Source organism: Chelon labrosus (assembly GCF_963514085.1).
Source record: "Chelon labrosus genome assembly, chromosome: 3".
NCBI lineage: Eukaryota > Metazoa > Chordata > Actinopteri > Mugiliformes > Mugilidae > Chelon > Chelon labrosus.
The window spans coordinates 7,692,002-7,762,365 of NC_140339.1; the positions used below are offsets into that span (position 1 = coordinate 7,692,002).

Below are 70,364 nucleotides of genomic sequence, written 5' to 3' on the forward strand. Positions count from 1 at the left end.
GGGTCAACATGCACAGCAAACGCAAACTGAAGCAACTGAACAGAATTCAGCTATCATCCCTTTTATTTACTGTGACATTAACAGTCTTCTTCTATGAAAATAACTTTTAGTGCAGACAGCTGCCAGCACAAAGCACACGTCATTGTGCAACACGTTCATTAAAAAATAGCTCAGAAAGAAAGCAATGTTGTTTTAAAGGAAGGGCATATCTTCAGTGGTGAACGTGACAGTTAACAGGTGTTTGGACCATTTAATATGCACAGTATAAACCCTTCCTCCATTAAAGTATAACCAGTCCTCAGTTATGTTCACTGATCAGCCATAACATTATGACTACCTTCCTAATATTGTGTAGGTCTTCCTTTGTGCCTCCAAAACAGTTGTGACTCATCAGAGAATGGACATGGGCCTTCTGAGGGTGTCCTGTGGTGTCTGGCAACAGAATGTTGTTAGTGGGGGGCCTTTGGGTCCTATGGGTTGAGGGGAGGGGCCTCCGTGGATCATCCCTCAGATACTTGATCATTTTGGGATCTAGTGAATTTGGAGGCCAGGTCAACACCTTGTGCTGTTCTTCATGTTTTTTTGAGTTGTTCCTAAACTGTTTTTGTGTGTGTGCCTGTGTCAGGCTGCTGGGGAGAGTGTCATTGCTATGGGGTGGGTTTGCCTGGTCTGGTCTAGGTGGGTGCTACACGTCTGAGTAACATCCACATGAATGCCAGGTCCAAAAGTTTCCCAGCAGAACACTGAACTCTCACAATCTCACATGCAGACCTACAGCCAACTTAGACTCACCAGATTGTTGGAGGAAGCAGAAGCAGCCAAAGAAAGCCTGTGCATGCAACACAGGGAGAACATGCAAACTCCACACACAAAGGCCAGAGCAGGTGGACAGGTTTGAACCCAGAACCTTCTTGTTATGAGCTGTCAGTGCTAACTGCTGTCCCATCATATTAGGGTGAAATGCGATATGGATACACCCGCTAATGTTCTCAAAACTCTCCAATGTCCTTCATCATCGTCCTCTCCTGTTCCCCCTCCCCAAGGCTGTGCGCTTGCCCTGACAATGCGGGATTACGGAAATAAATTGTTCCATCAGGCGCATTGTGTTCTGCCATCAGGGCACCGACACTGAGTTATTAACGGACACGGCCTACGCTTTATGATTCACCAATCAAATGAGATAATATAGTAAAAAATGTCAACTTTGTTTTGGAACGAGTGGAAAAGTGACAGAGAGCGCCCCAACCAACGCTGACATCTCTGCAGCATGGATTAAAACTGGATAGATGAACAGAATCCAGAAAGGTTATGTCTACCTGGAGAAGAGTTTTAAATGATATTCTGGTTTTCTAAACAATGCTGATTAATCTAACTATAAATTCTGTGACCTCAATTTGTGCTAATACATGAGATGCAACAATATAGAGTTTAGATGACGAGGTGAGATTTAAATTTATAAGTCACTTCAATGCCTGACCACACACTAAGACAAAATGTTTGGCTGCAGTATGTTTGGCTGCAGAATGTTTGGCTGCAGTGTATCAGAACACCGTGTAGGCTACACGCTATTTCAATATCTGTGTCTTCGTTTTATTAGTATCATACGTGCCTTAGTCATTCCCTCTCTACTGCTCAGGTGTGTGTGTGTTGTGTGCATGTACAAGTGTGACTGATCCCATTTATCAGGCCAGTTAACCCTTGGCAGCAAGTAGTAATTCGGAGCAGGACACCAGAGGGGGATGCAGGCACTCGCTCTAATTAAATACCACCCCCCCACCCCACCCCTCGCCAAACCCCACACACCCACCCACACACCTACACAGACTGCCTCCCCTCCTCCGGCAGGAGAGACACTGACCTTCCAACCCTTCCTACCCCCTCCGCTGCCGCTCCCAACCCACCTCAGCTCCGCAAACCGCAGCTCTGCATGGATATTGTTTTCTGCGCTCATCAGTTTACACCTCAATCTCAACAGTGTCAGGGAATCACTGCTGAGATTGTAAATTACACATTTAAATTAAATTACTAATTTGCACACTACGCTTAATGAAAGACAGGTCTTGTCGGCCTTTGCTCTGAACAGAAAATTTGTCACCAGGCCTCATATAAACACGGAGGAGCAAGAAGAATCATTACGGGTTAGAAATAATCACGATTCAATAATCTATCTTGATGGTAACTATGATAGAAGACAAAATGGCGTGAGATTGGATGTGTGTTGGTGTTACTGGTTGCACAGCTCCAGTCCGTCCTTCAACATGAAATGCCTCCACAGATATTAGATTAACTGCTATAAATTCATGGTCCCCAGAAGACAAACCCTCTATCTGTACATACCAAGCTCTGTAAGACTACACGTTGACTGCAGCCTTCTCTCTCTCACTCTGACAAATGGACCTGCTAGAAACTAAGTGACATTCGTTACAAGTTCTCTAAAAAACTAAAAATGATCTCAAATAACCGTACAATACTCTTCTGACGTTGATCTATCGTCGACTGAGGTTTTTTTTGTTATTATAATATCACTATATTTGCTTTCCCAGGACTGTTTCGCTAATCGACATATGATGATGGTGTTTTCCTCCTTTCAACTGTGTGTGCCTTCCCTGAGCTGTTGGCCTTTTTTCAAATCCTGCCCGGTCTCAGCGTGACATAGGATCTTAATGCTGACTCAAAATAAATGTGTCCGTCCTCCACTTGTGAGGTAACAACAGCGAATAAAGTGGCATTAATGTGAATAAGTGTTTGCACTGCTAGGAAAGTGTACAGCTGGCTTTTGTGTGGCACACTGGGTTCAAAAGAGGGCTAAGAGCCGGGTAATCTGTCTGACTGACAGCATCAAAGCGGCTTGCATCACTTATGGTGACAGTCCCGGGCTGAGGCGTAGCCACACCGGCTCCATCCACTGTTTGTGAAGGTTACACATGAACTTGCATGTCCGCATGTGGGTCTGAGTAACTGTATTTGCGTGCACACAGAATATTCCACAAATTAGAGAAATATAGTTTAGTTTAACTGCCTCAGCTTTAGTAGAGATGTTCAACAGCAGGAGGAGTGCATCGTGAAGAGTGGTCAGTGTTTTAAAGGTTAGCAGGTTCTAAGGGCAGACATCTCTGCAGAGGACTGAGAACAGGAAGGTCCCCTGGCCCAAATTTACATTGCTAATAACAATGAAAACTAATGAATTATAGTCTGATCAATACTTTACATGTGTTAAATTAAACTCTTTCATGATTATAATTATTGTGGGAGGCTGAAAGTGAAAGTGCTGTATTTTGATGTGTGAAAAGCTCCAGATGTTTAAATGAAAAAATGGCTTCTTTGACGGTTTTCCAGATTAACTTAAAATGTTCACCATTATGTTTATTACACATTAAATGCAAAGATTTAATGTAGGAAAATGTATAGTGAACAATTCTATTCTCAGATTGTATGAGACAAATTTACAGTATCTATGGTTCCAACGTGTAATTTATAATACATTTTTATTTTTCTACCTCCTATAACTTCAATGACTCCAGTGTTATTTGTCCTTTTAATAAAAACTGCAGCCACTGCTCAGCCTAGAAACTCTCTTGTCGTTCTATCCTGTTCCCTGTATGGGACATCTTATCAAAAAACTGAACAGGAACAAAGCTGTCAGAGTGCCAGTGGGAGGTATTACCTTGTGACTGAATAAGCTGAGGATCAAGCAGCATGGAGAGAGGCAGACTGGGCAGCACGTGTACTAAAAAAATACTTTGGTCCTATCCTATGCATTCATTCATTGTCTGTAACTGCTTGTCCTGTGAAGGATCAAGCTGCTGTCACTGGGCAGGTCACCAGTCTATCACAGGGCTAACACAGAGAGACAGACAACCATTCACACTCACATGCACACCTACGGCCAATTTAGAATCACCAATTAGCCTAACAAGCATGTCTTTGGATGGTGGGAGGAAGCTGGAGTACCTGGAGAGAACCCATGGGTGAACATGTAATCAGAAAAGCCCAAGTCAGCCTGGATTTGAACCCGGAACCTTCTTGCTGTGTGGCATCAGTGCTAGCCACCACGCCACCATGCCGCCCCCTATGCATTCATTCAGGTCCATATTTGATGTCTGGAATAACTGGTTTCTGTGGCCACGTGGTGGCAGCGCAAACAAAAACATCGAGCATGTCTGATTTAGAAGGACCCAACTGCAGATCTTGAATTATTAAGTAATCACAAGTATTTTCCTTTACGTATTACAGCCCGTAACTATATTGTGTTTTTATTAGCTTGGACTGAGCCCGTCATATTTATTATATAAAGCAGGTATTGAGGTTCCTATAGTAGCAAAGGAGAGACAAACCAAACCCTAGAAAAGGTGTTCATTCATTCATCTTCTGTAACCGCTTGGGAGCCTATCCCAGCTGTCATTGGGCGAGAAGCGGAGTAAACCCTGGACAGGTCTCCAGTCTATCACAGGGCTAACACAGAGAGACAGACAACCATTCATACTCGCATGCACACCTACGGCCAATTTAGAATCACCAATTAACCTAACGAGCATGTCTTTGGATGGTGGGAGGAAGCTGGAGTACCCGGAGAGAACCCACGCAGACACACCACGCCACTGTGCCGCCCTAGAAAAGGTGTTTCTTCTTTAAATGAAGTAGTACATGCCTGGAGAGATATGCATGAGGAAGGGGTAGGTTGGTTGGAATCTGTAACCTCACCACTAAATACTACTAAAAGGACCTTTAGACTCATGCGGCGTCCCCGTTTTTGTCACCCTGATTAATTAAAATGTGATATGAACTCTCCTCTCTATGCTTTTGGTCAAGCTTTGGATTTGCTCCCGAGACATTTCTGGTTCTTTAAAGCTAGTTTCTAAAGGTTTAGCACAACCGAGGTGAAAGGAGAAAGCAATCCCCGCCATCACTGGACAAATTCAGAATAGATGCCGCGCTTACGAGAGTCTTTCCTGACGTTCCTGGGTTCTCAGCTGATGAGTTCCTTGTAACTGCTGACAGGAGGGGGTCAGGTTATTTGCTAGATTTGTGTTGTATTTACATAAAACTAAAGAGACACCGCTGTGTGTGTGTGTTTGCATGCATGCATGCATACAGAGGGTCACGTCAACATCTCATTTATGTAATGGCTCCACATTTATCGCACCCTGACATGACTGACGGGTGGAAATGACATCACTAACATTTAAATTGTTGTCCTTCCCTGTGCAAAGTAATACATGCTAAGTGATGCATATTCGCCCAACATGCTATTTTCCACGCTCATCTACTCGGTCTTTACTCCACCTTTCTCAAACACACCCACACATACTGCAATCCCCCTCTCACTTTCCGTCTTTCATCTTCCCGTCCCTGCAACCTCATAGTGTCACTGGTATCCAATTGGCATAATTGAGCCGGGTCAAATCATAAAAGAGACCTATAACAATCAATGCAGGTGAAATAAAAAACAGCTCCCTGTTATTACTTTTGTCCTCTTCCCGCGTCAATCACTGCCCCTCCCTTACAACATGGCGCTTTAACAGCTGCTGTGGGTTTTTGGAATTGGAAAAAGTTTGACATCTGAGAAGAAGGAGTGAGGAGACATGAGGAGGTGAGGGGACCAGAAGAAGAAGAGGGGGAGGTGGAGGAGGTGGAGGTGGTGGAGGTTGAGCAGTATCGGAGCTGAGATAGATGAGATGTGACAGGCTGCCACTCTCCTCTGCACCTTCTCATCAGCATGACACAGCTGTCACAGCCCTATTTCAGGAAAATTAAACGGCCTTACGGTAAACTGGCCTGCCCGGGAGGAGGGGCAGGAGGGGCAGGAGGAGCGACGAGTGTTCGTAAATGAATGAGCTTGTAGTATGCAGATGGACTTCTCTCCTCCCCCAGCCTGTTCCCACTCCTCCGAGCGCCGTCGTCTCCTTTTGACATGATAATGGCTCCAAATTGATGAAGACACTTCACTCATTCAGTGACAACTCCACCGGCAAGCGACATAAACGCTTCCTCCACGCCTCCTCATCCATCACCCGCCAGGGCCCTCCCTCCCGGCTGGGCGGGAAGTTGTTTAATCAGCTAATTTGCTCTTCTTTGGCCACCGTTAATGACTGCGCCACCTCTGGATTATCTTGTCATCCCGTCCTCTTAATCAGCGCTGATGAACTGCTCATCAAACTATTAGCCCCTTTTTACCTTTGCCACAGTTAGCAAAGGTCATAGGCCTGTAATTAAAACTAATCTGTGAGGCCACATTTCTCTCTCTAATGGCCATTTGAGAAGATTTTTTATAAAGACCAAGAGACTTTTAAGAGACTGCAAATTCAAAAATCTGAAGCTAATGAGAATTAACTCTGAAACAAATATGAAAGCGAGCGGAGAAGTTTTCTGGGGGACTGTGCCCCCAAATGTCGCCTATGTGTTGTTAAAGTGATGATGATGTTTTCAACTAATCATACGTCAATGTGCATCTTCCTGGAAACAGAGAAAAAAACAGTATCTTCATAAATGCACTTGAGTGCATATACATACTTAAACCTGATTAATTTACTTGTGTTTTCCTAAACAGCAGTCACAGAGCTCTATTAACAGTTTTTTTATTCGGTCAGGAGGGATGTGAATAAACCAAGAGAATAGACAGAAATAGCTATTCTGTTTACTACTTTGAATTCTAATTTAAAGGGATAAACACAATCTAAAAGTAGTAGGCTTGAAACAAACAGTATGCCACTACTTATTAAAAATGATCCAAACTGAGGCGCACACAGCCAGGAATAATAAACACAATCAAGGGGTAAGTGTGTGCAAAAGTTAAGGTAAATTCTCTTAGTAGGGACCCACCATACAGATACACTGGACTGACAACCCTGTCGTTATCATGCAGATCAGAACAGTTACTTGTCAGGATGTAAAACTACAAATACTTGCCGATGTCATTATTAAATTCAGTTTTTCCACGACTAGTTACTTACAGGTTGATTTCTGGTTCTTAACTTACATATAAGTTGATGCACTAGATGTCATGTATTCACCATCTTCCTAAGCTAATCAAGTCTGCATTACGGCCGTGTGCAATTTATCCAGTGTAGTATCATTTTACATACCACAAAAACTAAAAATTGCAACCTCGAGGATCGGCTTTGCTGCCACACCACAGCTAATTTCACTACAGTGGGTTCTGGCTGAGGTTACGGACACACAGACATATTGTCCTATTGCATAGGGATCATCATAATATAGCTTCATATTGTCTTGAAGACGCTGCCCCACTCAACCAAATAGCTTCTTCAGTTCTAAATGATTTGTGGGGAGTTTAGGCTTTTATTATAATGACACCCCATGTATGTAGATATGCTGAATAATCAAGAATTTTGTCTGTTCTTTCTGCATCGGTGCTGTTAATGAGTGCAAGAAGTTTCCAGCACGGGGGAATTCAGTAAAGGGGTAAAAGCTCAAGTGAAGGAATCTATCTCTATGTGCTGATTTGTGTTTCTCAGGTGCAGCAGACCCATATAATCCGTCCTCACTGCTGCCGTTTAAGTCACTTTCTTGCCATTTCAGCACGACAATGCAGCTGCTGTTGCAGGTGAAACCGAGCCGTGATGCCTTTAAAAGAATTCATAACGTCCAACCTGTGCTGACCTTATACGGCAAATAAAAACTATCGATCCTCCTCGCCCAACTCCCACTTTAAAAGACTTATTGTGGAGCTCCATTTCATCTAATCACTTGGCAAAAGAGTCCAGCGTCTAAATAAAGAAAGAATAAATAAAAAAGTCCCTCGGCCAACGTGTTGCTCTCACCTTTGCAGATGAAATTACCCGAAAAGCTGTTACAAATCAATATAATCAATGCAATCAGCTAACTGACACAGGCAATCTCCTGCCAGTAAGTAAAATACCCCCGGCGGAGATCTTTCAATCTCTCGTGCCATAATTGCCCCCAAGGGCGACGTTAGGGTGTAGCATTTTGTACACTTAATTAAATTAGTGAGCTATGCGGACAGGGTGGGTTGCAGATCTCAGAGAGAACGGACAGGTCTGGCCTTATGCCAGTAATTAAGGCAATACCTTTCTTGATTACGCCAATCCCCCTTAATGAACTCATTATGCATTTTAACCCAAACACTCCCATGAATTAATGAGCACACAGAAAGCTCCTGGATGGAAAGAACGTCCTGATCACAAGCATAAGTCATAACTCACCCACTCAACGGGACAGACGTAACGTCCATATTTCTCCCTCTTTCAGCGGCAGCCAAGGCCAATTTGGCCTTGAGTGACAGCAAAAGTTCTGAGTCTGGACACATAAAGCTTCAAAGAAATAGGATTCCTCGTTTGGCAAGTTACAACCAAAACTTCAACTTTTACAAGGTCTCTCTGGGATCACATCTGAATTCACTGCACTTAGAAAACTTTCGTACGGTCATTTTGCACTGATGGTGAGGTTCCTAACATATGCACAAAATGATTTAAAGGGACCCAGGATCACTGCACCGCGGGAGCAGCTCGGCACTGACCCATAATGCTTTGCTAATTAAATAATTCACTAATTGATTCATCGCCAAATCAATAAAGCCTGCAGATGGTTTATGATGTGAGAGCTAAAGTGTGTTTGTGTTTGAAGACTGGGGAGGGGGGGTTGCTTACAAATGAAACACACACACAGACTCGCATAAGATTCCAAACCACCGGTGCATCCTCTGAACGTCAGGAAAGCAGAGGAAATTGGTGCTAAAATGAGGCCGAACGCTGAGCTGACCTTGCTCCGGTGTTGTATGACATCACTCAGCCCCTCGCAGGAAGACGACGGGGAGCATAAAAAGGCGGGGGCAAAGTGTGGCTGTGCGTTTATATGCGAGTCCCTGCTGAACCCATAAACACAGCTCCGATCTGAACCCAACCCCAGGGGAGTCTGGGCCCTGACGGTGGGCTTGAAGAAGAAATCAGATGATTAATTCAAGCGTGATGACTCCTTAGGGTGTTTAAAAGGGCGTATGCAGTGTACACGTTTTTGTTTTTGTTTTTTTACAGCTGGTCATATTTGTGCCTGGTAAGGTAGGAATTATCTTTGAAAGTGCTCAGGGTGGCAGTGAAGTGTGATATCTCACTGATCTGAATGGATGTGAGGGTGGTAAATCCAAAAACATGAGCAGTTTGATATTTGTTTCAAAGCATGCGTCCACAAATACACAGAAAGAGAGAACCACCAATGGCTCTAAATGAACAGTCACACTGAGGGATCACTAATTTTTTATATAGCTTAGCCCATTACTTGATTCCAAACCACCTACTAATTTAATTAATTAAAACTTACCATACATTTTAGAAACTGACTAGATCCCAGGTGATTTTTTTTACACCAAATTTATGAAACCATTTCTTTATGAAGTTTGCTTTATGCTGCCACAAAGCTGGATAGTGTCTAGTGTCTAAAATAAGGTCATACAATGTAGAAATAAGATTTGCAATATTAATCGAAACTTTTAATAATTCGAAATGAGAAAAAGACAAACATAAAAAGACCAGGCCAGCTAGAACCAACATTAGCGTTGAAGGCTAACATTAGCCTCAAAGGCGAAAATGCTTAACGCTGCTTGTTTCTCTCAGTACTGAAGTAATCACCCAGATTGTAAGTCTATTAAACAAAGCCCCAATGAGTCTGCAAGACGTTTTGATGGACCAGTCTGTAAACTCCTCACATTACGAGTTCGCGCTCTCTGCATCGCCACAAGGTCCTGACAGGAGAAATCCCGGACCTTGCGGCGATGCAGAGCGCGCGAACTGGGATTGGTCGAAAATGCATTTCCTCGTTTCTTTAGCGCTATACAAATACAATTTAACTGAATTTCACAATTGTATTCAAAACGGTATACAACGTGCTAGATATTTAGTTTTTATTTATTCTTTACTGTGTAGTGAATAAGAAATCAAACAGAATTTGCTTTAAACAAAAAACACACTCTCATTAATATCGGCGAGCCAGTTAAAAATGTTTACCAGCAGCCTCCAACCAGTATTACTTTCCTACCAACGACTACAGTCATTTAATATATCAAAACCTTGCTTTAAAAGATAAGATAATTAAACAGGGTCTCAGTTACCGTTCCAATACATTCCAACAATAAACCGTACGAGTTCGAGCACAATTTAAATATGATCCTGTATCACTGCAAAGCATTACAGTCATAAAAGCATTAAACTTAACTTAAATGCCCAAAATATTACTTTGACTAATAATAGTTTCGATGGTACCATTCGGGTCTGCTAAAACAAAAGAATAAAAGACCACCAGACCCTTTGAGATAAGGTTTCACCCTGAGAAAACCAAAGTGTGAGATGACATTTACACAACAAGAAATCCAGGATTAAACCAAAGCATAGTTTAAATGGAAAATGTTTAACTGTTTAAAAACACAATACAGTGAAAAGTGAAGGAAAGGGGTTATGGTTCGAAGTCATAACATGATAACGACTTTGACTTACAGTTAATATAAGCGAGTCCTTAAACTGATTAAAAATTAACGCGTTTAGGTCTGTAACAATAACACCTGACCCCATCTCTATGAAGATGGCGTTTTCTTTTCGTGCAAACACATACTTAATTCTGTGTTTAACAAAAAGTAAATTCATTTACACATATGGTGTAATACCACGTGACTATGTGGAGAAAGGGACTGTGACTGTGGAGCACCTTTGTGTGTTCAGATGAAGTATTGCAAGTGAGAAACGCTCTACCTCTTTTCTCCAGTTCAGGCAAAAAGTTTGTGAACAAAGGTGTGGAGAGAAGCTGAAGGTCTACACTGATGATTACAGCACATGTGTTACAGACACACTGAGGAATCAAGATTTAAAAAATAAACACATGGAATGAGATCATATTCCTTCTGGATGGGGAATGTCATCTGATATGTTTTGAACTCAGGTAGATTTTATCCACTGGACAGTTTGGCAAAGCTTTTAGTTTATCCCTTTTCTCATTAAAAAAAAAATTCCACTACAACTTAAACACCAAAAACTGTTTCTTTTCTTTAAAGCATACACTAAAAAATACACTTATTTGTTTACGCTACAGCCACTACCTGAAAGGCAGGGGGCAGACAGCACATCTAAAGCTGTGGTTGTAGGGCAGAGCCATAAGTAAAATTTTAAAAAATCTAGAACTACCCCCCGTCAAGATTACAAGTAAAAGCCACTTCATTACATCAACATTTGAGCCTTCCCAAAACGATCACACCTCAGGATCAAATTACACTTAAGGCATTGCACATTCTTCAGATCCATTCACTAAGACTATGAGGACAACTATCCAACCTAAAAGCTAATACTGTTGCCAAGCTCCCCAATATGAGTGAAAATCTGTACCTCGCCTTCCCACAAACGTCAATAAATAAAGAAATAATTTCAAGCGGGAAATAATAAGAGTCATTCACGTAAGTGTGCAAAAGGTTTCCGTGATCCCACGTCTAGTGCAGCGTGCAAGATCAGACCATGTTGGTTTGGGTGTTTGGGCTGCGACTCTGCAGGTCCTGTACCTGGTCGAGGACCCAGCTGATGTTTGGTCTCTCCTGGGGATTCGACACCATTATGGAGCTGAGCAGCGTCTGCAGGCCTTCTGAGTAACTGACCACAAGACAAAACAGACACCGAATTAGAACTGAAGTCGTACACTGATCTGGATTGAGCCATCTGTGCTGATGCCATCCTTAATAAGTGAGTCTCCTAATGGAAATTATGTTATTAATGTGACTCCTGCTTATTTTGCACAAAATACAAACAGGAAACAAAGTCAGACGAGCTGCTCACTACCATTGGAAAGTAAATGGACATTCTAAAAATGCTTTGCTCCTAAAATTTGTCACTGGTGGTGACTTATGAACTGTAATATGTTTTCCTTTTTCCACCACCATCCAGGGCAGTGATGGAAACTGATGCTATGATGTGTAACCTGAAGACTGACCTGCAAGACGGTGGGATGGACACTGGATTCTGGACAGCCAAGGCAACACTGTCTCCCTTCTGAAACACCATATCGTACGGTCCTTCCAACATCATCATGCAGTAAAGCACGCAACCAAGGGACTGGAGGAGTATGAAAAGACCACACACACCAGAGAAGGAAGTAGTCAGTGAATGATGCACAGTGAATTATCTCCCGAGGTTTCATGGGAACAACATACACAAGCCAAAAGAGTGGAACATTACAAGGCTTTACCCAGATATCAGTGCGCTCATCTATAATGCAGTGGCTCTCAACATTGAAGAGTTCAGGAGCCCTGTAGGAAATAGTGCACCGCTGCGCTGCCCAGTCCTGAATGGTCATGGCTTCTCTGGATCCTCGAACCTGTCAGTTTTATTTAAATCATTACCAGGTTAAAGATCATTTAGAGGCCCTATTGTTTAGGAAATACACCTTTAGCACACAGTCAAATACTACACACCTTCTGGATACACTAATAAAATATGTTCATATGCATACTGAAAGGCCATGTCAAATTTTCACAAGCTGCAGTCACCAAAAAATGTAATCAATGAGAAACTTTCAGGCAACAAAAAAGAAAATCTAATTTGATATTTAAGATACATGTGAAACTTGTGCTTTAACATTAATCCATTGTAACACCGCTTGTGCAATTGCCTGTTATGTGTTCTATTGCATGTTTACATTTGTCGATAAAGTGAAAAGTTATATTCATAAAAATTAAAGATAATATCCACTTTGAGGACGTATAGCATGAGCCTTTGAATAGGAGGTTTGATGCCATTAAAGATGTTACTCTGCCATCTAGAGGTGGAAATCTAAACTTTCTTAGTGACAATGTCAAGAATAATATTTACCCTCAACAGTATCCACTCAAGCAAACAAATGTTATGTTGTAGTATCTGGTGGTTAGTCTCAATGGAAAGCTGCCCATTTCCACACACAAAGAAAGCCACTCAGCAACATTTGAATAAAAGGTTCAAAATTACTTTGCATGAGAGAAGATGGCACTCTCAAAACGCCTTATTCTGATGCTGCGTAAAGAATAGACTGTGCAGATGCGACTGAACTTTGGGTTCATTTAAACTAATTGGAGGTTTGAAGAGTTTGAGAGATTTTCCTCATCACTTTCTAAGCATTTATATCATTGGTCAAACAACTGGTCATGCCCTGCACACTTACCTCAATCCTTGCACGGTTCATTGAGCCCAGGTCCATCAGAACTGGCCTGTCATCCTCATCCAGAAGCACATTTGTCGGCTTCAGGTCTCTGTTTATTTTTTTTTTAATATTTTTAAAGAACAACACAAGTTACTATTTGGAAAAATGGGCAATTTATATAATTATGATAAATATCAGCATTTAACATTTTGATTGGGCTAACAATACAACACCTACATATCTCTAATTTTGCTACCAAATTCAGTGTTAAAAAAATGAAAAAAAAAATGAAATTTACACTTTGGAATTGATAATTTTATACAGAATGCCTTGCAATAAATAGTATTGATCCTGTGCAGGTGTACATAAAATACTGGAGATTCACACACATTCACATTACTTTTTACACCAACATTAAGGTAATTGTACACTGAAGATAATGTTATTATAAGAAATCTTCATTTGGCCACACTACAATATAACAAAACGATGTAGGACTTGTATGTGTAAAGTTTTAGACAATGTTCATGTGTGTCAGATTAACTGTCATTTGCCTCATGTGGAAGAAATTAGGCTTAGAACCAGAAAGCCCTAGTTTGACTTCCACTATGAGCACTAACAGATAATAATATCTCGTTGTGTTTTGTAAAATATATAGTTTATGGTGATGGCTTGGTTTTCCTTGCGCCTGGAAAACAGCACTTCGGTCTCTTTTCAAGAATACACAAAGTCTGAGAGTACACAGAGCTGTTCAGTGATAATTTTGCTTATTTTAACATTTACAGTCTGATTCAGTTGTTTAAGTGGTTGATGAATGAGACAGATCCTGATGTGGCACTCCAAGCAAGCACTGAAGTCTTCAGTTATTGTTGTATGTGTGCATCGAGAGAGGGATTACCTGTGTGCGTAGCCTTTTTCATGAATAGCCTTTAGTCCAGAGCAGATTCCACGGAAGATTTGCAAAATCTGTTTTTCTGGCATCGAGCTCCCTTTGTCTCTTAGCTTCTCCAGTACAGACCACAGACTTCCTTTCTGTGCAACACAAACATGCACAAAAAAAACAGAATGAGACAATTTCCTGCTAGATTTTTCCGATCATGAAAACTGCTGCGAAAACTCACTCGAATATAAGGCAGAAGTAGCCAGGCTTCACTCTTGCCTCCATGATCAACAAAGGTGTATGCAACCAGGCTCAATATGTTGGGGTGATTAAACAACTGATGCATTTCCACCTCCGTTTGAGCCTCCTGGCGGCCCTCACGATCATGGCAGAGGATCCTCTTTAAGGCATAGAAGTGCCCATCCTTTACCCCCTCTACCAGATCAACATAGCTGAAACCCCTGAAGAGAAGTCATGGAGAAATTAGAATCTGGAGGCAGCATATGAATACTAAAACAGGGGATGTATCCCATATTATTATTGTAAACAAATCTTAAAAAAAGAATGACTAGACTTCTATGAAGTTAAAAGCATATAATGTTATCTTACCCTTCGTCTAATTTCTGGACAAAGTAATATTTTTTGTTGTCAATGGTGAGTGAGCCACGGGAGCATATGCACAGTGCCTGCCCCATCTTGACTTGTACATTGTTTAACACCAAGCTTTTTAAAGGGCCTGGGAGAAAGAAAGAAAAAAAAAGTTATTAGAGAGAGACAGAAATTAAGTGGTGGAATTGTACTTATAAAAAAGTAATTAGTGGAAACAAACTGTGAGATATAATCCCAGTGTAGGAATACATCAAAAACAAACAAGAAAGTGTCAACATACGTGTACTGTTAAGCTAGCTAGCCCTACACATCTGTATCTAACGTAGCTAAACATAGCAATTTCAATGCTACAACAGACAAAGTATGACACTAACGTCGACTTTTAACGCAAGCAAAAAAACGTTTCGTAATTTTAACAGACTCTCTAATGTAATGTGTAGCTTTACACATCGTACATACGCTAAAATTTGTGGCGTCAAGTCTGTATTCTTACCAGCTCTCTGCTAGCTTGCTAACATTTTTGCTCTTCTTCTTCTTCTTCTTCTTCTTCTTCGGTTGTTGGCAGTTTATTGCTGCGCTGCTCCTTCTTCTTCTTCTTCGCGGCTTGTTTGGAACACAGCGCTGGAAGAAGACTAGCGGCACAAACCGGCAACATTGTGAAAACAAACGATGGCGGATAACGAGCATAACAAGAAGAGTCGCACCGACGACGGAGGTGATATTTGTGCTGTTTTAACGTTAAGATACAGTCACTATTTAGTACTTGATTGTTATGCTACCTGCTCATTAAAACAGGCCGCGACCAGGGAGATGTTCGCAGAATTCAACTACTCCATGTTAGCCGTGTATCGTTAGCTAGCTAATGCAAAGTAACAGTCATCGTTGTGTTAACGTTAACTGTTTAGCAATGGCCTAAACATTCTGTTATCCAGATAATAATGCAGATTTTCTTGCTGCACCCATGTCTCTGCAACAGTCTGCGGTTGATTGTTAGCCTGCTAAATTTGCCTTAGCCTAAATAGTGTGCAAGCAGCTAACTCAAAGCTAGTTAGCGCTAGTCTAGCTTAGGTTAGCACCAGTAACAGCATTGCTACAAGTTGGATTCAAACACTTCCCAAAGTACTTCAGTTAAGTGTAATATCGTGAATAGTTTCTGCACACGCTGCCCCCACATGGACTTAAATAAAGAAAGTTAAATGGTAATGTACGACCTAAATTACCATTGGTTCTGTTATGGCTAGCATCGCAGGTAAAGATAATAACTTTTATTACTCCCAGGTCTCAGAAAGCAGTTGTTCACCTTGGTGAGTTGTCTTGCCTCAAGCAGGGCCGCAGGAGGAGGGAGGCAGAGTGAAAACTAAGCCTGTCTCTTGTAGCAATTTGGGAGGAGAAGGGACCGCGGTCAAGCGCACATCCCAGCATTTCACCCCCGAAGATGAAGACGAGTCCTCAGGAGACCCACCGGCGCCTCGGAAAGTCTCCAAAATAGGCTTTAGCATGGGCAGTCAGACGGCGAAGAAAGCGAACCCTATATCTATTAAACTTGGAGCAACGGTGAGTGTGTACCTGTGCACGTTTATATAGTGCACAGACTTAGTGCATCCAGTATTTTTGGTCAAGTTGCTCAGTGAAGAAAAGTAGTCACAAGAACACCAGCACTTTTATAAACATCAATAAATAAAAATACATACAATACATAAAAACAACAACATACACAAGACTTGACTTGACAAGGAGTCGCTTTAACTCACATTCTAGTTAAAGCGAGTTGCCTGGTATTGAATTTTGGTACACTGCTATGCCCATGTGCAATACTATACTAACATCTAAAAGAAAATATGAAGACCTTAAACAGTTTTCATTTTAATATGTAATACAGTAAATCTGTATCTGAGATACCGATACATACCCAGACCATGTGATGAACAGTGTAGACGTCACTGTCTCCCATGTAGACTGTGATAGCTCGGAGTGCAAAACCATATCTCTTTCCAGAGCTATGGATGACCACGGGAGGATTTTATTGATTTAAATGGTGCTGTGCATTAAACTGTTGCACAGCTACAAATAAACAGCTTGAAAAAAATATTCCTTATAGTCCTTAAAAGTTTTAAACTGTACGTTTTAAATGTACTATTTGAATTTTACCTTCGTTGTGACTGGCAAGGTTGTACTTTTCATTTTAGGAAAATAGCAAAGATGCTGCAAACTGTTTCTGTTTTATTGTGTTTTGCTAACTATTTTGTCCCCAATGTATTCTAGAAGCCCAAAGAGCCCGTACCATCAGCTCCTCCAAAGAAGGCAGGGCTGGCGTCAGTTTTTAACGAGGATGATGATGTAAGTGCACATGCGAGCTTGTAAATGGTTGTAATTGTGCATAAACACCACATGTGCTGGGGCTGACTTTAACTTTCACCTGCCATGTAGAGTGAACCAGAGGAGATGCCTCCAGAAGCAAAGATGAGGATGAAAAACATTGGCAGGTATATACATGATGGGCTTCATAGTTGCGTAGTTATTAAACTGACAGGATTATCATGTGTTGTTGGAGTTTGAAATAATCTGATAATTTGTTTTTAAGGGAGACACCAACATCTGCAGGACCTAATTCCTTCAACAAGGGCAAGCAGGGCTTCTCTGATCATCAAAAACTTTGGGAGAGAAAGCTAAAGGCCCAATCGGACAAATACTAAATGACTATCACAGATTTTTTTTTCTCAAGCAGATAATTTTGTATAGGTTTATCTTGTCAGAAATCTCAGAAGGCTCAAACGATTCCTCATTATAGACTTCTGAGCATCGTGGACATGTTATGAAGAATACTTTCAGCTTTCTAAGATTGTGACTGAACCTTCTGAAGTGTTTACAGTACGTTCTTAACCACTACTGGTTGGTCCCTAAATGAGAGGTCTTTCAGGCCTCTGTATGAGAGGTGCGGGCTGGTGATGGAGAGATGGACAAACAATTTAGCCAGAATATTGTTTTATCTGTAAAATGTGCTACAGTTGCTCTCCCCTAGCGAATGAAAAGCCTTCTTCAGCCCTCATCAAGCTGGTTATGTCCTGAGCGAGTGTGTTGCTTGTCTAATATTTGTGTAAAAATGTACATAGAAGTGTTGCAGTGTTTTATTTTTAAATCCACAAATTAGAGTTTGACTCTTATGTTAATGTGTGCTGCAGATAAAGTAGACTTCCAAATGGATTTTGTTAAGTATCTCAACATCAATGTAGAACCTTTTGTTTTTACCAGCCGTGCCACATCAAAGGCTGTCTTTGTCTACCTTACTTGACTTTAACGTTTTGTGTTTGGCTTGTTTAAACCCCCGTTTGCCCACTATCTCCTTTTTACAGTCACAGCATATTTTTAGTTGACATGTACGTGAATACCACATCAGAAACCCTTGACTTTTAAACCAGGGTGCTGGAAACAGTCGTATGAATAATGTTTGGGTGGTTAAAATAATGGTTACTAATAATAAGACAAGCCCATTTAATTTCCACTTTAACGTGACAAATACAGCGTCAATCCTTTTGAGCTGCACCTCAGTGACTTATCCCGCGCCTGAAATTCATTCAATTCATCTAGGAAATTCCCCTTGGTCTTTTTGTTTTCCTTTGTGGGTTACCCTAAATGTTGTGCAGACCTCCCCAAATGCATTAACACTCACTACTATCTGTTTTTATTAGACGGGCTTCTCTTAAATACACACTTAAAAGTCAGTTATTTAAATTTGGATGATGTGTGTCATTTTGTGGAAAAGTTGGCTGTACCAGAATCTGTGTTACACCTTGCATATAAAATCTGATGAAGTTTATTTGAGTCGTCCATCTTTATTCATTGTACACGTAAGCATGTTTGTTTATTTATATATATATATATATATATATTCTTTGTTGGGATCTTTTAAACTGATCTGATTTGATTGATCATGCACATTTTAAACTGCTACATTTTAATTTTGCTGCGATGGGGTAATTCACATGCAGCGGCTGATAGCTGAGCAGGATGACTTGCATCCCCACCATCATGGAAATTTCCATTGCACATTTGTTCATTCAGGTCTAGCATTTTCTGGCAAAGGTAAACACAACTGACATTTGCATTGCATGATGAAGTTATATTAACATGCTATGTTGTCGCTGGTAACGAAACCAGCAAGCATGTTGACTGAAGCCAGCCTCACTCCCTGCATTTTGCCACAGCCTTCCTTAAGGCTCTCCAGAAGTTGGCGGCGGCTCCGGCAGGTTGGTCTGAGCTCCAATCCAGACCGGGCAGCACCTTCAAGGCCCTGTGCACAAGTGCGGGCAGTGGGGGCTCTGGCTGGATGTGGGTTGCTGAAGCTCTGTTGTTCCATATTAACAAAAGTTTTAGGGCAGATGTCTGCATCAGTGCCTGAAGATGTGGAACAAAGTAGCAATAATACGCATTAAATGTGAACAACGCAGAATTTAGAAGCCGTGCAAAATCACAGCCTCTGCTGACACTGCTTGTGCATTGTACTCATCATTTCTAGATGTATCTTTCCACTTACCACACACCTACTGGTTTCAGTTCATGTGACTCAAGTGAAAAAGTGAAACCGAAGTGATTATTTCTGCGTAAAGGATGAGTCTTACTGGGTACTCCACCTAGAAAACTATAATTTCCCCTTCTTCAGGAGACTTTGTTGTTTTTTTGTTTTTTTTAAAGTTTCAATTACTGAGACACAAGGCAAAAACTTTGCTACCGTCACATCTGTGTGTATGTATATAAAATATATAAAGTGATACAGCAAAAAAACTACAAATATTTTTAATTTGCTTATTCATTCATCTATTTTAAGCTATTTTTTAACATTTAAGTAATTAAATCCTTCTACAGTGTTTTGTCCCTACTTGCTAAAAAACTAGTCAAAAAATATAACATATATACACCAATCAGCCACAACATTATGACCACTGACAGGACAATGTGGATGTTACTTGGACATGTACCACCCACTCCATAGCAATGACACTCCTTGATGGCAGCTGCCATCCCCATCAGGATGCAGCCTGATACAGGCACACACACAAAAATGATTTAGGAACAATTTAAAAAACATGAAAAAAGAACAGCACAAGGTGTTGACCTGGCCTCCAAATTCACTAGATCCCAAACTGATCAAGTATCTGGGGGATGAGCCACAGATGCTCCTCCCCTCAACCCATAGGACCCCATTAAAAATATCCTGTTGCCAGACAGCACAGGACACCCTCAGATTTATTATTATAATGATTTTTTAAACATGTCTACTTTCTGAGAAATTAAAGCCTACCTGGATTCCTGACTCCAGTACAAATACAGCATCGCTGTTGCTGAGGTAATCAGCTGACAGGATGCAGATAAGCATTCGACTTCTCTTTAAGGCCAGGACCACATCATTTGTAAATGCTGTAAAACAAGAAAAAATATAAGGAACGTTTGTGGAAAAACACGCGGACACACAGGTGCCGATCATCTGACCTCCTCCGGGGAGCATGTCCCTCTCCAGCAGACACAGGCGATACCCCCACTGGCTCTCTAACACTTGGGGCAGGAGCACTTCTAGTGATGTGCAGGTGGCTTGACCTTTATCACGGTTCATGTTGATGCTAGACAGACATGATACCACTAAAAAAACAAGGAATTTATCAGCACAAAATAGTGAAATAGTGAAATCCAGATGAAGGGATGACAGCATTCAGGCCCACCTTCCTCATTGTCGCGAGGTCCCGATCTGAAGGAAAGGGACAAACCTTCCACTGATGAGGGGCTCCACACATAGGACAGAAACACATCAAACTCTTTCCCATCTGGTAGGCGAGCGAGGACATGAAAGACAGTAGGGAGATCAACACATTTAGAGACTCGGATGTAATTTTCTTCATATACATGCACTAGATTAAGGTAGTTTTATGAAATGAATGCAATGTTTAAGTATCTTCATCAATGTAATGATGTTTAAGGGTTTATGAATATAAACTAAATTGCATCGTACATAATTTATAGGAAGAAGCAGCGGGTGTGGTCAGGATGGCAGAATGTGCACGTGGGCTACGTATACCTTTAAGTTTCTACTTCGTGTTTGTGTGTGTGTGTGTGCGTATTCTGACCTCCGTCATGTTTTCCATAATGGAAGTGAGATCTGTAGATAAGCTTTAATTCCAGCCATTTCACATGCAAGATGATTCCCAGCCCAGCAATCAGTAGGAAAGATGCAACAGGGTACCCAACCAGACACGGCCACTTTACTGAAAGCAGGTAACAAATACACTTTTAGCTTGTGTTTTCATGTGCTTATTTACAGATCAAGCAGACGCACAGAAACATTAGCGACCATTAACTGCCCACCACTTTCTCCTCTATTAACTTTGCCTGTCTGCCATTTGGTTAATCTCAGCTTTGTGCCATGAGCAGATTTCTACCAAGGCTGAAAACAATAAAGAGTTGTTAGAATGAATCGGTGACTAGATAATTAGGAGCCATGGAACTGAATAATGTTGCTTTAAGACACAACCTTAGGGCTAAGGAGTGCTGCAGTCAAGTCATAATTATCTAGCTGGGTGCACTGATAAATGCAGCTTTAAATGTTTGGTAGCAGTCAGTCAACATACTTATGCTGACAATGGAAATACGCAGGTTTTCTTACAAGATGCCGTCACCACTGAGCTCACTGGATTACCTACGAAATTCTGCCTTATTCGTTGCAACTTTAATGTTGCTCTATTTCCACCCACGAGAATATACATAAACAGGGGGATGTGGCGGTTTGTAGCTTCACGCAGAGTTTTTCCTGTATGGTGACACATCAAACAGCCTCAGTCACTGAGTTGATGTAGCCTCCTGATAGGAAACGGGTATATGCAGGTTGTATTCATGCATGATTAAGTGCCTTGTTTTTGTAGAAAATCTCTTAGTTGAAGGAGAGTGCAGGAGGTCTGAGGCCTTGGAGCCATCTCTAGGAAGATACCCCCTTCTTCCAGAGAATAGATAACATGCTTGCTGATTGGCAGCATGACGTGTACTGAAGATAATCTATCAGTGTGTATAAATACTGTTTCATCTTTCTGTTCTGGGAGCTTCTCTCCCATAACCTTGTGTTGTGTGAGATTCTGTGCACTGCTTGACTAAAGAGACGCCAATTTATGTGAGGTGAAAAGAGGAATCACCACTCATGCAATGAGGATCTTGAAGTCAGCATCTCTTTATTCAAGGAGTGGAAGCATGCTGCCTATCAACAAGCATGTTATCTGTTCTCTGGAAGAAGGGGGTATCTTCCTAGAGATGGCACCAAGGCCTCAGGCCTCCTGCACTCTCCTTGAACTAAGAGGTTTTCTACAAAAACAAGGCACTTGATCGTGCATGAATACAACCTGTTTACTAAACTCAATATTCTTCTATCACCTCCCTTCACTTTCCTTCCTTCTCACCTTCATTTTGTGCTCTACTGTTCTAAAATATACACAGCTCAAATTCTGGAGGGATTCTTTTTGATTTTTACTAAATGTTATTAGATATTTTTACTATTAAAAAAAACATACATACCTTTGATTCTCCTCTTGAGCTTGACTGTGACGCTACTGTTTCCAAAAGTATTACTGGCTCTGCAGGTGTATGTGTGGTTCAAGTGTTGTGGCGTCACCTCTTTAATGACGGCCCTCCGAATGACCTCGTTTTCTTCATGCATCACTCTATTCTGTCTGGATAACAGAAATCATTTTCGTCCTAAAGTGAACTTATCATGCAAGTCAAGCTAACTTAAATTCTCAGATTTTATAGAAAAAAAAGGGCAAACACTTGCTAGAAAAATCAAATATTGACCGAGGGACTGAGGGAAACTCACTTGGGCTCCTCCATGTGTAGCAGAGTCATATTCTCCACATTGCTGCTATTATTTATGTACCACCACACCTTTGGTGAAAAGTGTAATTCATAAGGAAAATAGGCCTTACATGTCAGAGTGTGGGGCTGACCTAGAATGAGTAAAGATGGCGATTAAAAGCAGGTCTTCAAGAGTGATGATGTTCTCTTTGGAAAATGCACAAATGAGACATTCAGTTGTTGAGACCAGTGGTACTAGTTGAAGGACTTCATAGCACATTTCAGTACACTTACCAAGCTCCACTTCCTCTGTTATGTTGCCATCAGGACACATGATCCTGGGAGGGTACTGCTTTGGTTTAGCTGTGTGGACACAAATAAGGTCATATATGTGAATTCGGTATAACTGTATACGTTTTGGTTTGACCAGAAATAAAAATGTTAAACTGACTTAAAAGAGTGAGACACTACCCTTCACAGGACAGGCGCTTACAGAAGATGAATGAATGAATGAATGAGTGAGACACCATACTAACAGTTCTTTGGGCTTTTGTCTCAGTGTTCTCTCAGGGAGGCCAGATATTTTAACTTAAAAGTAGTTTTGCTGAATTTCAACTTCCATTCAAAAGTAGTGCAGAAAAATAAGATGCATATCACTGAATCCCTATAAGAGAACAAATACATAAGCATAATGGAAACTATCCCCTCCAGGAAAACACCCGAAGACTAATGAACAACTCCTCTTTGATATTAGTTTTGAAATCAACATATTGCAAGTCTTATATATTCATTAATTTAAGATGTATATCCTCCTAGTTACTAGATATTAAACATGCACTCTTGTACAATTGAGCAATTAATAATTGCGCAAACAGCAAACCACCTGCTGCGGAGTAAGCCTAGGTTTTGAGGTTGCACCAACTTATGAACTAGTTTAGAGTGGGCGAAGCTGAAAACAAAAAACATCACAGCTAATGACATCATGGTGTGTACTCCAATCCCATAATAACCTCAGTAGTAAATGTGAATGAAAACCCCTTATGAGGTGAGTTTCTCTGAAAAGGCTCATTTCCTTGATTGCTGAGCATGAAGTGTTAGTTTTCCATTCATTGCTTAGGAATAAGTTGATTTCAGTTCCAATGAAGACAAAGTGCAATATAATATATACTAAATGTATTAGATATACACTGTGTCACAATTATTTTGTGTAAGAACTGTTGCTTTGACAGAGATTTGAATGCGTATTCAAATTAAGTCAGGTTTTACATCTCTTTATTTTGATTTATTTATTTAAGCTGAATTACTTGGATCATCTTAAATTTGAATTCATCTTTATTTTTTAATATTTAATATTAATTGGTTACTAAATATTTAAGTGATTCACATAAAAATTATTAATTATTTAATTAAAGTTATTTAAATATTTAATTTTTTTTATTTGATTTCATCGCCTCAAACTGAGCTCCTCCTTTCAATCCCAGTAATATTTCTACAGTTCTTCATTGGCTCTCATTAGCTGCTCATCTAACCGCGGGTAGACTGACTACAGACAAATCTTAATCAAGAGCTGACAGCTAGAGAATGTTGCTCTGTCACTATAATGCTATGTTTACTTGCAGCAAGCAGTTTGAATAATTTGTGCTTTTCTGCAGATATGTGGAGGTTGACATAAAGCACTAAAGCCCAGGGTTGTTGCTTGTATGTTTTTATGCACTGTTGTACTTTTTAGCACCATGTCAGATAGAAATCGTATTCAGGAAAATATTCCCAGTTGTTATTTCAATCTGGATGTTGACATGAACCCTATTAACTGTAATATGTTTCACTGCAGAGGACATTGTCATTTTTCTTTTAATATTTCAAACCATCAGCCTTCATGCTGTCAACAGCTATGTCATTAAAATGACTAAAAATGGCTAGTGGTAACTCACTCTCAACCTAATATAGGAAATAACTGACCCTTTTCGGAGAAAACATTTCAAACCACCACCCACACATATATAGCACTTACGTATGGCTGTGACATTAACAGCTCTCCTGAATGTCCAACTGAATCCTTGTTCCCTTATCTGTCTGTCACAGAAGAATACTTTACTATCATGTTCGCTCACTGTGGAGAGACGTAACAGGCCGCCTTTGTTACGGAAGGCCCTAGACCACTCAGACATTGATCGGTTACCCTGTAGGAAAGCACAATCATTTTACATATTTGGTTTAATTTAGATATTTCCATTGAGAAATGGTGAATGCTGTTCTTGTATGAACCTCACCTTATACCAAACAACATTCGAATTGTCGCTACAGTTGAGCCCGGGGCAGGTGATGCTGCCACCGACACCCGTGATCAGCACAGCACTGTTTTCCTCAGGCTGAAAGCATCCAGTGCTGATTTTCTCCACTATCTGTAGATGGAGGGTCAAATTGCTGCTACTGGACAGCGGAGACACGGCAGTTAAACACATGAAAAAACACGTCATTTACCGTTTAGCATTAAATATGTAAAGTAGGCTAGTTTTTCTCTCTTTCCAGTAGACTACTGTGGGACCTTTTTTCAGAAATACACTCTCAGCGCATTGTGGTTAAGGTGAGAGGCAGATGATTTGTAGATGATGTTTTAATTGATATGAACTGAACTTGAACCACATATGACGCAAATTTTAATATAGCGTTGCACGTCAAGGAAGTCGTGTGTCACAGAGAGAAGACATGGAATTAGAAAAAAAACACGGCCAAAGATCATATAAGCTATGCGTGATTGTCTCTTTCCACAACCACCAAAAGCAGGTGAAGATTGTGGGAGATAACTAAAGCGGCTTCTCTCAAAACCCTCACTGACTTTATGTGATTTTCTGACCTTGCAAACTCAGTTATCTAAAAAGTGTTACAGATTTCCGTACTTTCTCACATGAAGTGAAAAAATTGATTTAAAGTAATCAGTCTTGTCAGCACTAATCATTATTCTGTATACTTTTAATTGATTGAGTGTGTGTGTGTGTTTGTGTGTGTGCGCGTGTGTATGCCTGTTATTCCTATTCCATTTTACCTTATATTATTCTTCTTACCTGCCCAGGGACTGCAGATGGAAATTAGCTCCTAGCTATAATCTGGTACAAGCCATCTTTTTACTTTGCGTAATTAATGAACCTTGTACATGGTCCCTGTCTTAAATAAACCAATAAAATAAAAAAAAATAAAATTGTATTTAAATGGGACCAAAAAAAACAAAACAAAACAAAAAAAAGTTTGTCCCGTAAGTCTCTTATCTGAAAATATGACTCACTTTGCCAAATTCACAGCTGTAATCATCCTTCCTCAACAGATCCCTTCCTGATACAACAGTCTAATATGAGATAAAAGTTTACCCTATAACCAGTTATTTTATGCAACTGAAACCAATATACAGTGTGTAATGTAAAAGCATGGAAAGGTGTTTTTTAATCTGCAATGCATCATCTCATCAAATTGTGAACTCTTCTCCTCCGTTGACCACAGTGTGGTTAAACACTAAATGTCTCTCTTTTATTAAGATTAATCAGGAATATGAGGAATATCGTTTACCCTGTGCGGTCTGTGTAATTTCCAGCATACTTCGCTTCAACCCGAAACACTTTCCCACAGTCAAAGGATGGGCCCTCGTCATCCTCTCCATCTTCTCCTATCCTGGACTTTTTCCAGTGCTCTTTCCAAGAACTAATGCATGGCACCATAAAGATTTCCCCCTCCACTGCTCTGTAGTGTTGATGTATAGTTTTCTGCTTAGGACCTGGAGAAACACAGAAGAGTCCTGCAGTTACATTGCACATTTAAGTTTCATTTTCATGCTTCCTTTGAATCAGTAAACTCTCTCTCAATGTTTTCTGTCTGTGATGCTGAAATAAAATGAATACCTGTTTTTTTCCTTTGATGATTTCTCGCACAGCATCCCTCCAAGCAAATCGGAAAGAGTACAAAAAACAAAGCATATCCCATTTGCATGCTGCGACTAGTTGTTGGTGTCAGTCATGACGGTGATGAAGTCCGCTCTCTTTACGTAAACCAGTATTGGTTCCGACATTTACTCGGGTGTAACCACATCTGGAGTTCCTGGCATGTTCTTCTTCTTCATTTTTTTTCTTCTTTTGTCATCAGTTTTTGCTCCTTCTTCTCTGGCAGGTGGTCTCAGTTGTCGTGGAACATTTTCACAGGACATATAGACGTTGTAGTAGGTGGTTCAGTTTCCTGTTTCAACACATTTTCACTGCTCTAATATTTAGGTTTGTGGTATTTGCTCGCCACTTCCTTTGTAAACTGCAGAAGAACTTGATGCAACATATTTCACACTTTTGCAAACGGTGACACCGACCCGCGTACCCACTACCCTGTCATAATTTCAACCACAGCAAAATAATATATATATATATATATATATATATATATATATATATATATATATATATATTACTATTAAATAAGCAGGCTGCACCGACGGGGGACACAACATCTGGACATTATCTTAATGAAAAAACAAATCTGGTACATTTGAAAGACATTTGAAGTCATTTCTCAAACAGTGTCAATGAGTAAAAGCATGCTGTATTTGTCACGTATTTAAGCTGTGGTAAGTAAGATGTTAACCTATAAACACTGCTGACTACGATAGTTATCGGTGTCACACCACATTAATGTTCCCCGGCCTGGGGAGGATTTTCACTCTCATGCCTTGTCTATATTTTGCATCTGATGCAAAGTATAGACAAGGCATGAGAGTGAAAATCCTCCCCAGGCCGGGGAACATTAATGTTTCACAAAGCTCAGTTTCCTATAACTTTATGGGTTTTTGTGACGGTTTGCTCTGTGTCTTTACTGGCATCAGGTCGCTATTCTACAGTGCTGCAGTTATTTCAGCCAGTAAAGGCTTTCCGCTGGTCTCTGTACAGATATAATGGGACCAAAATGTGTCAGTAAGACCTAATTAAGCCTTAAAACCACAAGTGACAGTGCTGTGGGGTGGGGGTGCCTGGCCTGGTCTAGGTGGGTGCTACATGTCTAAGTAACATCCACATGAATGAATACCATGTCCAAAAGTTTCCCAGCAGAACACTGAATCGTGACAAGATGGCCAATGTTATTTACTTCGCCTGTCAGTGGGCATAATCTTGTGGCTGATCAGTGTATGTTTTGCTTGGCCAACCATTTTTTGGCACCAGCTCCATAATGAAGCACAGAAGAGAGTCATTCTAATCTCCAGTTACAGAAAAGAAACGATGGATGCAATCATCATATGCCAACAAAAAACTAACCAAATCTGACCAAAATGTTTGATAAGTAGATCATGCAACACTTACCTGACCACACCAACCAACAACAACCCATTTCCATAGTCATCCATGCTCATTATTCAAAAGAATTGGCCTTATTTACAATGATATACACCGATCAGCCACAACATTAAAACCACCAACAGGAGAAGCAAATAACATTGACCATCTTGTAACAATACAATGTTCTGCTGGGAAACTTTTGGACCTGGATTCATGTGGATGTTACTTAGACATGTACCAGCCACCTAGACCAGACCAGGCACCCCCACCCCATAGCAATGACACTCATTGATGGCAGCAGACATCCCCAGCAACTCAAAAAACATGAAAAACAGCACAAGGTGTTGACCTGGGGGGTATTCCAGAAAGCAGGTTTACTGGCTTAACTGGATATGTAAACCCAGAGTTAGCGGTAAACCTGGGATTTCGGTTCCAGAACGCTCAAATATGATCAGGCTATGTAAGTAACTATGGTAACATAGGCTCTGAACTTAACTGGGTATGTAAACCCAGAGTTAGCGGTAAACCTGGGATTTCGGTTCCAGAACGCTCAAAAATGATCAGGCTATGTAAGTAACTATAGTAACATAGGCTCTGAACTTAACCTGGTAGGGGTAGGTTTTGTTCAGGTTATGTTCGGGTATTTAAGTGCACGTTCAGCCAGACCGCTGTTTCCACACTTGTCACACAATGACGTTTCCTTTTGAGGAAGATCCAGTTGACATTGAAGCACAAATCATTCGGGCTATTCACCGTGAGAGGGTGATAAGACCACGACTTAATATCCTTTCTTTTCCTGATGAGTTTTTGCCAGAGCGCTACTGTTTTTCTGCGGAATCTTTAATATATTTAAACAACATTCTCCATCCTCACATTTCGAACGTTACGCATCGTGGATTCGCTCATCGTAATTGTTGCGCGCGCGTGCGGGCTCCACCACTCCACCTCCACCTACAACTGAGAAGTTCATAAATTGGTCATTTTCGAACATGCAAGGCTACACAAATTAGACATAAGTGATTTAGGCGTAGGCCTATTAGGGAAAATGCATTGCACTTGTTAATTTTGCTCCTCCTGGGAGGTTGAGGGCTCCGATGACGTGCCCCCAGAAATCCCCTCCATCATCGGACGCCCTCGATTGATACTGATCGCCAACTCCTCCACAGGGGTGAGGGGGGACACCGCTGGCCCAGAACCGGTCTTCCTCTCTTCTGCTTTCTTCCTATTGGCTTTGAAATGAATGTAACTTGTTGCAATATGGCAATTCAAGAATATAATACTGGATAAGTGATGTCTAAGATGATGCACCCAGATATATCTTACCAACTTGGACAATGTTTTTATATTTTGTTTTGACCTGCGGCCACGTTCTCTTGAGGGCGGTCGGGTTACATCTAATTAAAAATAATACAATATATGACAAGGTATTCTATAGTATAAGAAAGTCTCATACAAAGCAGTTAATATGTAGCCTAATATCTACTGAATTATTGTGCTTCTGACACATTAATGTGCTATAGCCTACTAAACTTACGCATTTACGCGGTCGGCAATTCTCTGCCAAGCAAGATCTCGTTCCTTGGCAGACGCGCAAGTATTGCTTTTTTTCGTGATTATCGCTCTTTCCTCCTCGTACGCCTCGAGCAGAACTTGCTGCTCCGCTTCAGAAAAATAGGCTGCTCTGCGCTTTGCCATTTTTACTCATGGTTTCGACTCTCAATAGATGATGCCTTTATAACTTCGCCGTGATCGCGCACAACTCTGGGTTAAACAATCCGGGGTTGATTGAACTGATTGCTAACCGGTGTTTTGGAACCGACAGCTCGGGTTTAGTCGCCTCAGGTTCAGACAACCCAGAGGTTAAGTTTTATCTCAGTGTTTGTTAAACCTGCTTTCTGGAATACCCCCCTGGCCTCCAATTTCACTGGATCCCAAACTGATCTGTGGGATGATCCACAGAGGCCCCTCCCTCCTCAACCCATAGGACCCAAAGGCCCCCACTAACACCCACAGAAGGCCCATGTTCATCCTCTGATGAGTCACAACAGTTTTGGAGGCACAAGGGAGATCTACACAATATTAGGAAGGTGGTCATAATGTTACACCTGATTGGCGTATATAGCAGGTATGTTTGCATTTTAGATAAATAATACCATATCATGGGCGGCACAGTGGCGAGGTGGTTAGCGGTGATGCCTCACAGCAAGAAGGTCACCGGTTCGAATCCATGGGCCGGCTGGCCTTTCTGTGTGGAGTTTGCATGTTCTCCCTGTGTCTGCAGTGGGTTCTCTCCGGGTACTCCGGCTTCCTCCCACCATCCAAAGACATGCTCATTAAGTTAATTGGTGATTCTAAATTGGCCGTAGGTGTGGATGTGAGTGTGAATGGTTGTCTGTCTCTGTGTGTGGCCCTGCGATGGACTGGCGACCTGTCCAGGGTGTACCCCTGCCTCTCGCCCAATGACAGCTGGGATAGGCTCCACCTTAACAGGACTGAACGGGTATGGAAGATGAATGAATGAATGAATGAATACCATATCATGTTTTTGAATGCTTTATTGTATTATCAGAATAAGAGCTGAAAAGATATTGTAAAAACAAAGATAGATTCAAAAAAATAAAGTGAGAGAAAAAACCTGAGCCTAGTGACACAGGGAACAAAACCAGATGAACATTTATTGAGTCACATACTGAAAACAGATATGATATATTAATTCTAACATGCCAACATTTTACTGTGTTGTAACATCTGGGACGGTCTGTGGTAAAAGCTTTATTTTCGGTGGTTGCTGTGGGGCAGGCAGGTAATAGCGTAGCTGCTTCCAGAAGAAGGAGGAGAGATGCATCGACTTCATGCCCTTCCAGGTGACATGGTCTCCAGCCTCGCTAAGAAGTTGTAAGGCCTCTGGTAATGAACCCGATCTCGACACGTCTGATGGCTCAGTGTTGATGAAAACCAAGTGAGTCTGCCGCTCCACAAGGGCTGCATGGATAGCACTCAGTAGGCCAGATCCTGGGTCGGGGCCTGGAGAAGAGGGAACCAAAACCACCGTCCGGCTCTGCTCTATGCAGTTTAACACTGCCTCTGCCACAGCTGCACGGAAACAGAACACGGAGTTCAGATTGCACATATCTATTTAGCAGATATATATAAGTAGACATCTTAAATACTTACGGTTCCCTGGCAAGACGTCGCGATCATAAATACAGAGAGTGTATCCAAATCTGTCCTCCAAAACGCTCTCCAGCCATTCTCTGTCCTGAGTGTTTAACCCGCCCTTGGTGTGGCTCTCGTAACACATCAAAAAGGCGTCGTAGCTTTTTCCATCTAAGCAAAGAACGGCAAACCCTGTCACTGCTGTCACACTGTCTGCAGTCAACCAAGCAGCACAAAGTCACCTTCAGGTTAAATGAAACAAGAAGTCAAGAACTATGCCTCACACCTGATGCGCTGCCCTGCCAGCAAAGAGTGTCTCTTAGGAAGAGAGTGATGTCCACCTTAAACTTCACATAGACAACTGCGGCCACAGCCGTCACAGCCACACAGCAGATGATGCATACGACCAGGGAAGCATACGAGGGGCGGGCTGCAGGGAAAAAAATAAACAGAATGAAATGATCAAATAGCGATTTATTTAAACACATATTAAAGGTAATGAGCTTGAATCTGGCTAAATAATAATGAAAACAAAGATTGGTCTGGTCTAGGTGGGTGGTACATGTCTAAGTAACATCCACACAAATGCCAGGTCCAAAAGTTTCCCAGCAGAACATTGAGATATCACAGCATGGTCAATGTTAATCGCTCCTCCTGTCAGTGGTCATAATGTTATGCCTGTTCAGTGTAAATGCAATATATATATATATATATATTAACCTAATATAAATTGTCATAAAAGAAAAATAAATACATGATAAAAGTACTACCTTTTTGGGTCAGGTTGATGGTGACAAATGATGACTCCTGGCTCAGACTCTCCAGTTTACAGGTATAGTTTTGTAATAGATCTTCTTCTGTAACTTTTTGGATGACTAGAGTTGCCGTCATTCTGATGTCACTTCCACTTTGGTTGCTGGGAAGAACGGGAAATAACTGAGGATGACATGGTACTTCATTATACTAACACCTCATAGGTATATGTCCAGTGATTACCATGTGTCTCTGTAGAAAACTCTCAAGCTTTCATTCTCTTCCACAAAGTCTTTTCCAAACAGCCAGAACAGGGAATCCTCACTCGAGCATGTGACAGCTTCACAAACAATCTCCTTTCGGGAGCCTAGAAAGAGAAATAACTAGAATTCAGTGGCGGTGAATGTGAGGGATATGGTGTTTGTATGTTTGTGTTAAAAGCTCACCCAGCTCTACTTGAAAGACCTCACTCATCCGCGGTGAATTGATTGTGGCATGTATGATAGGCTGGCCAGCTGGGCATAAAAGGAGAACACACTACATATTTTTCATTATTTTTAACTTGTTTATTTAAATAAACGTACGGAGGAAGTGCTCTTCTTACCGTTTGGTCGGACTTCAAGTACCACTCTCAAGGTCATGTTATATATTTGACCGTCATACAGGTAAGACCGGGTGCAGGTGTAGGCACCACTGTCTTTCTCTTCTACCATACTGAAGTAAACATCTTCTATAAATGGCTCACCGTCCTCCTGGAAGCAGAATATTTAAGCGTTAAGTCACTGAAAAGCGGCGTTAATTGAAAGAAAGTCACATTTAAATTCTCTCTGAAACGACTGCAGCTTCATGTTACATAACCGGATCACATTCACACTCCAACGTCTGCTATGTCTTATTACCTTGCGCCATGTAGTGCCACTGCTGGTAATATTTACAGCAGGGATCTTCACATCTGGGCAGTTCAGTTGGCAGGACTTTTGCACGTGACATGTTACAGGGTACTGGGTCCTCTCTTCATACTCTCTGGACTGAGCTGTGTAAACTGTCAGCGCGAACCTGGACTGGCTCCCGGAATTCCTGACATGTCATCAAGAGAAAATTAATTAATTAAAATAATAAATGGTTTCACATTCTCCAAATTTTCCAAATTCAGAGGCTGCTTTTAAAAGAGCAAACTTTAGGTATTTATACATTTATATTACATCCATGCAGTTCTGCTCTGACTGATGAATGACAGTCACTATGTTGCAGACACAAAATATTCCTCATTCAGAAACAGACAATACTTGTACTGAGCGGTTTACATCCATCCATTTTTGCCTGTTGATACAAAGTCGTGTCATTGATAGACTTGTGTCAATGGAAAATTTCTTGCTCCTCGTGTGGGGTCCCTAGATCAGAAGAGACCTTTAAGAGGAGGTTTTACATGAGGCATCTTCACCAGATGCCCAGACCACCTCAACTTTTGAGTGGCTCAGTTTGGCGGCTTGTATCCACAATGTTATTAATTTTATCACTATTCAAATCAAAGCGTTGGTCCCCTCTTCACCAACCAAAGTACATCTCTTGCAATACTGCTGATTTTGCATAAATCTGCCTGTCCTTCTCTTGCTCCATTTTACCATCGCTTGCAAAAACAATAAAAGGTGGATATATTTTGTGATGTTGAAGAGTTGATGTGTGTCTTATTTCACAGATTATTTCTTATTTCATAAGATATGTGTCTTATTTTTGGCTAGGTGGTCTGTGTATACAGATTCAAAGAACGCTCTTAAAACCAGAAACATCATCACTTGGTCATTTTTTCATTAGAAAATGCAACATGCAAAAAAAGGGCTTAATTTGGAATATCCAAAAGAAACGTGCTGTTTACACGACCCATTTCAAATTTGGAATAATGTTATATTCAGAATACTTTTGGAATCTTATTGTGCATGTGTACAAGTCATCGACAGTATGACTTCCTGGTTAAAAATACACATGCATAAGAAAACATTTGTACACACAGTCAAACTGTAAATGCATTTGAGTTCTTCTAAAACAAAAAATTATGGGTTTAAAGTATCTGGCTCATTGTAAGGCTGACATTACTTAGTTAAGGAAGTTTGGACCTTACACTAGAGAACACGAGTAGTTCCCTTGATGGTTTACTGACGCACTGAGAATCACGAGGCTGTTCCCGTGAACCACCACCCCCATCTGCCTCAGCTCAGCTGCTGACATGTTGTTGAACTCCTGGCTGGTGTCACTGTGCCAGTGTGTTTCGGTATCGTTTGGATAAGACCTCCCGCAGTGCAGCACCGCCATCTCGCCTGCCTTGACATATAGCTCTTCGGTTCTCAGGGCAGACACGCCTGCAGGAGAGTGCAACAGATTAATGTCATGTCGACATAAACTGGTTTGTGATCCTAACTGTCATCGGGTGGGAGGCGGGGTACACCCTGGACAGGTCGCCAGTCTATCGCAGGGCTAACACAGAGAGACAGACAACCATTCACACTCACACCTACGGCCAATTTAGAATCACCAATGAACCTAACGAGCATGTCTTTGGACGGTGGGAGGAAGCCGATAGACTGGCGACCTGTCCGACCTCTTCCAGGGTGTACCCCCCGCCTCTCGCCCGATGATAGCTGGGATAGGCTCCAGCAGACCCCTGCGACCCTTAACAGGAATAAGCGGGTACAGAAGATGAATGAATGAATGAAAAAGTACCAACCCACCTGCAATATTAACAGTGTATTAAGTGCACTGCAAAATAATCTGAGCAGAGGAGTGTAAAATCTAGCAGAAAGAGACCTGAAACAACCGCAGCAGAAGGGGTGAAAACACGGCTCAAGCATTTGGATAACACCAACACTAATAGTGTTAGTGGGCCTCTCACTTGGTCATTTGTGACATAACTGTTGCGAATGCGTGACCCAAAACCACATCCTATTTCTATGTACCATCATCAGCATATCTTGTTTTACATCTCACAGACTTTTGTTTTTTAAAGCCAGCACAGCAACTGTCACAGTGCATGGGCTTATTATCAGAAAGATGTTGCACAAATCTGCCCTGCAAGAGGTGGCATGTCAGGACAATAAGTTAGCTCCACAGCAACACCAACGTCACAGAGCAAACGTACAGATTTTCAAGTGAAAAACCTCAAAGTAAATGTGAAGCACAAAGGTGCAAATATTGTGGCTTGGGTTTGCCCAGCTGCTTCAGGGACAGGCCAGCTTGCAGACACAGCAAAAACAAGAAGGAACGGGGGAGGCTCAAAAAGAGGAAGAAATGGGGGGTTGCGAAATTAAAATTAAAGTGTTTTCGTTGGCGATTTAAAAAGTTGCAGCACATCCAAGAAAAAACACAAAACACGCTGAAGGATTTTTCAAGTAACACGCTGGTAGACAGTGCTGCAAAACACCTACATGGAGTAATTTAAGCTACAAATTGGAAATACTGACTTCTGATGACAAGGGCATTCTTATTTAATAGATTTAATAGATTGTTGAATGCATAATGGAAATGCTCATTCCCCTTGTGGTTGTGATTAACAGTTTCCATGATTTTTTTTTCCCTCTTTCATATGACGTAAAAGAGACATTCGTTTTATACATTTTTCCGAACCACGTTTATTCAATTGTTTTATTGTAATGTGGAAATGATAATATATGAAAGTATTGTAGGTTAATACAGAATAAATATTAAAAATATTATAATCCATTAGTTTAGGTCAAGATCAAAGTTTACTGATCTCCAAATCCACATGGTATGCCAGCAGTGTAATAACTAATTATCATGAGCTGTAAAATCAGTCATGCATACATGAATTGATCGTTTTAAATTAACCAGTGATAGCGCCTCCTTGCTGTGATGAACAGACCCCGTGCTTGCTCTTGCGCGGTGTCTGTATTAGTTTTACCATTAAACACAAAAACAGTTATCTTACCTGTTATTAAAAGTGCTCTGAGAAAGAGCAGAAGGACCCCCATGGAAAGTTTCAGCGGCTCCACCAAACTGTCGCTGGCCTCGGTTCTGCAGAATGACATGTGTGGTTTCCCTCGTCAGTCTTTTTGAAAACAGATAGCGCGGCGATTAAAAGTGAGAGCTAAGGAAGAGCCTCGCCTTATCGCCACCGTGCCAGCACGCCGCCACGTTCCTTTCTTTGATATAGACAGATCGTATCTATCCAAAAGTGAAAGAGGAACGAGTGAAATCTGCTTGATCCTGATTTCGGTTCATCTGCGGTAACGGAGCCATCAGAGATACGCCGTGCGTACTGCAGACATAATACAGTTCAATCTAAGTATAAGAAGCTGTGTGTTATTTGTTATGGTGGAACCAGCTGGCTCTTTGCCCTCGTGTTGGATGTAGGTTTTACTTTATAAAAAAAAAAGACAGAGAGATTAGAGGGCTAGAACATAAGCAAAGGAGAAGAAGGGATTTAATACGTTCTTTGGACATGGGGAGTTATTTATACAGTGGTGGAAAAAGTACCCATATTTTTTTATTTAAATAAAACACAAGCAATACTACAATAAAAACCTCCACTAAAAGTCCTGAATTCAATTAAAAGTAAATATTAACGGCAGAATGTGAAGAATTACAAGTAAAAACACTCATTATGCAGCATGGCCCCTTTTGAAGTTCAGGTTTATAACTAGGAATATTATAATTCCTAGTTATATATTATTAATACCTATTAATTACTGTTTAAATCAAAGTATAGTTAACTTTAACAGCTTGAGCTATAAAATGATTGGAATAGAAGGCAGACAGGTCGGTAGTAAGTACGGCTGTGAAATAAGTATAATAATTCTTTCAGAGATTAAGTGGAATTATACACAAGCGAAGTATCACAACCTCTTATCATTTCCTGTAAAACTGTGTCAACGCTCTGTTCACTGCTACTTCTCGTTTACTTTTACTTAGTTTTACTTTACTTAGTTCATTTAGATTGTAGGTTAAGCATCATATCACATGACTAGGTTTGTTAGGGTTTCTCAGTTGGACAGGGCCTCTAAATGTATTTTGGTACAAGGGATTGTAACATCTAATCCTGTGTATTAATGAATGTCGTCTGTCGACCCCATGTGGCCAAAATTGGCTATTGCACGTTTAAATGTACACCGATCAGCCACAACAATATGACCACTGACAGGAGAAGTAAATAACATTGGCCATATTGTGACTTTCGGACCTGGCATTCAGTCACGTGGATGTTACTTAGACATGTAGCACCCTACCTAGACCAGACCAGGCACCCCCACCCCATTGCAATGACACTCCTTGATGGCAGCAGCCATCCGCAGCAGGACACAGACAGAAAAACGGTTTAGGAACAACTCAAAAAAATATGAAAAACAGAACAAGGTGTTGACCTGGGGGGTATTCCAGAAAGCAGGTTTAACAAACACTGAGATAAAACTTAACCTCTGGCTTGTCTGAACCTGAGGCGACTAAACCCGAGCTGTCGGTTCCAAAACACCGGTTTGCAATCAGTTCAATCAACCCCGGATTGTTTAACCTAGAGTTGTGCGTGATCACGGCGAAGTTATAAAGGCATCATCTATTGAGAGTCGAAACCATGATTAAAAATGGCAAAGCGCAGAGCAGCCTATTTTTCTGAAGCGGAGCAGCAAGTTCTGCTCGAGGCGTACGAGGAGGAAAGAGCGATAATAACGAAAAAAGCAATAAAAGGAACGAGATCTTGCTTGGCAGAGAATTGCCGACCGCGTAAATGCGTAAGTTTAGTAGGATATAGCACACTAATGTGTCAGAAGCACAATAATTCAGTAGATATTAGGCTACATATTAACTTCTTTGTATGAGACTTTCTTATACTATAGAATACCTTGTCATATATTGTATTATTTTTAATTAGATGTAACCCGACCGCCCTCAAGAGAACGTGGCCGCAGGTCAAAACAAAATATAAAAACATTGTCCAAGTTGGTAAGATATATCTGAGTGCATCATCTTAGACATCACTTATCCAGTATTATATTCTTGAATTGCCATATTGCAACAAGTTACATTCATTTCAAAGCCAATAGGAAGAAAGCAGAGGAGAGGAAGACCGGTTCTGGGCCAGCGGTGTCCCCCCTCACCCCTGTGGAGGAGTTGGCGATCAGTATCAATCGAGGGCGTCCGATGATGGAGGGGATTCCTGGGGGCACGTCATCGGAGTCCTCAACCTCCCAGGAGGAGCAAAATGAACAAGTGCAATGTATTTACCCTAATAGGCCCACTTCTGTCTAATTTGTGTAGCCTTGCATGTTCGAAAATGACCAATTTATAGCCAATATTACCGTTCATATAAATAATAGGAGGATGAATAGACATTATCAGCAGTCAAGGAGGAATCGAGGTAAAGAAATGCTGTGCAGAGACTAGAGCATAGTTTCTTCATGTTTTCTGTCAGTGCATGAGAACACTGGATCAGAACATTTGCTCTATAATGAAGTGTTTTCTCTTTTCAGGCCATGAAACACGCAATGGGCAAATAAATGTGTGAAACAGTCTTACGTGCATTTATTTTATTTTTTTTGGTTGAAGTGATTGTGACAGATTTCATCACGCATTCTTTGACCATCTCTGATGTCAAGTTGCTGAATGTGTTCCTATCTGCTCCTCAATAGCAGGAACTAATTCATTGCGCAACGTTGCAATGTTGTGCAATAGGCTATCGCACGCGCAACAATTACGATGAGCGAATCCACGATGCGTAACGTTCGAAATGTGGGGATGGAGAATGCTGTTTAAATATATTAAAGATTCCGAAGAAAAACAGTAGTGCTCTGGCAAAAACTCATCAGGAAAAGAAAGGATATTAAGTCGTGGTCTTATACCCTCTCACGGTGAATAGCCCGAATGATTTGTGCTTCAATGTCAATTGGATCTTCCTCAAAAGGAAACGTCATTGTGTGACAAGTGTGGAAAAAGCGGTCTGGCTGAACGTGCACTTAAATACCCGAACATAACCTGAACAAAACCTACCCCTACCAGGTTAAGTTCAGAGCCTATGTTACTATAGTTACTTACATAGCCTGATCATTTTTGAGCGTTCTGGAACCGAAATCCCAGGTTTACCGCTAACTCTGGGTTTACATACCCAGTTAAGTTCAGAGCCTATGTTACCATGGTTACTTACATAGCCTGATCATATTTGAGCGTTCTGGAACCGAAATCCCAGGTTTACCGCTAACTCTGGGTTTACATACCCAGAGTTAGCGGTAAACCTGCTTTCTGGAATACCCCCCTGGTCTCCAAATCCACTAGATCCCAAACTGATCAAGTATCTGTGGGATGATCCACAGAGGCCCCTCCCTTTAACCCTTAGGACCCAAAGGCCCTCACTAACAACATTCTGTTGCCAGACACCACAGGACACCCTCAGAAGGCCCATGTCCATTCTCTGATGAGTCACAACTGTTTTGGAGGCACAAGAGAGAGCTACACAATATTAGGAAGATGGTCATAATGTTATGCCTGATCGGTGTATAGTTTCAAAAGCTCAGTGTTGGTTTTTAATTAGTTTAGAGTCCTGCATTTTCTCAACAAAAGCCATTGAAGGTATTCATATTCTGCAATTGTTGTGCATAGAATAGTTTCTGTTGTTCCTCATCTGGATCTATAGATCTATAGATGTCACAAGAACGAGGGAATCCAGCATTATTATTTATTTTTTATTTTTTTGTCATTTCATACATCCATATCCGTTGTATTGAGGCACTGCTAATGCCAGTCAAACATTGTACTTCAGCTTTGCATCTGTGTTCAGTTGGCAAAGCCTGGCGTGACTCTGTGTCATAAAGCATACCCTGGATGTGTAATATATCTGGCAGCAAGGTTTTGCACTGACCACTGTTGTTTATGTGACAAAAACAAGACAACAGCTGCTGTGTGTTCACTTGCAGCTGCATTATTATTCACTGACTGTAATAAACACAAAAAGACATTTTTTATAATGTGCTGATGACAGATACAAGGGATTGATCCTCTGTTGTAATCCGTTGCTCTTACTTGGCCCTTCCAGGCCCAAGTAGATATATACAATCTTTTTCCTGTTTATCTCTCACCAAAGCCTCTGAGTCACGTTGAAGTCGTGACTCCAGTCCTCAGCTTTTCCTTCATGACTGCATGTGATAGAGAGATAGAGAGATTTGGATTCTGGTGAAAAGACTTTAAGAGGAAATGGCTTAAAGTCATCTTAGCAGTTTCAAAATGACGCTTGTTTCTCTCCACTAGGTGGCAGAAAAACATCAAATTTTACCTTTACCTGCCCTCACCATGCCACCTGCTTATTTAACTGTTTACTCATTCATTTATTCAGATTGGCTTTTTGTGATTTGAATATGTTGCATATCTTTTTGTAAGGCAAACTCAAAAACATACAGGCAGTGACAAAACTGGAAGAAGGAAGGAAAATATAAAGTCTACAACGCCCATCGCAATCTCTGACTTTACCAGCTATCCTTTACTCATATAAACACCATTATCCTGGTATTTGTCAACAACGTGAGACTTAATAGTCTCAGCTCAAACCTGGGTCGGCCCTCTTTCCATTAAATAGTCTGCTAGTTTGCTACAGAATATAAACACTTCAGTATATTGGAGGCTGTTACCCTCTTAATGTTTCCTGTCCTCAGTGTTCAAGATTCTGGTTTTCTGCATGCTGGCTCGCCGGTCTTTAGCGCAAACCTAATACTGGTTCTTTTATTTTCACAATGGCACGTCGAGATGCATACAAAGAAACACGACTGCAAGGCACTACATTATATGATATATAAATGTAGAAAACAGGAAGAGAAGTATATGATTTAAATCATACCAAAGCTTTACAGTAGTAAATCACACACGCTTCAAATGACTACCTTTTAATTACATTCATTTAAAATGATAATCATCCAAAATTATGTAAATAATTATAGATTATATATATCTGATTTAAGTTTAAATAATTTTAAAATAGTGTTTTATGCTGCAGTGTAATACATTCATTGTGGCTTTGCTAAATTGATTCTGAGGTAAAAGTCTTGGTGCACGCTGTGGGACAGGTAGGTTGAAAGTGTAGCTGCTTAACAGAAGGAGGAGAAGAGCTGCATGAGGCTTTTTCCCCTCCTGGTGACATGGTCTGTAGCCTCTCGAAGGCCTCTGGTAATGGACTCCTGTTCCCTGTCGCCTCAATGCGCGGGAGTCGTTCAGCGGGGTTGTTTTAGCTTCACATAAACAGCCACTGACACAGCGATCACAACCACGATGCCCACAATGCAGAGAGTCAGGGAGAGGAATAAAGGACGAGCTGTAAGGAAATTATGTTCTTAACACTGAATAAACTTACTGAAAGTGCTTGATTGAGCTTTATGGTTAATAAACACGAGCAGCTGTGAAATAGGAGTAAAGCCAACTAACATACCTTTTTGGGTCAGAGTGATGGAGACAAAGCTTGAAGACTGGTGGACAGATTCCAGTTTGCAAGTGTAAGTTTGTAAAAGATCCTCCTTGGACACTTTTTTGAAGACCAGAGATGCTGTCATCTTTATGTCAGCGGTGTTTTTTTCTCTATAAAGGAAATGGAAGATGAGAATCCAGAAGCAGAGCTGTTAGCTATGGTGCTGATCTGTGCTTTCAAACACACCGCATAACTGTGAGAGCCCAGACTTGTGTGTGAGTTATTTACAGCGTATAATTGTAGAAAACCGGGAGGCTGTCGTCCGTGTCCACGAAAGATTCCCCCCTCAACCAGAACACCTCATCGAAGTCTGAATATCCAACAGCTTCACAATCAATCACCACCTCTGTGCCTAGAAGGAGGAGAGTTAACACACATTTTTATAATCGACTGCAAGTGCGTGCGTGTGTATGAATCTAAACAATAACTCACCTAAATCTACATGAAGCACGTCGTTGTGGCGCGGAGCCAGTATCCTCGAGTTTCCACTTCTTTCTGTCCAACAACAAAAACGATCAAATCAAACTGTGTCACTTTTTAAAAAGCCTATGAACGTCTATGAAACATTTCCAAATAGGGTTTTTCTTACTCTGTGGTCGGACGTCAAGCGCCACCGCAAAGGTTATGTTATATGTTTGCCCGTGATACAGGTAAGAGCTGGTGCAAGTGTAGATGCCGCTGTCTTTCTCGCCTACACTTGAGAAGTAATTTGGCGACGACTCGCCTTCCTGAAAAGGATGGAACATAAAACTGAATCGGTGAATCCTTAAGGGAACAGTGTGTAGGATTAAGAGGCATGCAGTGGTGGTATACGGTACTATTTAACACCCTTACAAAGTGTTTGGGATCAACTGTGAAAACAAGGGAAAGTAGCTTGAGGTTGTCTTTGCCTTTAAAGGGAGATCCAAACGACCAACATTTAACTCACATTTAACTGATCAGCTGTTTCTGTTGTATCCTTGTCCTTTGACGCTTGCTGGTTCCCTTAAAATTACACTGTTTGCTTTTCTTTGTCAGTACAGCAACCAGGTTATTGTTTTTGTTTCATTTCCTTCTTTAAGGATATGTTTTGTTGCTGGTTTGCAACCTCTACTTCTTCTTTAACGCTGCATAACATCGCTGATGACACTAGTCCATATGCTCCAGACCAGTTTACTGAAATACGGCTGCAATTCAGATTTTGTTTGAAAGTTTGCATCAAATCTGGTCGAGAATTACACGGAAACATGTTTCTTCTGATCTGGGCTACTGTTGAAAGATGGCGGCGCGACAAGACGGACTCAGTAGATGAGGGCCTGCTCTCACAAAAGATATGAAGGTTGATTTTAAGTCTTATTTACTGGTGATTATCCACTCATGAAAACGTAACTGTGACCATTATTTTTCCATTTCCGCCCTTAGATGCCCTTAAATCCGACACACTGCACATTTAAACGTGTAAAAACAACCCAACAGCTGCGACAATGTCACTCACACTCCAGAATTTGCTCTGTTTAAATACCTTGTGCCACGTGATGCCGTTGCTGGTTACATTGAGGGCCTTCAGAGGAGTATAATTTACACCAGGGCAATGCAGTGCGCAGGTGTTTTGTGCGTAACATGTTGAGGGGTACGTGGTCCTCTCTCCATGCTCTCCATGTGGTGTGTAAACATCCAGCGTGAACCAGAACTGACTGCTGGCATTCCTGTAATGTCATTAAAGAAGAGGTTAGGTTTCACTTTGCGTCTCACTAGCAGCCACAGGGAAGGTGAAAGCGAAGAAGGCTCCCGCTAAATCAAAGCTCATCCAAGGCAAACAGACTTGTGCGGGTTTCCTTGAAGTCATTTCACTTCCAGTTGCTTTCGTTTTAGCCCTGAGAACCTTCACATCCACGTTCCCAAAGGAATGAATTCAATTTTGCTGTTCATCAAAATCAGATCAAACTAAAGTAAGACATAATATGGCTAATGTGCCAGGTAAACCTAACATCCTAAACACTCTTGCGGTGTTATATGCTTTTATCATTTGCTAGCATGCTGACGTTAGCATTTACCCAACGCAGACCTGTTGCGAGGCTTTTTTTTCTATCCTTGAGTCATTATAATGTCAAACAAGGGCAAAAGCAAAGGCTGGAAATAACTCTGTTGCACAATGATGTTAAATAAGACGACAATCTTATAAAACAATTAACAATAATTAATCAACCTTTCTTAGTATGAGCTCTACATTAACAGATATATATTAACAGTATATGCCAGTATGTAGTCCAAATTAACGTAATAATTTAACCTATTTAAAGCCTGAACAATTCATACAATATAAGCCTATTTATGATACTGTTCAGTGTCTAATAATAAAATGATTGATGAGTGTTTGGCTCTTACCCACGAGAGCATGAGTAATTTCCATGGTGGTTTACAGAAGCTCTAAGAATAACGAGGGTGGTACCGTGAATCAGCACACCCAAGTGACTCTGCTCAGCTGATGGTGACGTGCTGTCAGTCAGATTCAGTTCCTGGGTTGTGTGTAGCGTCCACAGCAGTTTGACATCACTGTCACTGTACCTTCTGTAATGAGGGCACTGCAGGACAACCATCTCCCCGGCCTTGACGTGTAACACCCGGGCGCTCTGCGAACACACCCCTGAAAAGGAGCGACACAGGTTTTAGTAAATTTTGATTTTGTGAAACTACAACATGAACTGTCTTGTAATTAGAATGTAGGTTGTGGGACAAAACCAGAAAGCTGCGTCAGTACATACCAGAGTTACACATGAACACTATAAAGTCAGTATGATGCCACAGAAAACGGCTTGCTTGGACAGAAACTACAAACATGAAACTATTTCTTGACCTGAAAACAAAAACTTCCTGAAATCTCCGCACCATATGATCACGTGTTCGTGTATTGTTGAGCTCCAGAGATGCTTGTAGATGACACGTGTTACGCTTGTTTGAAGAAATGAGTATGAAATTGGTTAACTTTTGAGGAAGCACTGATGAACGTTGCTAAGTAAATAGTCAACGGCTGCTAATATTGTTTGAATCTGCATCATTGTGGACGCAACACCACAGATCTTTAATGCAACATTTATATTTTTATACATATATACATATACACATATTTCAACTGTTTGAATTCAAAACTCTTTTTTGGGAGGTGAGCATAAAGTAACAAGAACTATCAGTGTTAGTATCATAACACATCATCTCTAGGTGTGGCAGTTTGAATCCTTCATTCTCAACAGTGTTCCATTAGTCTACTTGTTGTCCCGACCCTTTAGCTTTAGAAACGAGATTTCCACAGCACTCAAATACTTTTTCTTTATTTTTTTTTATATTTTTTTATTTTTATTATTATTTTTTTCCTTTTAGATACAATGCAATGTCAATTCTCAACTAAATGCCAGTATTTTTTAATAATATGTATAATAATTAATGTGAAATTCATGAGAACTGACAATAGGAGGGTCCCGGGTTCGAATCCATGGGCCGACTGGGGCCTCTCTGTGTAGAGTTTTCATGTTCTCCCTGTGTCTGCGTGGGCCCTCTCCAGGTACTCCGGCTTCCTCCCACCGTCCAAAGACATGCTCATTAGGTTAATTGGTGATTCTAAATTGGCCGTAGGTGTGAATGTGTGTGTGAATGACTGTCTGTCTCTCTGTGTTAGCCCTGCGACAGACTGGCGACAGGACTAAGCGGTTACAGAAGATGAATGAATGACAATAATGGTAATATTTCTTTAGATTTAGATTTTTATACTGATCCTTGTCCTTCAGATGACAAATCAGTCCCAGTATGTGCTTTTAAGTGTAATAATAATAATAATAAAAACTACTCAAATTATAGAAATATTAAAGTAAAAACTCATTCTAAGGAATTTTATATAGTGTAGCTTTGGTTCAGTGGTTTCTAATCTGTTGTCCAGTCCATGAACTCTGAAGGGTCACAAGATAAAGCTGATTCATGATTCATGAGATGGAATGGAAAACAAAATAAGCTCTTTCTATATTTGGCTGTAGGGATTTGTTTTTCCCCTATTCTTTACTTGTGGGTGGAATACTGGACAATTTTACTTACTGGGTCCAGAATAATGATTTAATTTAAGGTAGTACGCTAGACGACTGAAACCACTGACATTTAACCTAAAGAAATTGCTTTAATTTATAGGCGTATGATTTTTTATTTTTTTTCTAACGTAGAATATTAACCCCTCCTCATATGTTTGTTTCTCAGGAACAGCAACGATGCTCCTGGGTCAGTTTGACCTGGGGCATGCTTGATTATCTGAAAAGTGTCAGGAACCACCAAAAAAAAAAATAATAATAAAAAAAAGAAAAATCCCAATAAACATTGTTTATATCTCATTATTAACTCCAATTAATTACTACAGTGCTTATTTATATACTTCTTGATATTTAATTTTTTTTGTACAATTCTTAGTTAGTTAATTTTATTTATATTTATACTTTTCTATTTTCTATTTCTGCTATGGCTTGAATCGGGACCAGAGAAACAAATTTCGTTCCATCCCATGTACCAACATGTGTTGAAATGACAATAAAGAATCCTTGAATCCTTGAATTACTAACCGTTTCAATCAATATTGAGTGCAGTGGTGTTCTTTACTACAGATCATGGCTCAGTGAGGATAATTCAATCGTTTTCCATAAATAAAATGTTAAAACTTTTTTTTTTAATGTACATTGGAAAGACCTAAATATAAAATACAATAATTTTACTTGACAGTGATTTTTGTTTTTAATATTTTATTTTATATTTTGAATTTGAATTTTTTTTTTTTCAAATTGACCGGCTGACTTAATCTAAAAATGAACACAATAAACAGAAGTATAATAATCCAATCTTATTTGTGTTGTTACTGATTAAAGGTGCCAATATGCTCACCTCATTGCCTCTAGAAATGTAGTATGTAGGAATCTCAAAACGGTACTAGAGCTCAGGTGCATTGTATCAGGTCATTCATTTCACACCAAATGAAACTGTGACAACTCACCTGGTGTGTTTAACACCACTCAGCATCACATAAAACATATTTACATATTATTCCACCTGTCCAATTATGAACAATTATAGTGAAGAGATGTCTCTCTTACCTGTCAGTAATGTCAGGAAGTGAAGCAGCAGAAGAGACACAAGCATGTTCACACTCATCGTGACGGGGCGCCAGGATGTGAGTCAAGCAGTGTTTGATCCTCTCAGAAACACGCACGCTTTATAGTTGTCCTGCTGCAGCACTTCCACAGAACTACGCGTTGCAGTTTGAGCCAATTTCCAAGAATGCCGGAAAACGAAAGTGAAAGTTTTTGGGAGGAACATAAACACAGGTCATTTCCCCACCCTTCAGTTACATCAACATATTTTCTACTCCGCCTACCAGATGTATATTGTAGGCTGCAGATGCGGGCTGCGTGGCAACCATACATTTGCGATTTTTTGCCCTATAAGAATAAAAACTGACTCGACTTGAAACTTCAAATGCACAAGCAGCAGCCATTTGATATATATATTATTTTTTTTTGAGTCATTCAGTTCAGTACACGTTACTCTCCAACACTGATGCCTGAACACAGCACAGAGGATGGACTGATTGACGGATGAATGGGTAGGTAAACCTTTCCTTTAAAACCTCTCTTAGTTTTTTCCCCCCACAGAGCAATCATTAATATTAAATCAGTTTAATAAGACATCACTATAATTAAGATGATTATCAGGGGAGTTCACTTGATAGATTTAATATCTAGGCGACTGCTCCCGTGCGCCTGTCCTGCTTTGTTGTGGTTTGCCGCTGCGCTCTGGATACCCGGCTCTGTCCCTTCACAGCGGGGGTGCATCGCTAAGGGCAACCGCGTCTGTCTGGTGCTCGGCTTGATCTCCGGAATTTGCGGCAAAGCAGCAACGGAGGCGGCCGATTTGGACGCAGAAAAGTCCCGTGAGGATTTCTCAGCGGCTGTTCGAGATGGTTGACATGCTGCGGTTGGTGGCGGAAGGGGACAGGCGAACATTACCGGTTCTCTCCCGGCTTTCTAAAAACGGTAAGTCTGACGGTTAACAGTTGATTCACATGTAAGCGGTTAGTGTCATGGGTTCCCAGTCCTCATCCATGACGTCTCCTTGTGGCTATAACTAAACTTGATTCCTTATTTTCCAGACATTGAAAGTATTTGGGCAGATGTGTCTGCCTACATAGAGCGGCAGATGACTTTACAAAAGGTTCGACTATCTATCTATCTATCTATCTATCTATCTATCGATCCTGTTGCTTGAAATTATTAAGTGTGTCTATCTATACACTGATTGATCTACTCCTAGGGGGTCCACATGACAGGACTGGGGACCTTCACCTTCTCCCAGCAGAGGTTGGACATTGGCAACAAGTTCACAATAATCCAACGACCCATCTTCCTCCTCGCTGGGAGGCTGGTCCAGTCTCTGGGTTTAAAGCAAGCCAGGCCACTGGCTGCAGGTGAGCTCTATTAACAATTAGTTGGCGCCTCCTTTAAAGGATTTGTGAGCTGCCGATAATCTGTCTTTGGTGGATGGGCTACTTAATGTTCACTGGGTTGCCGGATTGTTGAAAATCATCTCTTTAGGCGCCCTTAATTTAGTAGGAAGGTCTCTCTAATGGAGCGATTGACCCCTTACCTGATTGGAAAGGCTGCTGGGCTTCTGGGCTAACATCCATCTTTGAACCTAAGAGACACATTATTACAACAAAAGAATTTATGAGCATCACAGCAGATAGCCAACTGGAGCAGTGGGAAATCTGCGAAATCACTCGAGTTGCAAAACCCTGCCTGATGTCATAGGATATCAGATCATGTCCTGCGTGTGATGCGTGCTGATGCGTTCACAGTTCATTATGTGTCACTTTATGACACCAAAGGGCATCGAGGGGGCGTGATGTTAAATGAAATTCCCTGATAACGTGGGCAAGTCTTGACATGTCACATTTGGAAAGATGGACTGAAAGAAGAGGAAACCCTTTGTTGTCATTGTATGCACGATACAATGACAATGCAAAAAACCCATCGTAGCGTCGCTTTTAAGAAGAATGATATACAACCTCTACTACATGCACTCATAAACAATCCAATTCACAGGCAGAGTAAGATCATAATAAAGTAAATATTCCGCATAAGAATTTAAAATATACAGGTGGTTACTGGTGGAGCTTCTGCGTGTTATTTGATAACAAACTCATTGTGCTTACTGCGAAATGATTGTACGCATGGTGTGCTGATGAAAACAAACACGTTCCTTGCAGCAACACACCTACCAGTGGTGCAACTGAACTTTGCAGCCGTATCACAGGACACTCCTTTCAGTCGGGACGTGGTGGAGGGCTGCATCAGAGAGACTCTCCTGCTGCTCTTCAGGGCTTTGGCCTCTGAAAAACACGTGTTCCTCAACTTCGAGGGTATTGGCGTCCTGGCATTTAAGAACAACAAGGTGGACCCGCGTGCTCGTACTTAAGTTGTGATTCGCATTCATGGCAATGAGTCTAATCTGGTTTCATGTACTTTGAAGGCCCACATGAAATTCAACAGAGATTTTATCAATGCCATGGATGGAACCGGTAGGCTGCTGTTGGCTTTTAAGAACGTGAGTGAAAAAAAGAAGTGGGAAAAAAGCGTGTTTGCATGTTAAAGAGTGTAATGAATGGCTTTACATATTCATATTTGCCCCTGTAGAGACCTGGGAGCAGTGTCTCTTTACTCTCTGGTGGACTATCAAGGCTTCAAAGGCCACAGACTGCCAACCCCTTCACCCTGCCAACTGTCTACTCCCCTGAGCCAGACAACAAAGTTGGTGACAAAGATGGACAGGGCTTGTCACCGGGTCCGGACCAGAGGAACGCTGGAGGTGAAAGAGCCCTTTGCACGAGCCTGATAATTAGGGTTGGAGTTTGCTTGTTGCTTAATAAATCTAAATTAAATACTTAATAAAACCCAAATCCTTTCGTAGCACTTAGCGACTTGCTACAAAGATAATATAAAAAAAAGATATTAAAAAATACATTTCCTGCAGTCTTAGTTGGTCGGCACACATGGATTTAATAGAAAGGCTCTGTCTTTTCCCATTCTTAGTCATTTACTCACCGTAGCGTCATATTTGTGCTCCAAACATGACAGTGGCATCAGTTTTGTTGCCCAACACTTGGGAACAAAAGACCTGCCACCTACTACCTAGAAGGTGTGTTGTAGCATGTGCGGATGAACTGGTTGCACCAGCAGTTAGAGGTGGAGAGAGCTTGTTCTCACGTTATACGCAAGAAGTCAAACGTTTGTTTCACTATGCTGTACAAAAAGCAATGCTTAAGAATAGAGATTTAATGAATAACGAGTGATTTATTAGCCTTTGTCAAGTACAGGCAACTTCAAACGGACAACCGAGTCAATAGGGTGTGATGGAGATTCAGACAGAGTTACTGAGTGCACAATGACTAACTCAGTAGCAACTGTTCTGAAGCCAAGATATAAGGAAAAGTGGAAGTGCAGTTAAGTTCAATAGCAGTGAACCTACTCAGAGTGTTGTGTGTCCCTGCAGAAGTTCACCCACAGAGAGAATCTAAATCCCATCAGACACTGCAGCCTGCCAAGATGAAAGCTGTCAGCCCGCCTGAACAACTGACTCCAAAACCCCCCACGGAGACAGACAAGTACCCCACACACAAAGACACAGAAACACTGGCGCACACACACACACACACCCACACACACACACACACACACACACACACACACACACACTCCATGGATGGGTTCAGTTTGCAGTGCATTGAGCCGTTGTTTGCAGGTGGGTTGAGCCAACGAGAGTCGAGTGCTCAGAGGTGGTCTTATATTGTTACTATAATCCCGAGGTGGTTTCCAGCTCCATCAATGATGCACAACTACCTGTGGGCCAGATTGCTCCTCTGTCATTACCTCCATGCACCGTCAACTGCCACACACATACACCTATAATCTGGGAAAATGATAAGAAATTCCCCTCATGATTAAAAAGGGAATGAGAAGGATCACCCCTCTCTGAAAATTTGAGCTAAATCTCACGGCCCGACAAGATTTTCTGTGCATGACCACTGACAGGAGAAGTAAATAACATTCACCATCTTGTGACAATTCAGTGTTCTGCTGGGAAACGTTTGGAGCTGGTATTCATGTGGATGTTACTTTGACATTTACCACCCACCTAGACCAGACTAGGCACCCCCCACACCATAGCAATGACTCTCCTTGATGGCAGCAGCCATCCCCAGCAGGATGCAGCCTGACACAGACACACACACAAAAACGGTTTAGGAACAACTAAAAAAAAAACAAAAAAAACATGAAGAACAGCACAAGGTGTCGACCTGGCCTCCAAATTCACTAGATCCCAAACCGATCAAGTATCTGTGGAATGATCCACAGAGACCCCTCCCCTCAACCCATAGGACCCAAAGGCCCCACCACTAACATCACCCTGTTGTTACTGTCAGAAGGCCCATGTCCATTCTCTGATGAGCCACAGCTGTTTTGGAGGTACAAGGGAGACCTACACAATATTGGGAGTGTCTCTCTGTGGCCGTCTTTTGACCTCTCCCTCCCTTAATACTCCCATGAAAAAAACAGCTGTTGCCGTAGTAACTCCCTTATCTAGGACGCAATTGCTAACCAGCAGAAAGGGCGGCGCATTTTGGGTAAATGAGCTCATCAGTGAGTGAAGGGGGGTGTTCCCAGCAGGAGGGAGACCTCCGCGTCATTTCGACAAAAGGGGTCTTCCATGTTTTTATTACAGTAGGAATGTTTTTCTGTTGTTAGTGTACTAGGTCGTACAGGATCCATGCCCTCATGGTGTTCCCTACTTTCCTGTTTGAGCTATTGTGTGTGATACCAGTGAAATACGCTCACTCACCACGTGTCTTAAGAAAGGTATTTAATCTGATTTCCACAGAAAAGGGAGGAAATTGATAGAACTGTGGCATAATTTCACATAATCAACACTTGTTTTATTTATGCATATATTTAACTAAAAAGGACCCCCTAAAACTGCTATACTATATTAGGAAGGTGGTCATAATGTTATGTCTTATCGGTGTATGTAGTATGGTCTGTGGCTCCACTTTCAGACCCACCACCATCATTTCACCAAAAGGGGAGCCTCTCAAGCTGGACGAACGTTTCCCGAGTCCAAGCTGCTCTGGCCACACCCGCGCTGGACAGGTGAGTGTGTGTAGGTGTGTTTGTGTAACTGTATCTTTCAGATCTAATCCAGCTTTTATAGTATTGTATAGCAGGTCATGCTATTACCAAATGGAAACTATCGCTGACTGGAAAGCAAAACGGAAATTTGTTATTTGTTACTGAAACCCACACATCACCGCTAATCTTGACAGAATCCCATTGAAGCTTTTTGTTTTTTCTGGCCCGCCTCACAGTTTCGGTTCGCCTCTCATGTGTCGTCATTTTCAGTTGCAGCGGGATACAATTTCTAGCTAAGAAGGCCCTATGTTCCTATTCACATTAACATTACTAAAGGCTCAACACAGTTAGCTTCAGGTGGACACAAAACCGCATCAGTCCAGTGCTAATGTTGCCCCGTTACTGTGGACCCCGTAGGAGCTGTGCTACCTGTGTATGCAGAGGGCCCAAAGAAATGTCCCCGTGTACCTGAGGGAGCAGCAGCAGGCAGAGGAGAAAGCTCAGGAGAAACTCCTACTGCTTAAAGAACAACTGAGAGACACCCAGTACATGGAGGAGCAACAGGTGGGTTGTTGAACATTTCAGAGCAGCAAGGAGTCGACAGCCACAATATTAAACGTTAACACCAGTGCGCTAACATGCTACTTTTCTGCATTTCCACATCCAAGTTTAACATTTTTGAAGACTTGATAATTTGCTATAAAACACAGCACTGATTAAAATGCCTGGGCTGTCGTCACTTCTGAGTGTAATTGGCCCAATGATGGAACAATTTCCATGACACCACATTTCACTGGAAAAAAATAAATATTAACCAGATTACCTAAGATTCAACGTCTGAGAAACCATGACTATGACTCCACTGACTAATTTACCATCACTGACTGTGTGCATACACTATATTACCAAAGTAATGGCTCATCTGACTTTACACACGCATGAACTTAAGTGACGTCCGATTCTTAATCCATAGGATGTAATTAGGGATGCACGATAACGTTTTTAAGAAACCGATACCGATAACCGATAACTTTCCGCTTCCAAAGGCCGATACCGATAACCGATAAAATACCTGAAGATTTTTTTTTAAAGCCTCACCAATGGGTACAATGTTTCAAATGAATTTTCATGTTCGAGGTATTAAAGCTGGTGCTGATTTTTCCACCTCGTGGCACTTTCTTTAAACATTTATTAAAAACAGCCAGAGAAGTGTCATCCTCGGAAACTTTGAAAAAGTCCCACACCACCGCCGCCGCCATGTTGTTTGTTTACAAACGTATGCATATTGTGCTCCATTCAAGTGGTGACGGAAGTTCCCTGTTCCCGGTTTGAGAGTCGTTTTTCCCATAGACATATATACATAGACGCCTCATTGAGCGCTGGACTGTACGTCAGCGTCACCGCCGTTAATGGAATGAACTTTATTAAGCATCTTCTACAAAGTACTATAAGCATTTACACATTCACACACGAACGTATATATTCAGGAAACCGATAGGAACCAAAAACAACGTCTGTAACCGTTACAGACGTTGTTTTTGGTTCCTATCGGTTTCCTGAATATATACGTTCGTGTGTGACTATGTAAATGAGAGGCATTAACTTACAGCACTTTGTAGAAGACGCTTAATAACGTTCACTCCATACACTCGTATTGGTTCGCGGGACAGAGCTGCCTCCTCCAGTATGGCGGCGACGTTGAAGAATCGCAACAACCCGCTCAATGAGGCGTCTATGTATACATGTCTATGGTTTTTCCGACCTTTTATGTTCCTGGTTTATGTGTAATATCCTGGGTAATGGCGGCTACTATCAAAATAATGACAGAGTTGACGAGTTGTTTTCCGACATGATGGAGTATTTTAATATTTTTTTTTTCCCAGCCAGAATGTTGTTTTTCCGATATACCGATGCCACTTGAACGCAACATTCACTTCAGGCTGTTCAAGTCTCATGTGGGAGTTGGAGCGATTGATTAAAACAACCACTCACACCGCAGTACTGGCAAATATATATATTATCTATTATCGTTTATGATATTGTAATTTCCAGATATCGGGCCGGTAATTATCGTGCACCCCTAGATGTAATATGACGTCGACCCACCCTTTGCTGCTATAACAGCTTCAACTGTTCTGGGAAGGCTTTCCGCAAGGTTTAGGAGTGTGTTTATGGGATTTTTTGACCATTCTTCCAGAAGTGCATTTGTGAGGTCAGACACAGATGTTCTCTAATTCATCCCAAAAGAGTTCTATCAGGTTGAGGTCAGGACTCTGTGCAGGCCAGTCAAGTTCTTCCACACCAAACTCGCTCATCCATGTCTTTATGGACCTTGCTTTGTGCACTGGTGCGAAGTCATGTTGGAACAGGAAGGGGCCATCTCCAAACTGTTCCCAAAAAGTTGGGAGCTTGGAATTGCCCAAAATCTCTTGGTATGATGAAACATTCAAAGTTCCTTTGACTGGAACTAAGGGGTCAAGCCCAGCTCCTGAAAAACAACCCCACACTATAATCCCCCCTCCACCAAACTTCACACTTGGCGCAATGCAGTCAGACAAGTACCGTTCTCCTGGCAACCACCAAACCCAGATTGGTCCATCAGATTTCCAGATAGAGAAGCGTGATTCATCACTCCAGAGAACGGGTCTCCACTGCTCTAGAGTCCAGTGGCGGCGTGCTTTACACCACTGGATCCGACGCTTCGCATTGCCCTTGGCGATGTATGGCTTGGATGCAGCTGCTCGGCCAGGGAAACCCATTCCATGAAGCTCTCTACGCACTGTTCCTGAGCTAATCTGAAGGCCACATGAAGTTTGGAGGACTGTAGCAATTAACTCTGCAGAAAGTTGGTGACCTCTGCATACTATGCACCTCAGCATCATTTTACGTGCCCTTCCACTTCATGGCTGAATTGCTGTCGTTCCCAATCGCTTCCACTTTGTTATAACACCACTGACATTTGACTGTGGAATATTTAGCAGCGTGGAAATTTCACGACTGGACTCTTTGCTCAGGTGGCATCCTATCACAGTACCACGCTGGAATTCACCGAGCTCCTGAGAGCGACCCATTCTTTCACAAATGTTTGTAGAAGCAGTCTGCAAGCCTTGGTGCTTGATTTTTTTTGACACCTGTGGCCATGGAAGTGATTGAAACACCTGAATTCAGTTATTTGGATGGGTGAGCGAATACTTTTGGCAATATAGTGTATATGCAGCACTGTTGCTCTAGCTAGCATGTCCGTGTTTGTTATCTAAATTTCTGAAATAAAGATGTAAAGTTTATGCGCACAAACACATAAGTAGGATACTTCTGAACACGATAAAAACTGGGATACTCAAATTCATCCAACCGCAAAATGCGGAGGTGTAAGGTTATAAAGTGTTGCTGTGTGGTTCAAGTGTCGAAACTGCTGATTCCACGCAAGCTGAGACAGGAACAGAAGTAAGATAAAAGGAAAAACGTCACCTTTTGACAAAGAAAAGCTTCAATTTCTCATCAACTGAAGAGCTATGTGTGGTTCACAACTGGTTTGGGCCAACCTCTTCCTCTTTAGAGTAGTGGGAAATGAGCGTGGGAAATGAGCATGGGACATGAGGGATACTGTAACCGTAAAAAAAACCCCACCTGCAGATCAGAACATCTATATATGGATTTTAAACACTATGGGAAAAGTTTTATATATAGCCTATATATGTCAGTGTTTTTCCAACGGTGTGTGTTTTTCCGGCAGGCAAAGATGAGCGACCAACGCGAGCATGCGAAGCAGGTTGCTACGTTCAATCTGCAAATGTCCGAGAAGAAAGCGAACGCTTACTTTCCTGCATACCCTGTGAGTGGAATCCTGTTAAATTTAATTTACAAAGCACCAGAGCTCAAACATTCCCAAACACATGTGGTATTACTATGATGACCACAGATGTATTTTAGTGCTGGTAATTCTAAATACACTTTGGGGAAGCAGATATTTGATGGGCAAGATGGTTATCAGAAATACAAGAGAGGAGTAACTTTTGTGATGCCACCAAACAAACCCAGGATTTTAATGAGAAGCTCCTAAGAATCGGGGTTAGCTCTACTCATGGTGCATTGTATTTCCCCTTCACTGCTTCACAATAAAAGCCAACAAAGCCACAACGTTTGTTTCAGTCGTCTTTAAGTGTAAATGTGATGTAACAGGAAAATACTCTATATGTAGAGAGAGACATTTAGGGTGGCACAGTGGCGTGGTGGTTAGCACTCACGCCTCGGGCCGATGAATAGAGACATTCATGAATATCTATTACTTCTTAAAACTATTCCTGTTACTCTGTGTTTGTCTTTAGTAATACTTGTACTCTGTTGTCTTTAGAATTCATTCATCTTCCCAGCCCGACCCCTCACACCTCCCAGGAGGATTCAGCAGCACCGATACATGAGCGACCTTCAGAGCCAGATAGGGAGGCGACAGAAACACGAGGCTCAAGACCAGCACAGCCGTCTCCTCATGGAGCGTTTAGACCAGGTCCAGCTGATCCAGGAGTGAGTGACGGGGGGCGGGGCGGCGCTGCTTCAGATTTTAAATAATGACCTCATGGGGTAACTAGTGTGCCCTTATATATATATATGTGTGTGTATGTGTGTGTGTTTTAGGATAGCTTTGAAGAAGGCTCAGCAGCTCCAGCAGAAACAGGAGAAAACTAAGCATTACAAGAAGGCTCTGGATACGCAGGCAAGATAACACTTTGAGGATATCAGATTAAAATGACTTCACATTTAGTCTGACGGAGATTCACTAGAGGTTCATAGTATTTCTCAGCGAATATTTCAAACACTGGCTTATATGAACAACATTTTATCTCCCAGATCGAAATCATTCAGATTAGAAGTTTTGATTTAGCAGTTTAGATGGACACTAAATAAAACTATTTGGTCAGATATACGTGTTTGCCTGCCCTATAACAGTAGTATCTATCTATTTTTGAAATGCACAGAGTGGTTCTGATGGCTATGGAGTGGCTAATATAAAAGAAGGACTTTTTTCATACAACTGAAAAAAGACCAAGACAGAAATTTCTAATTCACTTCCAATTTTGTTCATCTTCTCAAACACTTGTTGTTTTGCTATCTGCTGTTAGCTGTCACCACGTTTCTGTCCTTTCCCACGTGGGGAATTAAAAAGAATTTAAAAGAATGTATTCTTATCAGCCAGACAGAAGCAACTGGATTAAACACTTACGAGGTTATAAGGTGCTAATATTTTCCTATTCAACAGATTTTCAGTTGCAGATTCCTTCACATTATTCTGGTCTGTTAATGAAGTGGTTACGTGAGGCCTTTTTATTCTGCCATCTGTATAATGTTGTGTCCATGTAAACACAGCAATTGAAAGTATATTTTATTTTCTATTTATAGAGATATTTCTTAACAAGGAACAAATCAGGATTGACGTCATAATTAACAGGTAATAGTTCATGAGTAGCGCTTGAAAACAGCTGAATCAAGGACCATATAGTACATATTGATGATGTCATTAGAGAACAGACTGGGAGACTCTGATGTGTTTAATGAGTCATTAGGTAATAATTAGTTGATTAATGTCAGTGAGACTGAATAATTCTCACAATCCTGATTCAGCTGCTATACTAAAATCAATTCATTGATTTCTCCAATGCTACCTGTGAATTTCTCATGAAAAAACAATAACTGCTTGTTATTATCATGGCATAGAGAGGGACTACTTAATAACTGTGTAGTATAGTCTATAGATTGAGTAATACCAAAGAATAAGTCATTATTAGCGCTGCTGAGTGTCGTATTTATAACTGATCAGTAACTATTTATTGAAAAATGTATGTGTTGCTCAGTTTCTCACATGCTTAATATAGAATAATAATCATGATTTGTTATATTACGGCTTATTATATTAGTATTATTATTAAGAAAGTAATTTGTCTGTTCTCTGGTTGATTCAGGCGTATTCAGAACTCCACTTTAACTTTTCCGTAACTATTAAATCAAGTGTGTTAAACTAATTTTAGTTCAGGGGCTGCATACAGTCCAATTTGATCTCAAGCAGGTCGGACCAGTAAGATAATAGCATAATAATCTATAAATACCATAAACTTCAAATGTGCCCCTTTGTTTTAGTGCAAAAAAGTATAAGTACATTATGGCATTCTGTACATTAAATGAGCTATCCTTTTACAAAACATTTTATGAGCAACCTGAAATTTCTTTTAAGAAAAATAAGTGCAATTTTGGCACATTGCTTTTATACAGTATAAGGCGATCCTTGGACTACTGCCTTCCTACATTTGTACCGTAATCGCACAGAAAAGTGCTGGTGCGCACTCTCTACTCTCACAAGGTCATTTGATGCTTTCTGTTCCATTATGCCTCTACTAAACAGGGTAAAAGCGCTATTTCTTGTCCTCTCTGCAAAAATTGCCAGAACTACCTTGAAAAACAGGTTCTTCATCTCAGTGGGATCTTCCTGGTTAAATGAATAATAGTTCTGGGTCTCAGTGTTGCGTTATGTCCTCTACTCTTAGTAAGACAGTGTATTCTAGTGGAGCAATTAAGAATAGCACTTAGTTTTATTGAAACATTGCAGTAAATATCTTCTATGTCTTTATAAATTTATCCCAAGGGACAGATTGGACACTCTGGAAGGACAGGCCGTACAGTATGTTTGACACCCCTGTATTAAATCATTCCTGATTCATTCTCGGTCGTTCCTTCCATTTCTATGTACTGTACTGTACTGTAAGTATCACCTTGTTTTTCTGTGATAATATTAGTATATGCTGGTTAACATAATAGTTTGTGGTTAGATTCCTCAGAGTATCTCTGCTTCAACACGAGATTTTGAATGTTCAAATGTGCCATTGTGTGGTCCATGCTGAGGGAGGTCAAAGGTTAAGGAAACACAGCTACCACCCATCCTGTCAGTTGAAAGGCACTGAAGAAGGCACATGTTGTTATCGCAAACTCCACAGCTTAATCGGTGGCATCCTTGCATCTTAACTTAAATGAGTGGTTTTCTTTCAGGTGGAGGACAAGAAGTCCACAGAACCTGCAGAGCCCCAGCCGGACAACCCCACGCTCAACCGCTGTGAGACAGCAGCGAGCAACACAGAGAGCCGGGAGAGAGCACAAAAGGTCACCTCTGTTTTTCACTGTTGTCGGAAAAAGCAACAGTAGTCAAAACTGATCTGCAGAGATTGTCAGGCCTGTCGCAGCACGCCTCGGGTTCAAATCAGTCTACTTCAAACATTGTGTGCTCTTCAGCTCTTCCAGGTGAATTTCAGCACTGCCACTGAGAGGAAGAAAGAAGAACTGCACAGCCGGAAGTTGCAGATGGAGAAAGAGAGAGAAATGCTCAGACACAACAAGATGGAGTGAGTACTAGGGAGGTTACAATTAAGAAGATGTATAAACAGACAGTAGCGTCTGATGTTTTTCTGCTCAGGTTGATACTGGACCGCATTAATCGCTTTGAGAAGAAGAGGGACATCAGTAAGTCACTAGAGGAAGAGTGGAGTCGCAGCACCGAGCTGAAACACAAGCGAGAGGAAGAGGAGAGACGCTTCATGAGGTGCGTAGGTGCAGGGCCCCCTTGAGCCTCTTGAGATTTCGTATTATTTATGAATTCAATTTCCGGTGAGTCGGTTGATTATCCACACAGAAAATGTGTCACCTGTTAATTATTATCCCATATAGCACTTAATAAGCAACGATAGCATTCACATAGAGTTGAGTTTCTGGCCCTCTGGTGAATGTAAGTCCAATACTCGTTCCCTTTTAGCTCTGCTTAGCACTCTACCAACTCCTGAGGGACTTCAGTTTAGATGTTCACCAGCTAGGCACCAACTGTGCAGCAGTTTAGTGCTGAGAAAGTATTATACAGAGCGTTTTTTTTTGCCTGCTGTTGCCCAAAGTTTAGTGGAAACTGATTTATCAAATGGATAATCACCTACATCACATGTCAATGTTTACACAAGAGAACAGATGAGTAACAGCAGATAAAAACATCAGATCTGTGTGGGAAGATGAGGAGACGGAGTATTTTGAGCGTTCCATTCACGTTCTCCTGTTTGAACTTTGAGCTTGTGCTCCTTTTATTACATCTTCTTGCGCCATGACAAGAAATTTAGTTCTCAATATTAGCAAAATGGGAGTGAACAGAAACAAGCAGGTGTTTATCCTTCGAATGTTGGAGATAAAGCTGAAATATGTCTCCATCATTTACGCCGCGCACAGTCTCCTCATCCATTCTTACCCTGTGCCTCCCCATGCTCAGATCTGCTGATCAGCTCCTCGTAGATAAGCTTGCAGAGTACAGGCGCTGCTGCCAGTGTAAGAGGAGGACCACCAACTGTGGGGAGACCAACATCTGGAAAGACTCCCATTACTTCTCTGGCTCCCAGTTCATGATCTGATGAAGTGAAGCCAATGGCAGCACCTGAACGTCAATACCTCACAGCCTGAACAAGACCTCATTGTTTAGCTCATCCTGAGATCTCAGCTAAAGATCTAAATAATAAGTTAAGCATATTTTAGTGTTGTGATGTGCAATAGGTGAAAATGAACGGTTTAAACTGCTCCTTTCCTAAATTAGTCCTTGGGTTCATGTTTGTTTGACTTTGATTATCTGTAGAAAGTAATTCTTTTTTGTTGCATGTGTGTCTCACATTTGCATGGCACAAAAATCAAACAATAAAATGAAGCAGTTCATATTTTTTAGACTTGCAGGGGTTTTACACACACACACAAATGCACACACACTACATCGTGCATTCCCTGGCCCAGTGGTTCCCAAACCTTTCCTGTCAAGTCCCCCTTTGACGATACAGGAACATTGTGGGCCACCCCACCCACTCCAAATGAGTCGTTCCTTCTTTGTCTTGAATTAATTGCGTATAAAATATTTGTTTTTCTTTTCAAAATAAGAACATATCGCTTCACTTTTCTGCTTCACAGTTCATTGTTCAATTTGTGTTAACAGAAAAAATAAAATCCATTTCCAAAAAGACTTTAGATTGCTTTCAGACATATTCGTTGCATGACATCACCCATACGGGGTGCGCCCCACGGCTGGGAACCACTGTCCTAGCCCCTCAGCTAAGTGGCTAACCTTTAAGCGCAGTTTATACCTCTGCGGGACAAAGACGTAGCCTACTCTGGCGTGAGCCATTTATACTTGTGTGCTTGTCAGTGCACGTAGGGCTACGACGTTGAGGTCTGCACAGAGTCCACTGAAGTATAAACCGTGCATTACCCCGACTCTAACCTTAACAAGTTTGAACCACAATGACGCACACGCACGCATTTGTATGACTGTCTTTGTGATTAAATTCATTGGCATAATTATTTCTGTTGCAACTTACCCTAATCCAAACCATCTCAACTAAGTGCTTAACTCTAAAACCGAGTCTTAACCCTAAAACAACCTCCTAAAGAAGTGAGGACTGGCAAAAATGTCCTCTTTCCTGTATGTTGTTGCTGACAGGCATCATATAACATTTGAAAAGGACTGCATGAGGGTGTCCTGATAGCGGGTAACACACATACAACTAAATTCTATTTTATTTATACAGTGAAGCTTCAAATAAAAATAAGAAATCGTCTCTAAACGCTTTACGTAGAGTGAGCACTGGAGTGAAGACTACCAAAAAGAAAAACAGGAAGAAAGCTTGAATAGAAATCAGCTCATATGGGGGGATGCTTCTTAATCTTAAGGCCCACCAGATAGAGAGACAGAAAAAAAATAGGGAGACTTCATACATGCATCTTGATAAAGCATACACACAGCATGCAGTATGTGCATGATACAGGCAAGATTACACTATGCAATACATGATAAATGGGGGATTGATGATGGATAAAAAAAGGATAGATAAAGCCAGCATTCATTATTTACAGCAACCTGTAACCATAACTTTCACAGCTTGATTCCAGCCAAGAGAATGCACCCTCTAAACTGCCCTGATCTAATACAGCTTTGAGGTTTGTATTAGAGGCTGAGATTCACACACTGTATCACTCTGTGCAAAGTTAACAGCTCTTATTTGAGACATACTGTTTGTCGTCGTGTCCTGTGAATAACATGAGAATCACAGCTGTGCTCTTTTTATGTATCCACATGGCAAACAACTCGGCAGTAAAACAGGGTGTGTGATGTTTAAAGTGCCGGTGAGACAATAAAACATGGCGCAGGAAATCCATTAACGGATCTTTGAGCTTTATGGAAGCCAAGACACTGGATAATGGTTTGCGATACTCACAGACGAGATTTTACAACAGCGGCAACTAGTTTATTTGTTATTGCAACAATCACAAGGTAACCGGTAGAAAAAAATGGTGTTTAGGACTCTACTTTGTTTTCCTGGAGTGTTCTACATTATTAGCATTTCTTAGAACTAGTTAGAAAGCTGTGTTGTTGTTTTTTTAAGCAGGGCCTTGTCTGGACGTGACTGTATTTGCTGGTGAGGAGCACGATGGGTTCATTCAGTGGCAACAACATAAGTTTGTTCGTGAATTGCATTTTTATGTTAGCTGCCGTCGACTCGTTTAATCCTGCAACCACCAGGCAACACACTACAATTATGTCGAAGCATCGCAGGGAAAACCTCCTGGAACTGCCGGCTTTAAGCATCGTGGTAACCGCCTCTTAATCCACTAGCAACCACAACATACAGCACAACAATGAACCGCCTCGCAGCAACACAGAGCCACTGAACTAACCAGCAACTTGGAAAGAAAAACAGCAGAAACTGCAACTCAGCAGTCGATTAGCACGTCATTACTCTTTCTTAGCAACAACCTGGAAACGTAAGCTGCTTTACCTCCTAGTCTGACCTCGAAGACGGCGGCGTGGGTGACTGCAGCGGCCCCTCTGCAGCGGCCCCCTTTTTAACTTATTTGAAGTCTGTTTTGCTAAGTCTGCACAGAGCTCAGAGAGAAACGCAATTTCATTCTGTCTGCATTACAGATGTATGTATGTCAAAATGGCAATAAAGATTTGATTTGATTATGTACAGTGATATGCATGATACTTGTACAGTTCAAATTACTAACGAGTGCTTCAGAAGCTCATGTGACATTGTTTATTCATGGAGACGGGTTTGGAGAAGCTAATCACTATTAGCATGGAGGTAGAAATACTTTAGCATGCCGATTATTGTTAATTTTATTGTCATTTCAACCATATACAGTGGACACAGGACCAAGTAAAGTGAAACAATGCTCCTCCAGGACCGTGGTACTACATAAGACTACTTGTAACACAGACAAAACAACACAGAACTAAGACATCGCTGCGTAAAGCGCAAGTGTACGATTCAGCTTTTCACCAGACCCAAGCCCAGTAGAGATTCACCAAGGGATGAGAAACTTTAAACGTCAGCAGATGCAATCAGTTAAGTTTTCAATGACATTAGGAGACCTCCCTAAGGGGCCCTCAGAGGACACAACTCTGCACATGTTATACAGTATTTTATGTGCATGACTCTTTAGAGTAGACTAGAATCTAAACATAAGACCATGTGTGATGTCTATAAAGCAGATTTAAATTAATTCATTTGTTGACTGTAAAAGGGGTCACACAGGGTTACACTTTAAACACTCACGTTGTTCATCAGTGCAGCACGGTAGCAGTGTCTGTGGTGTCTGACGTTGTCTTTGGAAATTAAATATGGAGGCTAGCTGTCCTGTATCTGAACCCAGCAAGTGATGAGGGCCTCAAGTTTGTGAGGACAGACGTAAGAAAACACAAATCCTTTGGTAATTATGGTTTCCATCATAAATCATCACGGGCTGAAAACCAATTGGAGCAAATATAAAAGAAAGGAAAACAAAACAAGAGAAGCATGAAAGGAGATATGTATCTCTGATATGGGAGGATCTATGGATGATAAATGTTGTGCAGCAAGATCTCGACAGTATTCTTCTGGCTGCAGGCCCAGTTTTCTGTGAAGCCAAAACTCCCTTAATGAACTCATTAAGGAAGTTTGTACTGAAACAGATGCACAAAAACTGTCCTAGATAATCAGGCTGATCAATTTATAACATGACAAACTGTGCGCAGGGACCAAGAGATGGGTGCGTGGGTTGCTGCATATATATACACACTGTGTAGCGGTACAAGAAACATGTTCCTTACATGCTGAAAGAGATATGCTGCCAGAAACGGACAAACACTGAAATATTTAGCACTTTGATTTATTATGAAGTTTGCTAATGTGCAACATATTTACTGCTTCAGGTCACAGAACTGTGAAAACGCTGCTTCGCCTTGAGGTGTATACACTGACCAGCCACAACATTAAAACCACTGACAGGAGAAGTAAATAACATCGACCATCTTGTGACAATACAAAGTTCTGCTAGGAAGCTTTTGGACCTGGCATTCATTTATGTGGATAGACATGTACCACCCACCTAGATCAGACCAGGAACCCCCACCCCATAGCAATGACACTCCTTGATGACAGCAGCCATCCCCAGCAGGATGCAGCCTGACACAGACACAAAAACAGTTTAACTCAAAAAAACATGAAGAACAGCACAAGGTGTTGACCTGGCCTCCAAATCCACTAGATCCCAAACTGATCAAGTATCTGTGGGATGATCCACAGAGGCCCGTCCCCTCAACCCATAGGACCCAAAGACCCCATTAACAACATACTGTTACCAGACACCACAGGACACCCTCAGAAGGCCCATGTCCATTCTCTCATGAGTCACAACTGTTTTGTAGACCTGCACAATATCAGGAAGGTGGTCATAATGTTATGCCTGCTTGGTGGATAGCTTCTCTAAAAGTAACTGGTGCATGGGGAAATCCATACGAGGGTCAGAGAGTCAGTCATATTTGTGTTAACGTCATGAATTAAACTCCCCAATCTCAGCCTCTCTGTTGCTCCAACACTTTAAGCCTGACTCAAGCATCTCAACAACTATCACCTGGCTAGTTATGTGAACAGATATTCGTAGTGCCCAGGGAATTGATGTGTCAAAAATATGTATGTATATAATATAATAACATGTCAAATACAGGAGAGGCTGCCTTGAACTTTGGTGTCGATATCCATGCAAAGGATAAAATCGATTTTGTTTGGGGATGACACAGTTTTTCCATTGGCACCGCGTTGTGGTTGACATCTTTGGGTGTGTGCGACTTGTCCGCTCTGAAGTTAGATTGATGCATGGCAACGACTTTAGTGACGCCTTAAGGTTTCCTCTAGCGCCATCAGGGGGTCTGATTTAAATTCATTTGGTTCTTCCCTGAACACAGCCTCAGCTGTACTTGGTTTTAGCTAACCAGAACATGTTTACATACTAAATGTTAGTGGGGTGTCTGCTAAACATCAGCATTTTAGTATCGTCACTGTTAGCTATTTATAAGTCTTGCTCATGAGTTGTCTCTGTTTAAGAGATGTGGAGCCTCGCTGCCAGTTTATACCAGTAGCTGCTTATAATATTTTATCAGAAACCCACCACAGACTTTTTGACAGGCTTTGTTTTATAGTTTCTCAGGTTTGAAAATCTTTTTTTTTTGTTTTTTGAATTACTTAATCCAGTTCCTGGCATGAATTTGCTCTCTAGGTGGTTTCTTGGACTGTTTAAATGAAATACTGGAGACTTGGAATCAAGGTTTGGTGACTCAATTATAACATTAGTCATAAGTTACTCATCGCTGCCTTGTGCATTGAGTTATCAGAGGGGTGGAGGGCACTGCCTCGTGGGGCATCTAACGTCCCCTGTAAGCAGCAGGCAGCAGGAGGCCTATGACAGCATACTTGTAACTGTTTGTCATGCACATGGCGGCTCACGACCAGCGGAGGAGGGTTACGTGAGGCCGAGCAATTTTGTTTTCTGCAGCAGAATTACAGCGTTTGTTCGGTTAAAATGTCCCTCTGGAGAAAATATGTGAAGTGTCTGAAATTAAAGAAATCTCTCTCTGTGCCCTAAGCCTTTTGGTGTCCCATGTGTGTGCATGTTCCCCCATTTCCAGATCCCCAGCCTAGAGTAAATCCAATGGATATTCACCCTTGTTTAACAGGCGGGCAGATGGCGCTTGGCTTTTTGACCGTTGCTCTCCGAGCTTCATTTCAGATCCAGATGTTCCCACCCTGCACACACGCCATGAGAGCGGGCAGGCTGTGGCACTTGTGACACTTGTTTACACTCTGGGAGAAACCAGAGGCGAACACGGCTGTTTGTATGCACAAGAAAAACCCCTAATGCTGCTTTTGTTTAAGAAACCAAAGCTGATGTAAAGTGTTTTTTTTTTTTTTTTTTCAGTTTGACAGTAGTGACCTTTTCCTCTCTGAAGGCTGAATCTGTGAAAGTCATTCATCTGTTGATCAGCTAACTGTGGAAGGTCTAGTGTTACTGTATCCACCCAAATGAAAATGTGTAAATTAGCTAGTGTGTGTGTTTGAAATTTGAAGTCAGTGTTTTTTTCTTTTATCTGAAGCTGTTACAGTGTCTTGTAGTGGCTTGCTTGCAATGGAACGTTGTTATTATTTCCTGCATCAAAGTGAAATACAACCTGTAATCTTTGGTCGGCCTTCTTACATTCAGTTAGGATGGGTTTAAAAGCTTTTTGGTTCGTCTGCCGCTGGATTAGTATAATATAGTGTCAATCTCTGGCCATAACGAGGGTCTAACCATATGCACAATGATGGAAACGCAGGAGTTGTTGACATTTATTTAGAATAAGGTAACATTGCAATCATCTCTAATGTTTTTCCTGCTCTTATTAACATCATTTCCATCAAAATAAATAAATTTGACAGCGAGCGTGACTGAGCATTTAATGCAGTCGAATTCATTTTAGTTTGGGGGCCACATACAGCCCAATTTGATCTCAAGCGGGCCGGACAGAATAATAACCTATAAGTAACGACAACTGCAGACGTTTTCCATTTGTTTTAGAGCAAAGAAGAACAAGTAATTTAGGAGAATGTTTACATTTAATAAACTGTCGTTTAAAAAAATATTACATGTTAAATAAGTGTAGTTTGGGCACATTGCTGTCTGCTGTTTAGTCCTGGGTCCCAGTGTTGTGTTCTGCCCTCTTCTCTTTCTGAAACAGTGTTGAAAAATTGTAGTCTTCAATTTAATTTTCACACTTTGCGGGTCACATTTTACCCTCTGGCGGGCCGCTTTTGGCCCGCGAGCCGTATGTTTGACACCTGCGATTTAGAGGCTAAGTGCATTACATTTCTCAGGACTTGGTGGAGGCTAGAACACAGCTCCAACTCTCTCTCACTACAGCGCTAGACCTTAGACTTAGACTTAGATAGACCTTATTGATCCACAAGGGATCCCTATATACATAGGGACAATAAATAAGGTGCAGTAATATGGATGGAGGAGCACTGACATGCCATTCTTTTTATCCATCACCTAGTACATACTCTGTTTGGTGTCATGTTTATATGCTGCATGTATGATTTATCCACATACATGTGAATTCATCTACTTAACTTTACGGTTATCTTCTTCCTTTTATACCCAGCAGACCTCAAGCTCACGGTTCCCCTCATATGAGCTGCCTAAGATTCCACATGTACGCTTTAGTCAGATATATGTATCTATGACAGATGTATGTTTATCTTATTTCTCCTGCTGTTCTCTTCTCTCTCTTTTCTGTCTTTACCCGGCTGGCCTCAGGCAGATGGGTCCCTCTATATGAGCTGGGTTCTGCTCAAGGTTTCTTCCTGTTAAAAGGAAGTTTTTCCTTGCCACCGTCACCTTCAGGCTTGCTCTGGGGGTTTCAGGCCAGGTTTTGTAAAGTGTCTTGAGACGATTTGTATTGTTATTGACGCTATATAAATAAAATAGAATAGAATTGAATTAAAGTTTCCTTATGGTAAAAGTCTTTCTTTGCAACTGTCGCCTCAGTGTTTGTTCTGGGGGTTTCTGGCTGTTGGTTCTGTGAAATGTCTGGAGACAATTTGGATTGTTATAATGCTATAATAACTAACATGAATGAAAAGGGACTATTGGCCAGAATCACGGCTCAGTAAATGTTGTGGCTCAAAGTCAGCTGGAGGTGTGAATGAGAAACTATTCACTTGTACTAACACATTTAACATTCATTCCAATGGTAACGCTGGATCTGAATGTACAGGATTACAGCTGATTATTTATTATTATTTTTTGAATGAAAAAGGAGAATTCATAAAAGTATAGGCAGATGTTTGCGAATTCCTTTTCTGTTGCAAAAATAACAAAATAATTCCTGGATATCATAGACGAAATAATGATGATGATGATTAGAGAAGACGTTCGCGTTTATCTTCAAACGGGAGGTCTGCTATTGATTAGCGCAATTCTCAGCACATGTGAGATCCAAAAGCTGTTCGGGACGGGGCCCAGAAACGACCACGCCTGCTCCCTCGGCCCCTCAACAGCGTGTCCTACACAGGGACACGTGAGAACTCACACACTCACACATGCACTCATCTCCATGTTTCACACGATCTCTACAGACACGTCCAGGGGGAGTCTTTTGTCACATGTTCTGCATATCTGATCACGGATTTTTATCCTTAATTGTTCACACTTGAACAGCAACATACAGTGCACACACACACACCCACACACCCACACACACACACACACACACACAGAAACAACGCGAGTTGTTGCCAGAGGGCAGCTGTAGTTGTGATTTAGAGTTGGATAAACACTTCTTAAAGCCTTGACATTGACCTCCCCCCTTTCTCAATCCCTCTTCCTCCCCTCCCTTCCCTTCCAATCTCAAAGTCTTCTTTTTTTTCTGCATCCAGCTGTAAGATTAGCCTTGCTGTTTTTCCCCTTCCCTCAGCCTATCCTTTTTCTTTTGTTTGGTTTTTACTTTTTGCCTTTGATTAACTGCTTTTCATTCTCCACCTCTCGGCTACCCCGTCTGCGGCTTCTCTTTGTGTTCGCCCATTTCGAGTGTGTTATTCAAGGTTCCTGTTCGTGTTAATCATGTTTTTAGTTATAGTCAAAAACACAGCAGCTGCACAGAGCTCCTCTTGGCAACAACACCAGAAGATCAGTATGGATTTGTCGAACGGGACCGTTCTTTAAAAGACGATGATTGCTTTGCAGCCCGTCAAATGCTCGGACAGTACACGACAATTTACTCTCTGCATGAAAACATAACACAAAACTAGTTTCAATGTTAAAAAGAAGCCAAAACCACCCACGTAGTCAGCCGGTTTGCATGTTGACTTGCCAAAAAGATTGAGACAGACTTTGCATTCCAAACTTCTCTGAAGTCTATTGCTTATCTTTGTGTGTACGCACATCTGCATATTGCTCTGAATTCAGCAGTCTCTAATATCTGTTTATGGTCAAGATATGCTGGTGGGGGCACTCAGGGCACAACCAGTGGGCATGGGAGGAAGGAGAAGAGTGATGGAAAGAAGAAATGTGGAGAAAGAGAGTAAATAGTCTAAACAGTCGGTAAAGTATGTCACATAGTGGAAGTTCCTCCAAATGTGATAAAAAGTCAGTCATAAATCATAAAGTGCTCACTGTTTCTAATTTATTCACTTTTATTTCATGTTCTGGCAGAGGTTCAGTTTAGTAAGAAAAACAGGAATGCAGCAGATGGTAAGTTGAGATAGAAATAAATAGAAAACTATTAAATTACTTTGCTAAAAATAAGTTTTTGTGTAATTAATACTACGCTCTGCTCTACCTCCACCAGTTACAATGAAATGTTGGATTATACAAATTGTTTTTTTACAACTCTCACGGTCCCACAGGATTACTTTATGGAGCGCCTGGCATGGCAACTGGTGGTCGCCATTGTGTGGCACCCAGTTTCTATGGAGTCAAATAACTAAAAAGAAACTTAGCCAATCAATTGACACTTGAAAATGCATCAACATAATATTAACTACCCAAAATGACAGAAAATATCCTTGAAAAAAAATTTAAAAAAAAATGATGTACTGTATGTACTTTAGTGTTTTAGTTTGGCCGAGGTCCCATCCACTAACATGGAGGGCGTGGACCTTATGACCTATACTGCAGCCAGACACCAGGGGGAGCTCTACTTGCTTTGGCTTCACTTTTGAGGAGCCGTTCTGCTATCCATCTTTATACAGTCTCTTTTAAGTAACAAGACATTATTAGATTGTGGGTCAAGTTGATTAGTTGTGTTATCTGTTTTATTTACGGTCAGATAGTTCTCAGATTAAGTGTCAGGCCTCATCCAGCGTGTCATGTGAAATATCAGATCATCTTAACACCTCCAGCCTCCTCACACCCAGTGCACAGGCTAAAATGACCCATTGCCTTCACTGAACCCCTAAATAACAACATCAACTACTACTGAGACGGCAAACAAGATGTCACATAAAATTTCACAAGTGAGGGCTACTCTGGAGAGCAAAATTGAACAGCATTACAAATCGCAATTCCTGAAACTACTGTACTTGTTGCAGCAAAAAAAAGTCAGGGAGAGAGAGAGAGAGAGAGAGAGAACCACACCCCATGTCATCGCCTGTTAATCAGCTAGAACTCATAAGCTCCAATCGCTCTACACTGCACTGGTTCTGTCTCCTTTAATAACCTGACATTATGAAGGAACAGCTCCCAGTGATCTGCAGTATCAGGTGGAGTCCTTCAACATTAGGTGGAAAGTATTTTTTTATGCAACAGTTTGGCAGCCAACGTAGGGAAGAGCCTCTAGAGATATCAGTATGACCCAGCTGCAAGCACATCATGGTAAAGGTGACTGATTACAGTCTGTGTGTGTGTGTGTGTGTTTGCACAGCTTTCCGTGCAGTACCCCCTTTCCAGCCCCTTGATTGCCTGCTGCTAATGAGCGGAGAATTGATAGATGTGAACAGCTGGGAATGGAGAAGGGAAAGACTAAGAGAGGTGGATATAATGATATAATGTTGATAATCTGCCAAAACCAAGGAATCAAACCTGTGTGTGTGTGTTTAAATAGCTCTTATCTCATCTTATTGTATCGTATTAGTTAGAAATCTGAAGTTGGATTCAGTCAGGACTGTGAGACCAGTTGAGGAATCTAGTGGAGAATTAGATAGGCATGAAAGGTGCTGCCATTTCCATATTTGACCAAATACCTCACATTA

At 41.3% G+C, this 70,364-nt stretch overlaps 6 protein-coding genes across 10 annotated transcripts; 2 read left to right on the forward strand and 4 right to left on the reverse strand.

The window, feature by feature from the left end:
- Positions 1–9,860: 9,860 nt before the first annotated feature.
- On the reverse strand, positions 9,861–15,198 carry stk16 (serine/threonine kinase 16). The gene is made up of 8 exons (XM_084541489.1): positions 15,102–15,198; positions 14,609–14,735; positions 14,241–14,460; positions 14,018–14,151; positions 13,141–13,228; positions 12,193–12,321; positions 11,938–12,059; positions 9,861–11,600 (listed from the first exon to the last, which is right to left on the reverse strand). Exons 2-8 carry the CDS (start codon positions 14,692–14,694, stop codon positions 11,462–11,464), a joined length of 918 nt encoding a protein of 305 aa, XP_084397615.1. The 5' UTR covers positions 14,695–14,735; positions 15,102–15,198; the 3' UTR covers positions 9,861–11,461.
- Positions 15,199–15,200: 2 nt separating this feature from the next.
- pcnp (PEST proteolytic signal containing nuclear protein) lies at positions 15,201–18,422 on the forward strand. Of its 3 annotated transcripts, XM_084541492.1 has the most exons (6): positions 15,225–15,807; positions 15,887–15,912; positions 15,985–16,162; positions 16,871–16,945; positions 17,036–17,091; positions 17,190–18,422. In XM_084541492.1, exons 1-6 carry the CDS (start codon positions 15,805–15,807, stop codon positions 17,299–17,301), a joined length of 450 nt encoding a protein of 149 aa, XP_084397618.1. In that variant the 5' UTR covers positions 15,225–15,804; the 3' UTR covers positions 17,302–18,422. The 3 variants fall into 3 exon arrangements, with proteins under 3 accessions (XP_084397616.1, XP_084397617.1, XP_084397618.1); XM_084541490.1 differs by lacking the exon at positions 15,887–15,912 and having other exon boundaries at positions 15,201–15,323; positions 15,936–16,162; XM_084541491.1 differs by having other exon boundaries at positions 15,223–15,912.
- Positions 18,423–18,520: 98 nt separating this feature from the next.
- LOC311485834 (interleukin-18 receptor accessory protein-like) lies at positions 18,521–26,714 on the reverse strand. Of its 3 annotated transcripts, XM_084541488.1 has the most exons (12): positions 26,317–26,714; positions 25,988–26,192; positions 24,700–24,856; positions 24,441–24,609; positions 22,724–22,792; positions 22,452–22,581; positions 22,154–22,308; positions 20,722–20,859; positions 20,320–20,421; positions 20,093–20,239; positions 19,905–20,020; positions 18,521–19,000 (listed from the first exon to the last, which is right to left on the reverse strand). In XM_084541488.1, exons 1-12 carry the CDS (start codon positions 26,402–26,404, stop codon positions 18,788–18,790), a joined length of 1,689 nt encoding a protein of 562 aa, XP_084397614.1. In that variant the 5' UTR covers positions 26,405–26,714; the 3' UTR covers positions 18,521–18,787. The 3 variants fall into 3 exon arrangements, with proteins under 3 accessions (XP_084397614.1, XP_084397612.1, XP_084397613.1); XM_084541486.1 differs by lacking the exon at positions 18,521–19,000 and having other exon boundaries at positions 19,810–20,020; positions 24,700–24,859; XM_084541487.1 differs by lacking the exons at positions 18,521–19,000; positions 26,317–26,714 and having other exon boundaries at positions 19,810–20,020; positions 24,700–24,859; positions 25,988–26,219.
- A 3,746-nt stretch (positions 26,715–30,460) lies between these two features.
- Positions 30,461–35,759, reverse strand: LOC311486096 (interleukin-18 receptor 1-like; the record flags this gene model as incomplete). Its single annotated transcript, XM_084541859.1, has 10 exons — positions 35,576–35,759; positions 33,755–33,992; positions 32,538–32,715; positions 32,243–32,390; positions 32,085–32,153; positions 31,890–32,005; positions 31,656–31,848; positions 31,172–31,315; positions 30,904–31,056; positions 30,461–30,822 (listed from the first exon to the last, which is right to left on the reverse strand). The coding sequence occupies exons 1-10, from the start codon at positions 35,673–35,675 to the stop codon at positions 30,461–30,463; spliced, it is 1,701 nt and encodes a 566-aa protein (XP_084397985.1). The 5' UTR covers positions 35,676–35,759.
- A 5,070-nt stretch (positions 35,760–40,829) lies between these two features.
- On the reverse strand, positions 40,830–44,255 carry LOC311486117 (interleukin-1 receptor type 2-like; the record flags this gene model as incomplete). The annotated part of the gene is made up of 7 exons (XM_084541879.1): positions 43,445–44,255; positions 42,582–42,765; positions 41,670–41,808; positions 41,513–41,575; positions 41,309–41,432; positions 41,045–41,190; positions 40,830–40,930 (listed from the first exon to the last, which is right to left on the reverse strand). The coding sequence occupies exons 1-7, from the start codon at positions 43,654–43,656 to the stop codon at positions 40,830–40,832; spliced, it is 969 nt and encodes a 322-aa protein (XP_084398005.1). The 5' UTR covers positions 43,657–44,255.
- A 2,784-nt stretch (positions 44,256–47,039) lies between these two features.
- Positions 47,040–60,108, forward strand: LOC311486118 (coiled-coil domain-containing protein 81-like; the record flags this gene model as incomplete). The annotated part of the gene is made up of 16 exons (XM_084541880.1): positions 47,040–47,115; positions 47,232–47,293; positions 47,393–47,546; positions 48,348–48,532; positions 48,611–48,685; positions 48,775–48,981; positions 49,645–49,742; positions 51,192–51,285; positions 51,682–51,828; positions 54,998–55,096; positions 55,616–55,785; positions 55,897–55,975; positions 58,297–58,407; positions 58,537–58,646; positions 58,718–58,843; positions 59,549–60,108. The coding sequence occupies 16 exons, from the start codon at positions 47,040–47,042 to the stop codon at positions 59,685–59,687; spliced, it is 1,932 nt and encodes a 643-aa protein (XP_084398006.1). The 3' UTR covers positions 59,688–60,108.
- Positions 60,109–70,364: the final 10,256 nt, after the last annotated feature.

Excerpts from the sequence above, each read along its gene's own strand:
- stk16 (XM_084541489.1), bottom strand. The coding sequence starts at position 14,694 with ATGGGGCAGGCACTGTGCATATGCTCCCGTGGCTCACTCACCATTGAC. Across the intron at positions 14,461-14,608 it reads GTCCAGAAATTAGACGAAGG|GGGTTTCAGCTATGTTGATC; the intron begins GTAAGATAACAT and ends ACTTCTCTTCAG. Across the intron at positions 12,060-12,192 it reads ATGAGCGCACTGATATCTGG|TCCCTTGGTTGCGTGCTTTA; the intron begins GTAAAGCCTTGT and ends ATACTCCTCCAG.
- pcnp (XM_084541490.1), top strand. The coding sequence starts at position 15,278 with ATGGCGGATAACGAGCATAACAAGAAGAGTCGCACCGACGACGGAG. Across the intron at positions 15,324-15,935 it reads GAGTCGCACCGACGACGGAG|GGCCGCAGGAGGAGGGAGGC; the intron begins GTGATATTTGTG and ends TGCCTCAAGCAG. Across the intron at positions 16,946-17,035 it reads TTTTTAACGAGGATGATGAT|AGTGAACCAGAGGAGATGCC; the intron begins GTAAGTGCACAT and ends CCTGCCATGTAG.
- LOC311485834 (XM_084541488.1), bottom strand. The coding sequence starts at position 26,404 with ATGCAAATGGGATATGCTTTGTTTTTTGTACTCTTTCCGATTTGCTTG. Across the intron at positions 24,857-25,987 it reads AATTACACAGACCGCACAGG|CAGCAATTTGACCCTCCATC; the intron begins GTAAACGATATT and ends GCTGTCCAGTAG. Across the intron at positions 24,610-24,699 it reads CGAATGTTGTTTGGTATAAG|GGTAACCGATCAATGTCTGA; the intron begins GTGAGGTTCATA and ends GCTTTCCTACAG.